Source organism: Pristis pectinata, chromosome 6 (assembly GCF_009764475.1).
Source record: "Pristis pectinata isolate sPriPec2 chromosome 6, sPriPec2.1.pri, whole genome shotgun sequence".
In the NCBI taxonomy this organism is placed as follows: Eukaryota; Metazoa; Chordata; class Chondrichthyes; order Rhinopristiformes; family Pristidae; genus Pristis; species Pristis pectinata.
Window position 1 is genome coordinate 4,040,770 of NC_067410.1, and position 63,730 is coordinate 4,104,499.

A 63,730-nucleotide genomic window follows, 5' to 3' on the forward strand; every position below is an offset into this window, starting at 1 on the left:
TTCACTGAATGATGAGTCACCCCAGGTGCCAGTGAAAATTCTTAGAGATACTGGGGCTAGTCAATCTCTCTTGCTGGACAGTGTTTTAAATTTTGGTGAAGAAAGTGACACTGGTGAAGTAAATCTAGTACGAGGCGTTACAGGTGAGACCATGTCTGTCCCTTTACACAGGGTGATTTTAAAGTCAAAGTTCGTAGAAGGACCAGTCGAGATAGGGATAAGACCTAGTTTGCCAGTGGAAGGAGTTTCTTTGTTATTGGGAAATGACCTTGCAGATGGAGAAATTGTTCCTGTGGTACGGTTAACAACCAAACCAAGGATTGATGAGTCTGAGAATGATCCAGATGTTTACCCATCATGTGCGGTGACTCGAGCTAGAGCTAAAGAATTAGCCAAGACAGACAGTCCGGTGCAGTCTGATGTGGTTCCTTGTGACAGTCCTAAACAGGAAGAAAATTATGATGCCTTATCTGAGACTTTTCTGTCTTCACTGGAGGATCAACATCCTTATAGTGAGCCTGCATTTAAAGATTTGTCTTTGTCGAGGAAGGATTTTATGGTGGAACAGACAAAGGACCCTGAGTTGACAGAATTGAAAGAAAAAGCACTCTCATGTGAGGAGATTGAGAAAGTGCCAATTGGATACTATGTCAAAAATGGAGTGTTAATGAGGAAATGGAGACCTCCTCATGTTCCTGTTACTGAGGAATGGGAAGTTATTCATCAGGTTGTTGTTCCAAAAGTTTATAGGGATGAGATTTTAAACCTGGCCCACAGTATGCCTTTGGGTGGTCATTTTGGTGTGAATAAAACTGTAGGGAAGATCTTGAAACAATTCTATTGGCCTGGTTTGAGAAAAGATGTGGTGATGTTTTGTCGAACCTGCCACACGTCAGATGGTAGGTAAACCAAATCAAAAACCCCCTGTGGCTCCTTTGAAAACAATTCCTGCTTTTGGGGAGCCCTTTTCGAAGGTGATTGTGGACTGTATTGGCCCCTTACCAAAGTCTAAGACTGGAAATCAGTATTTGTTAACCATCATGTGTGCCACTTCTAGATTTCCAGAGGCAATACCCCTTAGAAATATTAAGGCCAAGACGGTGTCAAATGCTCTTGTAAAATTTTTTACCTTGTTTGGTTTGCCAAAAGAAATCCAATCTGATCAAAGTAGTAATTTTATGTCAAAAATTTTTAAACAAATAGTCTATGAGCTGGGAGCAAAGCAGATTGTATCATCTGCATATCACCCAGAATCTCAAGGAGCTCTGGAGAGATTTCATTCTACTCTCAAAAATATGCTGAAGACTTATTGCTTTGAAAACACCAAGGATTGGGACGAAGGTATCCACTTACTTTTGTTTGCCGTAAGAGAATCAATCCAGGAGTCAATAGGATTTAGTCCGTTTGAGCTTGTGTTTGGACATAGGGTGAGAGGACCTTTGGAGTTGTTAAGAGAGCAATGGGTTAATGAGGAAGTTCACTTGAGTCTGTTGGACTATGTCCAAAAATTTAAAACTCGGTTGGAGAGAGTCTGCCAGCTAGCGAGAGAGAATTTGAAAACTAGCCAGATAAGAATGAAGACATATTTTGATAGACGTGCTCGGCCTAGGGCATTCGCAGTGGGGCAAAAGGTGTTGGTATTTTTCCCTAGCCAAAATAATCCCTTGCAATTTCGTTTTTCTGGCCCCTATGTTGTTGAATCTCGAGTGACTGATCTAACATATATAATCAAAACACCAGATAGACGCAAGAAAACACAACTCTGTCATGTAAACATGCTAAAACCTTATTATGAGAGGGATTCAGTGGTGGCCTTGGTGGATGATGTAAAGGTTGTTTCTAGAATGCCTGATGTTGATGTTGAGGAAGGCCAATTTAGACCAAATATTGTTCCATCGAAACTAAAAAACCAAAATATCCTGGAGAACCTTGAAACGAAGTTGGACCATTTACAAGTTTCACAAAAACAACAGATGAGAGAATTAATTTTAAAATTTAAAAATCTGTTCCCAGATGTTCCAAACAGAACATCGATAATTACCCATGATGTTGATGTTGGGGATGCAAAACCAATCAAACAACACCCATATCGAATGAATGTAGAAAAAAGTAAACTTGTTGATCAGGAAATAAAATACATGTTGGAAAATGATATTATTAGACATTCTACTTCAAATTGGAGTTCGCCCTGTGTTATTGTACCTAAACCTGATGGAACTGTTAGATTTTGCACAGATTACAGGAAAGTGAATGCTGTAACAAAGTCAGATGCTTACCCTATTCCTAGGGTGGATGATTGCATAGACAGAGTGGGAAAGGCAAAATTTCTTACAAAGATTGACCTATTAAAAGGGTACTGGTGTGTTCCATTAACAGATAGAGGAAGGGAAATTTCAGCCTTTGTAACCCCTTCTGGATTGTATGAATACAATGTTTTGCCATTTGGAATGAAAAATGCTCCGGCAACATTTCAAAGAATGATTAATTCAGTGATTCATAGGTTAAAACATACAGATGCCTACATTGACGACTTAGTGACTGGGAATGATACTTGGGAAGATCACATCTCTGCGTTAGAAAGGTTGTTTGAAAGACTTTCCAAGGCTAACCTTACAGTTAACTTGGCTAAAAGTGAATTTGGCCATGCCACTGTGACGTATCTTGGTTATGTTGTAGGTCAAGGCAAGCAAGCTCCTGTTCAGGCAAAAGTTCAAGCAATATCTGAGTTCCCTATTCCCACAGGTACGAGGACTGTTAGAAGATTTTTGGGAATGGTTGGATATTATCGAAAATTTTGTAAAAATTTTGCTGATATTGCTCTTCCCCTAACTAATCTTCTGAAGAAGGGAGTAAAGTTTGTTTGGACAGATTCTTGTCAAGAAGCATTTGAGAAGCTGAAAGCCATTTTATGCTACCATCCTGTGCTCAAAACACCTGACTTTGAAAAGCCATTTTCATTAGCAGTAGATGCCAGTGATGAAGCTGCAGGAGCTGTGTTGTTGCAGAAGGGTGACCTTGATGATATTGACCATCCTGTAGCTTACTTTACAAAGAAATTTAATGAGCATCAAAAGAATTATTCCACCATAGAGAAAGAATTACTGTCACTTGTTTTAGCCTTGCAACATTTCAGTGTATATGTTTGCACCGCTCAGAAACCATTGACTGTATATACAGATCATAACCCATTGGTGTTTCTGAGCCGAGTCAAAAACAAGAACAGAAGGCTGTTAAACTGGAGTTTAATTTTGCAAGAGTTTGATCTCATGATAACTCACATTAAAGGCAAAGATAATGTGATTGCTGATTGTCTTTCCCGATGTTAAATGGGAAACATGTATCTGTACTAATCTGATAGTCTGTAGTTGTGTAGCATGATAATTATTAACATTACTAACTGTATGCGCGGTTAAAATTTTCTTGGGAAAATTTTTTTTTTAGGTGGGAGGTGTTACGGACTCAGTGAAAGTCCCTTTAAGATAGAGAGTGTGTGTGTATGTGTGTGTGGGGCGTGCTTACGTCAATAGAAGATAAAGGACGTAATGACGTTGTTGAAGAAGTAAGAAGAAGAAGAAGGAGAGAGAGAGAAGGGAGAGAGACACCAGCCTGCTTGTTTTCTCTATCGATGGATGAGAAACAATAACTGTGTTTGCCACTGAAATCCATGTATGGAAGTTGGAAGTAATCCGGTGGAGTTCACTTTGTTGCTGACCTGTAGAAGGAAACAGGTATTTGTGTGTGGACGACCACGGTTTGGATGCTTTTCGGGGTGAGGAAGTCACTACCGAGTAAACACTGAAGTGTCGTTTGGGTTCCATCGTGGAACATTTGGATTTCGTATGTACTCTCTCTATGTTTTTCTACATCTATGTCTTATCTTCAGACAACGGTGGTTGTTGAAGAAGCCCTTGCTCATGTTTCACCTTATGGCTTGCGGAACTGAACTTTAAGAACCATTCCGGAACTGGGAGTTTTGGACTTTGTCACACACACACACGAAGAGTTTAGTTTTGGGGTTAACGTTCGAGGTTTAACATTCTTGAATTCTAACATACTAACATTTTTTTTTAACTTTTATTTTACGTATTATCATAAGTAGTGATTAATAAAATAGTTTTTAACACTGAATCATGCTCAGTGTGTTTCTTTTGTTGCTGGTTTGTGACACTGTATTGCTCTATGATTCTATATCCCACTGAAAGACTGGCAGAGCTTGGGCCTATGTGAGTGCCCATGGTTAAACCTTGACTCTGGAGGAAGTACATGGAGTTGATGGAGAAGTTGTTCCATGTGAGAAAGTTTGGCCAGGTGAATGAGTGTGTTGGGGGCGGACAACTGGTTGGGACTCTGTGCCAGGAAGAAGTGGAGGGCCCTCACACCCTCCTGCTGTGAGATGGAGGATTAAAAGCAATTAAATACATTTAAATCAACTCAAGTAACTAAAATAAAATTTACTCTGTATACCCCATTCTCACTGGCAGCTGTTTCTTTGAATTGAACTCAATTGGTACAGTTTCAATGTAAGATTCTTCAGCCTACGTACTGTAAAGTCTGCAGACTGCAGATACTGGAATCAGGAGCAAAAACCAAACAGCTGGAGGAACTCAGCAGGTTTAGCAGCATCTGTCGGAGGGAAAGGATAGTCGACATTTTGGGTTGATACCCTGAGAGTGTGGAGGGGAGGTAGCCAGTAGAAAGAGGAGAGGAGGAGGACTGAGGCAAGAGCTGGCAGGCGATAGGTCAAACCAGGTGAGGAGGGAGATGATGGACAGATGGATCCAGGTGGGGGAGGAAGAGGGGTGGATTCAGGCGACAGTGGCTGCTGGGTGATGCATAGAGACGGATAATGAAAGAGAAAGTCTGTCAATATTTGTACTCCCCCGCTGGAGTGTGGTTGCCCAGGGGTTTGTGATTAGTTGAGCCAGACTTCAAGATTTGCACCTTCACTCAGGAGGCAGTAAATAAAAGCAGCTGCAATAAAGTCAAGTTTATTGTCATGTGCATAAGTACGGTGAGGTACGGGTACAGTGAAAAACTTGCTTGCAGCAGCATCACAGGCACGTAGGTACAGACAACACACAGAATATAAATTATAGATAAATTATACATAAAAGTGAAGAAGAAGGCTGCGCAAAAACAAGACTTTAGTGAAACAAACAAGACATAGTCAGAGAGAAGTCCCCGGTAGTGCAAGAGGATTAGTGTTCCGTTGTTGAGGGAGGGTTAGGGTTGTGCAGATCGATTTAAGAACCTGACGGTTGTAGGGAAGTAACTGTTCCTGAACCTGGTGGTGTGGGACTTCAGGCTTCTGTACCTCCTGCCTGACGGTAGCAGAGGGAAGAGGGCATGGCCCGGACGGTGGGGATCCTTGATGATACATGCCACCTTCTTGAGGCAGCACCTCCTGTAGATGCTGTCAGTGCTGGGGAGGGTTGTGCCCGTGATGGACTGGGCTGTGTCCACTGCTCTCTGCAGCCTCTTCCACTCCTGTGCATTGGAATTGCCGTACCAGGTCGTGATGCAACCAATCAGGTGGAACAGAGAAGAGCTGGACTATTATTCAGGAAGTTCCTGGACTAAAATGTTGTTTATGTGCAATATTTACAGAATTATGGAAAGCTTATCCATCCTTTTAGTCACTTATACAAAGTCTTCCTGACAGACAAATCCTGTTTATCTGACTGGGATCAAGGAAAAACCATCTCCAGCAAAATACAGCTGGATCTTCAATAAGATGTCCAAGTGACTCATGACTCGCTGGTTATGCATTAACTGATTACAGTCATTAAAACGCTTTGTACAGATGGCCTTGTCATAAGAATCAGGAGCAGGAGTTGGTTACTCAGTCCCTGTAACCTGCTCTGCCATTCAATAAGATCACAATATTATCTTGGCCTTAACTCCACTTTTCTGCTCTCTCCCTTGTCGCCTGTAGTTTAAATGTCTGTCATTCTTTGCCTTGAATATATTCAGTGACTCCCCCTCCACAGATCACTGTTGGAGATAATTCCAAAGATTCACAACCCTCTGACAGAAGATATTTCTCCTCGTCTCTCTCTGAAATAGGTGACACCTTGTTCTCAAAATATGCCTCCTGGTGCTGGATACACCCAACTGGGGAAAGACTGGCTCAGCATCCATGTTATCCATCCTCCTCTGAATTTTACTTGATTCAATACGGTCACCTCTCATTCCACTGCACTGCGATGAGTATGGGCTGAACCTGCTCAACTGTAAGTCAAACATTTCATCCCCGAATCAACTGAGCCAATCTTCTCAAGTTGTTGGTTGTTACTGGAGATGATCTCCTGGAGGATGAAGGACTACCCTCTTCCTGTGAATATTCTCTGCTTCTCTCTGCCTGACCTTTTGCCTCAACCTCTCCTTCTCTTTCCTGCTACCCCCCTTTTCTGTAACCACAACATCGTCTCCGAACTGCTGGTATCTGCCTTTACCTCTGATGTCACTCTTCCTGCTTCTATTATTGATCTCCTGGTCTTTTCTGTTGAAAGTGGAGCTCAAAGGAATTAACATTAGTAAGAAATAACATTGGACAAGTTTATGGGACTGAAAGATGATAAACCCCCAAGACCTGTATCCCAAGGTTTTTAATGATGTAATAATGGAGAAGGGGGTCACTGGTTCCCACAGTTCAGAAGGTAGCAAATGTAACCTAAATATTTAAGAAAGGAGAGAATGATAAAACCGGGAAATGTAAACCAGTTATTCTGATGTCGGAACAGCTGGAATCTTATTTAGGAAGTGGTTACAGGGCACTTAGGAAGTGATAATTGGAATTGGAATTGGTTTATTATTGTCACATGTACTGCAGGGCAGGCACGGTAATGTAGCGGTTAGTGAAACGCTTTACAGCGCCAGTGACCCAGGTTCAATTCCGGCCGCTGTCTGTGAGGAGTTTGTACGTCCTCCCCGTGTCTGCGTGGGTTTCCTCCGGGCGCTCCGGTTTCCTCCCACATTCCAAAGACGTATGGGTTAGGAAGTCGTGGGCATGCTATGCCGGTGCCAGAAGCGTGGCAACACTTGCGGGCTGCCCCTGGAACACTCTATGCAAAATGATGCATTTCACTGTGTGTTTCGATGTACATGTGACTAATAAAGAAATCTTATCTTACTGAGATACAGTGAAAAGCTTCTGTTTGCATGCCATCCAGACAGATCATTCCATACATAAGTACATCAAAGTAGTAAAAAGGAAAACAGAATGCAGAATATAGTGTTGTAGTTACAGAGAGTGTGTAGTGCAGGCAGACAGATAAAGTGCAAGGGTCACAACAAAGTAGATTGGGAGATCAAGAGTTCATCTTTTAGTGTATGAGAGGTCTGTTCAAGAGTCTGATAACAGTGGGATAGAAGCTGTCCTTGAGCCTGATGGTACGTGTTTTATATATTCTGCCTGATGGGACAGGGGATAAGAGAGAATGACCAGGGAGGGGCAGGGGAGTGGTGTTCTTGATAATGTTGGCTGCCTTCCTAAGGCAGCGGGAAGTGTAGACAGAGTCAGTGGAGGAGAGGCTGGTTTGCGTGATGGACCGGACTGCGTTCACAACTCTCCACAACGTCTTGCGGTCTTGGGCAGAGCAGTTATCACACCAAGCTGTGATGCATCCGGATAGGATGCTTTCTATGGTGCATCTGTAAAAATAATAAGAATAAGCAGAGTCAACACAGATCAATGAAGAGGAAATCATGTTTAATAAATCTGTTATGAGGTTGTAACTAGTTTAGTAGATAATATAAGACCAGTTGATGTGGTATACCTAGACTTCCAGCCCTTCAATAAGATTTATCAAAATATTACATTTCACAGTATTGGGGTAATATCCTAACAGGGATGAAGGATTAATTATCTGACAGAAAACAGCATAGGGGTGAGGAGGTTGTCACTGGTGGGGTGTAACAGGGCTGGATGTTGGGGCCGTGTCTGTTCACTATCTATGTTAGTGACTCAGAGGATGGGAATCAAATGTAATATATCCATGATGATACAAAGCTCGGTGGCGATAGATGTCAGGACGATGCAGAGGAGCCTCAGGGAAATATAAGTGTAAGGGAAAGGACATGACAGGTAGAATAAAGGTGAGAAATGCAGTGGTGTAAACAGGAATGGAGGTGTTTACGTGCCCTTTGTTTTGTGTTGATAGTGATGCTTCCTCTTCCATCAGTCAATTCCTCTCTCACTGCATTCTTCTAGGGCTCTGGTGATGATCATACATGGTGCAGGAGAACACAGTGGCCGTTACACGAATGTTGCCTCAATGCTCGTGAGGGAATCCTACATTGCATTTGCACATGATCACAGTGAGTACTGCCAGTCAGCTCTTAACTCTGGCACAACCAGCTGTCATGGAAGGGTCTATATTGGAACATCACCACAGATGCTGCATGACCTGCTGAGAATTTGTCTTTACGTCAACATTGCAATAGTTTTCACCCCATCTCCTCCTACAATCCAGGGTATTTTGAAACTTTATGGTTGCAGCTTTTTTTTTCCAAACATACAATACACTCACTGAGACACATTGTCCTTGATATCCATTTCACCTTCTCCCCATTGTCTAAGCTCACCTTTTGCCCATATCGATCTGTCATAAAATATTAGATGGATCCCCAACACATCAAGGATCACCACCATGCCCTCTTCTCGCTGCTTCCGTCGGGCAGAAGGTACAGAAGCCTGAAGTCCCACCCCACCAGGTTCAGGAACAGCTACTTTCCTACAACCATCAGGACCTTGAACCAACCTGCACAACCCTAACCCTACCTCAGCAATGGAACACTGCAGACCACATCTTGCACTGCCGTGGACTTGTCTCTGACTGTGGGGTTTTTTTGCATTAACGTCTTGACTTTTCTTTCTCTCTCTTCACTGCCTTGTATAATATATGTATAATTTATGTTCTGTGTGTTGTCTGTACCTACGTGCCTGTGATGCTGCTGCAAGCAAGTTTTCATTGGACCTGTATCTACTTGTACACATGACAATAAACTTGACTTATTCACAACCAAAGAGCCAGTTTCCATGGTGCCAATTACATGTGAACCCTTCACAAAACATTGAATGGGTGGTGCACAAAACACCAACGTTAATAGAAATGTGACAAAGATCACTCTCTGTAACATGGGGACCTGTGCCACCAGTAGTGGTATCCATGGTAACTTTGTCTAAATCGACTGCCTCCCCCCAACACCCCACATTGCTTATCAAATATTTACCTTCCACTTATAACACCTCAAAACACGTTTCCTTCTACAGCCCATGAGAAGATGAATAACTGATGTTAATCTGTATAAAATTTCCAGGATTATCTCAGGTTTTATTACTGAGAATTCCAAACCCAGGCCACAGTGCATTGGGACTTCAGTAAGGACTCAAGGACCAGTTATGGAAAAAATACAACCACTGTAAGTTCAGGTTCAAGTTTATTGTCACGGGCATACATTCCCAGGGTATAACTGCCAAGAAAATTAGCTTCATGGCCTCATTACTTTCATTTGTTTCGAAAGTACCCTGAATTTTACAAGGGGGAATGTGGGTGACAACTAGGACAGTTTTGATGTAAAAGCAGAAAATTCTTCAAATTCTCAAAAGGTCAGACAGCATCTGTGGAGACAGAAGTATGTTTCAGGACGATGGCCATTCAATATGTGAACTATGATTCTCCTGCCACAGATTTACAAGAATGTTGCCAGGACTCGAGGGCCTGAGTTATAGGGAGAGGTCGGGCAGGCTAGGACTTTATTCCTTGGAGCATCAGAGACTGAGGGGTGACTTGAAAGAGGTGTATAAAACCACAAGGGGCATAGATCGAGTGAAAGCACACAGTCCTTTTCCCAGAGAAAGAATCAATAACTCAGCGGCATAGGATTAAGGTGAGAGGGGAAAGATTTAAAGGGGACCTGAGGGGCAACTTCTTCACGCAGAAGGTTGTGGGTATATGGAACGAGCTGCCAGGGGAAGTGGTAGAGCTGGGTAAAATTACAATGTTTAAAAGTCACTTGGACAGGTACATGGATAGGAAAGGTTTAGGGGGATATGGGCAAACGTGGGCCAACGAGACTAGCTTAGATGGGCATCATGGTCAGCATGGATGAATTGGGCTGAAGGGCCTGTTTCCATGCTGTATAACTCTCTGAATCTATGACTCTCTGAAATGCTGCCTATCTTGCTAAGTATCACAGTGAGTATTGTTGAGAGTCAGGGTGCTATTGGGTGGGGATGAGTTGGTCTAGAGGAGGGAGAGCAAGGCTTTAATTTGAATCCAGAAAAGACAAAGGAAAAAAGTTAAAAATAAAAGAAAGCAAATTACATCTTTATGATACTTCAAAGGAGACCACCTCCAACTGTTAATTTGATTTTCATCACTAGGTAAATATAGCGTCCAATTAACAGACATCATTATCGGACCAAAACAGAATGACTGTATCATGGCAATGCTCTTGTCTCCATCTCTAATGCATAATCCAGGCTGACACTCAGCAGCCTTGCACTGTTATCATTCCAAAGAGACATTACAGTGAGCAGCACAGTGGCACAGCGAGTAGAGTCGCCGCCTCACAGCGCCAGAGACCTGGGTTCAATCCTGACCTTGGGTGGTGTTTGTGTGGTGATGACACATTCTTCCTGAGACCATGTGGGTTCCCTACGGGTGCTCTGGTTTCATCCCAAAGACATGCCAGGTTGGGAGGTTAATGTTACTGGAACTGGAATTGGTTTATTATTGTCACATGCACTGAGGTACAGTGAAGATGCATACCGTTCGTACAGATCAATTCATTACACAGTGCATTGAGGTAGTACAGGGTAAAAACAATTACAAAATGCAGAATAAGGTGTCGGAGTTACAGAGAAAGTGCAGTGCAGGCAGACAATAACGTCCATGGCCATAACAAGGTAGATTGTGAGGTCAGAAGTCCATCTTATTGTACTAGGGAACCATTCAAAATTCTTACAACAGCGGGATAGAAGCTGTCCTTGAGTCTGGTGGTACGTGCTTTCAGGCTTTTGTATCTTCTGCCTGATGGGAGTGGGGGAGAAGAGAGAACGTCCGGGGTGGGTGGGGTCTTTGACTATGCTGGCTGCTTTACCGAGGCAGCGAGAAGTGTAGACAGAGTCCATGGAGGGGAGGCTGGTTTCCGTGATGCACTGCACTGTGGAATGGTTCCAGGGGTGAGAGATTTCAGCTCCAGTTCTAGGCAGGAGAGGCTGGGGCTGTTCTTCTCGGAGCAGACAAGTTTGAGAGATTCAGCAGTGTTGTACAAGCTGAGAACAACTTGGAGAGGGGAAGTTGAGGGGAGAGGTGCCCCTTAGCAGGTTGTTCGAGAACCACAGGGCACAGGTTTAAAATCTTGGACAAAAATTACAAAGGGGATGTGTGGGAAAGTTTATTTCCTCATTGACTGATGATGATAGAACCACAGAGCAGCAGGATAGGGGACCAGGTTCTTTGGCTCATTGGGTTCTGCTCTTGTGAAAGTCGACCCGCGCTGTAATAAAGCAAGCACAAACAGAACCAAAAGGCGTACAAGAAGTTCTTTATTGTTTCACGCTAGCGGGAGTAGGGGGTACATGGAGGAGCAAACAGTCAGTGCTGCTCTTCCCTGCACGTGGCCCGACTCAAGGCATACAGGGTGCTAACAAACTTAAATACATTGTTCTCCAGTGGGTGTCCACCTACTGCACAGGCATACCCATATTTGGGTACGCTTGACCAGCTCACGCTACCATTGGTCAAGCCGAGGCCGCTGTGTGCAGCCTTACATCTTCACACGAGCCTTACCCTGTTTCCTTGTGCCCTTGAAATTTCAAAGCTCAGTAACTCCTTATCCCACCAAGCAGAGACTACATGAGCAGGTGGCTCAAGCTGTTTACCAGTAGAACACTTTGATGCTTAATTCAATTCGACGTTGATTTATGGGAGAGGAACGTCCTCTGGTCAATCAGTCGGTCTCCATTGAGACTGACGTTAGTTATACTGTATGAGCAAGCAGGTCAATGTGACAAGCGTAGATGGACATCTTGCTCAGCATGGCCTGTTTCTGTGCTGTATTAGTCTGTGACTCTCTGCTTTTAGGCAATTCTCATGTCCTTTCCCGCTTTAAAGCTGCTACATCAAGGCAGGGTGGCGCTGAGGCCAAACAGCCTGCAATTTAACGTACAACTGTGTGGAGAAACTCGATGGTCATAGCAGCTATTTTAACCAGTAACATCAGACCAAGGTGATCCAATATCAAGTCCGCCGCGTAACTCAGAGACAGCAAGATCTGTCATTTTGTTGACCACAACCTGATTGGTTGCAGTTAGCCTCAGTATTATAGCTGAGATAAAATGCCTGGGTTCCCACAACTGGCACAAGGGGAGGGCAGATTTCAGCTGGTTTGTGGATTTGTTCACAGTTGATTAGGTTACAAGGTAGGGGGGATCCTACTGCACAGACATAAACAATTGATGCATCTGTGTAAACATTGACCAAGGTCAGTAATGTATGATGCTCACAGCAAACGCACTGAATATGTCTTGAATCCATTTAAAGAGGGAATACATCTGAATTAATTGGTCCTGATCCCTGAGAGGAAGAAGCTCTATATTTCTAGGTGAAAGATTCACGGTGCACAATGTAATTCCCATATTTCCTTATGCCTTAGAAGGAGACAAGTTTGTCCCATTGAGTCCATGCTGGCAATCCCATTCTCCCACTTATTTTCCTGGTAACATAATCTCTCAGAGGGACTTAGGAGTACAAGTGTATAGCTTGTTGAAGGTGGCGTCACAGGTAAACAGGGTGGTAAAAAAGGTGCTTAGCACACTGGCCTTCATCAGTCAGGGCACTGAGTACAGGAGTTGGGACATTATATTGCAGTTGTATAAGTCGTTGGTGAGGCTGCACTTGGAGTACTGTGGACAGTTTTGGTCACACTGTGATAAGAAAGATGTGGTTAAACTGGAAAGAGCACAGAGGAGATTTACGAGGATGTTGCCAGGACTCGAGGGCCTGAGTTATAGGGAAAGGTTGGCCAGGCTAGGTCTGTATTCCTTGGAACGTAGGAGAATGAGGGGCGACCTTATAGAAGTGTATAAAATTATGAGAGGCATCGATAAAGTGGACGGTAACAGTCTTTTCCCCAGGGTAGGGGATCCAAAACTAGGGGGCATAGGTTTAGGGTGAGAGGGAAAAGATTTAAAAGCGTCCTGAGGGGCAACTTTTTCATGCAGAGGGTGGTGAGTATATGGAACGAGCTGCCAGAGGAAGTGGTTGAGACAGGTACAAAAGTATCACAAGAAGCACTTGGATAGGTACATGGAGGGCGGGGCTTAGAGGGATATGGGCCAAACACGGGAAATTGGGACTAGCTGGGTGGGCACCATGGTCGGCATGGACTGGTTGGGCCAAATGGCCTGTATTGGTGCTGTATTGCTCTATGACTCTATGACTCTCCACATTCCCATAAACTCCCCCCAGATTCTACCCCTCACCAATACACTAGGGGCAATTTACAGCAGCCGATTAACCTGCCAACCTGCAGGTCTTTGGGACGTGGGAGGAAACTGGAGCATCTGGGGGAAACCACACGGTCACAGGGAGGACATGCAAACTCCACACAGACAACGCACTGAGGTCAAGATTGAATCTGGGTCGCTGGAGCTGTGAAGCAGTGGCTCTACTAGATGCACCACCCTCAAGCAAGATTTACAGTTGTACAGCAAACAAATCAAGGAATGCTAACTAGGTGATGCCAGTCTGGTGGTATTGACAAGCACTAACAGGGGAAGAGACGACGGAGGTGGACAATCCCAGCAGTGTGAAGCTATCAGCTAGGACTTGTTAGGAGAGGCGTTGGTGATGAAGATAAAGGACAAAATTCAAGCAAAGAAGAAAAGCTTTCTCATGGGGAAGTAGTGACCTTAATAGAAACCAACCTTGTGGAAAGTGTGCACTAGAAAATTGGGAAATTTGTTGCCACTTTGGACTCTGTCTTTACCTCTCATTGTCTTGGCGAAGCTGCCAGCATAATCAAAGATCCCACCCACCCGGGTCATTCTCTCTTCTCTCCTCTTCCATCGGGTAGAAGATACAGGTGCCTGAGGGCACGTACCACCAGACTTCAGGACAGCTTCTACCCCACTGTGATAAGACTATTGAACGGTTCCCTTATACAATGAGATGGACTATGACCTCACAATCTACTTTGTTGTGACCTTGCACCTTATTGCGCTGCACTTTCTCTGTAGCTGTGACACTTTACTCTGTACTGTTATTGTTTTTACCTGTACTACATCAACGTACTCTGTACTCACCCAATATAACTGCACTGTGTAATGAATTGACCTGTACGATCGGTTTGTAAGACAAGTTTTTCCCTGTACCTCAGTACAAGTGACAATAATAAACCAATACCAATACCAATACCAGAAGCTTCTTCATGGGGAAGTAGTGAGCTTAATAGAAACCAACGTTGTGCACTAGAATTGGGAAATTTGTTGCCAATTGCAGGATGGCACTGATCATAGAGAGGCCAAGAGGCTGAGAAGCAGTGGGCTACAATTCTTACACACTCATGGATTCCTCGTTGCCCCAAAATATTTTATGTTTACACATTCAGCAAATTCCCATTTTACCTTTATATTTGGGTCTGCTACTCAGTCAGAACTTACGAGGACGTAAGCGGGACTGGAGGGTTTGAGTTACAAGGAGAGGATGGATAGGTTTGAGGCTTCCTTCCCCTGTAGCGTAGGAGGCTGAGAGGTGACCTTACAGAGGTTTATAATATCAGGAGGGGCATAGATAAGGTCAATAGCCATGGTCTTTTTCCCCAGAGTAGAGGAGCCCAAAACTGAGGGACATAGATCGAAAGCAAGTGGGGGTAAAGTTAAAGAAGACCTGAGGGGAAACATCTTCATACAGAGGGTGGTGGGTGTATGGAACAAATTGCCAGAGGAAGTGTTAGAGGCTGGTACAATTATGACATTTAAAAGACATTTAGACAGGTACACGGATAGGAAAGGTTTAGAGGGACGTGGGCCAAACACAGGCAAATGGGACCAACTCAATTAGTCATCTTGGTCAGCATGGACAAGTTGGGCTGAAGGGCCTGTTTCCATGCTGTGTAGCTCTATGACTTTATGACTCAGTCCTTCAAGCAGTGCAGATCGTTAGGATTTTCCGTATGTAAAAAGCATCCTCTTCTACCCCTGGTTCTTCTGTATTTCATTAAAATTCAAATCCCTTTGTTTATTTGAACGATCAAATTGAATGCTGGTCAACAAGGGTGTTATGCGATAAAAGAAATTTCGTTCTGAGTTTATTCTTTTCCTTGGCCACTTACTTCATGATAAATTTTCTTATTTGTTCCTTGTGTTCCTGCATTGGTAATTGGTATTGGTTTATCATTCTCACATGTACTGAGATACAATGAAAAACTTTTGATTGTGGTCCATGGAGAAAGATCATTCCATGCATAGGTAAATCGAGGGAATACAAAAGGAAACTAAAATGTAGAATATAGTGTTACATTTACAGAGAAAGTGCAGAAGAGGCAGACAAATAAAGTGCAAGGGCCATGACGAGGTAGATTGAGAGTTCATCTTTATCATGTAAGAGGTCTGTTCGAGAGTCTTCTAACAGCGGGATAGAAGCTGTCCTTGAGCCTGGTGGTACGTGCTTTCAAGCTTTTGTATCTTCTGCTCGATGGGAGGGGGGAGAAGAGAGAATGACCGGGGTGGGAGGGGGCCTTGATTATGTTGGGTGCTTTCCCGAGGCAGTGGAAAGCGAACATGGAGTCAGTGGAGGGGAGACAGGTTTGCGTGAAGGACTGGGCTGTGTTCACAACTCTCTTCAATTTCTTACAGTCTTGGGCAGAGCAGTTTCCATACCAAGCTGTGATACATCTGGATGGGATATACTTTCCTTTTCCATTTTTAATTTCCTCATTCCACTTGCAAACATGTCCGTAATTTCACAGGGAGGTGCAGTTTCAGGGCAACCATGTATCAGAGCATGGAGTCTAAAACAAATTGCAAGTAAAAATCCACTAATCCAGCGTGCTTGGCGGTGACAGTCTGGTAGACTTTCCAGACTATCGGATGTTATTCCTACTAACACAGCAATCCACTTTTAATTCACATTTTTTTAGATGTTACATGGTCGTATAATAGCTTTTCCAGTAAACTCAGTAAGTTTAAACAAATGGCTAGAAACAGGTTCCCAATCAATTCAAAGGATAAACAGGAAACAGGACCCTGGTGAGTTTAAAGGGAAACTTGTAGCGGCCTGGACCTGCAGGACTCGAACCGCCATCGGCGGCCGCGGGTGCATGCGCGGGAGCATGACGCAGACTAACCACAGAGCGGGCCTTCCAGCGGGGATCGCACGCCACGTCCGCCGGAGAGGCTCTTGGTTACTTTAGCGAGCACGCGCGTTTTGTATGATTCAGTAAAGAGTGCTCCAGTCCAGCCTCTGTGTTTCTGCATTTTCTTTCCTGCCACGCGCCGCGTACGGCAACATTTGGTGACCCCGACGCTCCCAGACGGCATCTGGAACCCACGACATGAATCCCAATGACTCGCACAACGCAGTCTCGCTCAAGCTCCCGACTTTCTGGGCCGCTCAGCCCCATGTTTGGTTCGAGCAGGCTGAGGCCCAGTTCAGCATCAGAGGCATTACAGCCAACGCCACGCGGTATTACTACGTGGTCAGCGCGCTCGACCAGGACATGGCAGCGCGGATTATTGACTTCCTGCACCATCTAACTACGGAGGACAGGTACATTAAAATCAAGGCACTCCTCCACCACACTTTCGGACTCTCCCGCTATGAATGAGCCGCGCGACTCCTGCACATGGACGGCCTGGGCGACTGCAAGCCATCCGAGCTGATGGACGACATGCTGGCGCTCATGGATAGCCATAAACCCTGCCTCCTTTTCGAGCAGCTGTTCCTTGAGCAACTGCCAGATGACATTCGCCTCCTCCTCGCGGGTGAAGATCTCAGTGACCCGCGCAGCCTCGCAGCCAGGGCGGACATTTTGTGGCAGAGTAAGCAGCGGGGAGTGGCTTCCATCTACCTAACCACGACCGCGCAGACCTAAGGCCAAGACCCCACAACCGAAACCATCGAGACGCATGGGGGACAAAGATGAGGGTTCGGACCAGTGGTGCTTTTACCATCAGAAGTGGGGGTCAAACATGCGCCGCTGCCGTCCACCGTGTGCCTTCCTGGGAAACGTTGGGGCCGGCCGTCGCTAGTGGCTTCAACGGCTGGCCATCGCGACAGCCTCCTGTTCTTCTGGGACCGACACTCCAGGCGACGTTTCCTGGTGGACACCGGGGCCGAGATCAGCGTCCTTCCCCCCTCAAACATGGACACCCGTACCGAAGCCCCAGGCCCCGACCTCACCACCGCGAACAGCACCACCATCCGGACGTATGGCTCGCGTACCATCCCGCTGCGTTTCAGCCCCAGCTGTTTTACCTGGACCCTCGCGGCCATTACTAGGGGCGGATTCCTATGGGCCAACCGCCAAACGGCGTTTGGTCCACGCCGAGACTTTCCAAACCTTCCAGCTCAGGGAAGCCCAGTTCCCGGCCCTTCACCTGGACTTCGTCACGCTCTCGGGTGATGAGTTCGCCAGGGTGCTGGCGGATTTCCCCTCCATCATCACCCCACAGATCTCCACCACCGACCCCAAGCACGGCGTACAGCACCACATTCCCACACAAGGACTAACGCTGCACGCCCGGGCCCGTAGGCTGCCACCCGACAAGCTTCGTCTTGCCAAGAAGGAGTTCCAGAAAATGGAGGAGATGGGGATCATCCGCCGCTCAGACAGTCCTTGGGCATCGCCGCTGCACATGGTGCCCAAGTCCGCAGGAGGTTTCAGGCCCTGCAGGGACTACAGGAGACTTAACGACGCCACAACCGCCAACAGATATCCGGTGCCCCACATCCAGGACTTCACAGCCAACCTCCACAGGGTGACCATCTTTTCAAAAATCGACCTGGTCCGAGGTTATCATCAGATCCCCGTGCACCCCGACGATGTGCCCAAGACAGCCCTCATCACCCCTTTTGGGCTGTTTGAATTCCTAAGGATGCCCTTCGGCCTCAAGAACGCCGCTCAGACTTTCCAGAGTCTAATGGACTCGGTTGGGCGAGGCCTGGATTTCGTCTTCATCTACCTAGATGACATCCTGGTGGCCAGCAAGTCACGCAAGGAGCACGTGGCACATTTGCGCCAGCTCTGCCAGCGCCTGAGCGACCACGGACTGGCAATCAACCCGGCAAAGTGCCAGTTCGGGCTGCCGGAGCTCGACTTCTTGGGCCACAGGGTCAACCAGCATGGAGCTGGCCCTCTGCCGGACAAGGTTCAGGCCATCCGCCAGTTTCCCAAACTGAGCATGGTCAAGGGCCTGCAAGAGTTCGTGGGGATGGTGAATTTCTACCACCGGTTCGTGCCAGCTGTTCGGTCTGATGGCCAGCAAGGCCAAGGAGGTGGAATGGGATGCAAGAGTCCACAGAAGCCTTCGAGCGGACCACAGAGGTGTTGGCGAAGGCGGCTCTCTTAGTACACCCGAGAGTCGATGCACCCACGGCGCTTCTGACACGGTGGTCGGTGGAGTCCTGGAGCAGCTCGTCGAGGGCCAGTGGCGACCGCTCACCTTTTTCAGCCAACACCTGCGACCGCCGGAGGTGAAGTACAGCTCTTTCGACAGGGAGTTGCTAGCGGTCTACCTAGCCATCCGGCACTTCCGGTATCTCCTCGAAGGAAGGGATTTCACCGCGTATACGGACCACAAGCCCCTTACCTTCACCCTCGCAAAGGTATTGGACCCATGGTCGGCTCGGCAGCAGAGGCACCTCTCCTTTATCTCGGAGTTTACCACCAACATCTGCCACATCGTGCGGAAGAACAACGTGGTCGCCGACACGCTGTCTCGTCCCCACATCCACTCAGTGACCACCTCAGCCCCAGGGGTCGACTACACGGCGCCGGCGCAGGCACAACAAGCTGGCAGCGAGATCCCGGCCTATAGCACTGCCGTTTTGGGACTCCGGCTGGAGGACGTCCCCGTCGGCCCTACAGCGGTTCGGCTCCTGTGCAACACGTCGACTGGCAGACCTCGGCCTGTGGTGCCACCAGCATGGAGGCGGCGGGTTTTCAACACGCTACACGGCCTGGCCCACCCATCCATCCGGGCATCCATCAGATTGGTCTCAGACAAATTCATCTGGCACGGCCTGCGCAAGCAGGTTGGACACTGGGCCAGGACCTGTGTACACTGCCAGACCGCCAAAGTCTAGCGGCATGTGAAGGCTCCCCTCCAACAGTTCCAACCGAAGCTCGGCAGGTTTCAGCACATCAACGTGGACATCGTCGGCCCCCTGCCCGTCTCCCGGGGCACCAGGTATACCTTCACCATGGTCGACAGGTTCACCAGATGGCCGGAGGCTGTGCCGCTAGCAGACACATCCACGGAGTCCTGCACCGGGACGCTCATCGCAAACTGGATCGCCAGGTTCGGACTTCCTGCGGACGTCACCTCCAACAGAGGGGCACAGTTCACATCAGGGTTGTGGACAGCACTGGCACAGCTCCTGGGCACCCGTTTACACCACACCACAGCGTACCACCCACAGGCCAATGATTTGGTTGACCGTTTCCACAGGCACCTTGTCAGCCCTGATGACGCGCCTCAGAGGGCCCAACTGGGCAGGTGAATTTCCCTGGGTTCTACTGGGCATCCGCACGGCCCCCAAGGAGGACCTGGGCACCTCCTCAGTGGAGTTGGTTTACGGCACCCCCCTGACAGTCCCGGGCGAGTTCGTGCCAGAGGCCCAAGGTCCAGCAGGGACGCCGGCGGAAGTGCTGACGAAGCTGCGGGACAAGGTGGGGTGCCTGGCACTGGTTCCAACCTCCAGACGTGACACTACACCGACTTTTGTTCCTAGTGATCTCCGGGACTGTGAGTACGTTTTCATTCGCAGGGGCACGCACAAGTCCCCTCTGCAGAGGCCGTACGAAGGACCATTCAAGGTGATCCGGCACAACGGATCTATGTGTGTCGTGGAAGTGGGGGGGCCGCAAAGAGACCTTCACAGTGGACTGCCTCAAACTGGCGCATTTGGACATCGGACGACCCGTGAAGGTGCCCTCGCCGCACTGGCGGGGCAGGCCACCCAAGGTGGACACACAGACTGGGGATCCCACGCCCCCGATGGGCGATTCTGAGGGGGGTGGTGTAGCGGCCTGGACCCGCAGGACTCAAACCGCCATCAGCGGCCGCGGGCACATGCGCGGGAGTGCGACGCGGACTAACCGCGGGTCGGGCCTTCCGGCGGGGACCGCACGCCACATCCGCCGGAGAGGGTCTCGTTTACTTTAGCGAGCGCGCACGTTTTGTGTGATTCAGTAAAGAGTGCTCCAGTCCAGCCTCCGTGTTTCTGCGTTCTCTTTCCTGCCACTTGCCTTAATCAATTGGGGAGTTGAGTGTAAAACTTGGGAAGTTATGTTGCAGCTGTATAAAACTTTGGTTAGGCCACATTTGGAGTATTGTGTGCAGTTCTGGTCACTGCATCACAGGAAGGAATTGGAGGCTTTGGAGAGAGTGCAGAAGAAGTTCACCAGGATGTTGCCTGGATTAGAGAGTAAGGAGAGGTTGGTCACACTTGGGTTGTTTTCTCCGGAGCGTCGGAAGCTGACGGGCGACCTGATAGATGTTCATCAAATTATGAGAAGCAGAGTAGGGTAGACGGTCAGGGTCTTTATCCCAGGGTGGAAATGTCAAATACTGGAGGGCATAGGTTTAAGGTGAGAGGGGGAAAGTTTAAAGGAGGTGTGTGAGGCAAGTTTTATACATACAGAGTGGTGGGTGCCTGGAACGGGCTGCCAGGGGTGGTGGTGAAAGCATATACGATAGCAACGTTTACGAGGCATTTAGACAGACAAATGAACGTGCAGGGAATGAGGGATACCGACCATGTGGAGGCAGATGTGCAGTTTAAATTGGCATCATGGTCAGCACAGACAATGTGGGCCAAAGGGCCTGTTGCTGTGCTGTACTGTTCTATGTTCTATAATCCAGTAAACCAGATGTTAAACCTTTGGAAATTCTGAATAATTGAATAGTGGATTATCAGTTTTACTGCCATCCCTTTCTACAAGGGTGTCTGAAGAGCATCATAGAATCATACAGTGTAACATTTGGTCTGTTATTTCTGTGCTGGTTTTAAGGAGATCCATCCACTTCACATTGGTATAAGGGAAGGATGGTTCCCAGCTGGGATGTGTAATTTTTCCTGGAGTATCAGGTTACAAAATAGAAGAACTGCCTCTACTTTAACTGCATAAGTAATTGATGCAGCTACAGAAACACTGGAAAGGTCCATGCTGTTTCACTCTCACAGAGTAGACATAGAGTACAACAAAAAATTTGTGGGGAGGAACTCAGTGGGTTAAGCAGCGTCTGTGGAAAGAAAAGAATCAGCTACATCACAGTTTGGTAAGACAACTGCTCTGCCACAAGAAACTGCAGAGAGTTGTGAACACAGCTCAGCAGATCATGGAAACCAACCTCCCCTCCATGCTCTGTCTACCCTTCTCGCTGCCTCAGTAAAGCAGCCAACATAATCAAAGACCCCACCCGCCCCAGACAGTCTCTCTTCTCTCCCCTTCCATCGGGCAGAAGATACAAAAGCCTGAAAGCACGGACCACCAGGCTCAAGGACAGCTTCTATCCCGCTGTGATAAGAATCAGGTTTATTATCACTGACATATGTCGTGAAAATTGTTGTTTTGACATAAAAATTACTACAGACATAAACATTACTATAGACTACAGACATGAAAATTACTCTTAAGTTACAAAAAATTTTGTGGCTGCAGATTTCAGCTGCAGTAGTTTTAGACGGGAGTATTTGATAATTCCCTGGGGAGCTGCACACAAAAGTTGCCCCTCACTGGCATCATTATTTTTGTTCTAACAGACCTTGTATCCAATGAAGATGAACTCTTGTCGTCACAATCTACCCCATCTTGGCTCTTGCACCTTATTGTCTGCCTGCACTGCACTTTCTCTGTAACTGTAACACTTTATTCTGCATTCTGTTATTGTTTTCCCTTGTACTGCCTCGATGCACTGATGTGATGAAATGATCTGTATGAATGACATACAAAACAAAGTTAAGATAAGATATCTTTATTAGTCACATGTACATTGAAACACACAGTAAAATGCATCTTTTGTGTAGAGTGTTCTGGGGGGCAGCCCGCAAGAGTCGTCACGCTTCCGGCGCCAACATAGCATGCCCACAACTTCCTAACCCGTACGTCTTTGGAATGTGGGAGGAAACCAGAGCACCCGGAGGAAACCCACGCAGACACGGGGAGAACGTACAAACTCCTTACAGACAGTGGCTGCATTTGAACCGGGGTCGCTGGCGTTGTAAAGCGTTACACTAACCGCTACACCACAGTTTTCAGTGTACCTCAGCACATGTGACAATAATAATATGTTTCTGGTTGAAGCCCTGTATCAGGACAGGATCATCAAGATGTTGGGTGCATGTTTCCTCGTAGCTTGTGTTGGTACCTAGAAATGCAATCTCATGAGTCCTATTTCCCTTGTAGACCTGCCAGTTATTTTATTTCAAGTGTGTATCCAATTCCTTTTGGAAGGCACTGACTGACTCTCTCCACCACCCTCATCAGCAGTGAGTTCCAGATCACTGCCATTACCTGAGGAAAATAAATTTTCCTCTCATGCCCAAAACTTTAAACCTTAAACCAGCCACTAATAGGAAGACATTTCCTCAGTCTACTTTGCCTGATCCCAACGTCCACCTTTATCAAATCTTCTCCCGACCATCTCTCCTCCACCTCCTTCACAGTGCCAGTGACCCTGGTTCGTTCCCGAACACGGGTGATGTCTGTGTGGAGTTTGCACACTGACCGTGTGTGTGTCCCCCGGGTGCTCTGGTTCCTTCCCACATCCCAAAGACGTGCAGGTTGGTGGGTTAATTGGCTGCTGTAAATTGTTCCTAATGTGGAGGATAGTGGTAGAATTGAGGGGACTTGATGAGAAGGTATGGAGAATAAAATGGGATTAATTAAACCTCTTCACGCAGAGGATGAATGCACACAGTCTTTTTTCCCAGAGACAGGGAATCAAAAACTAGAGGGCATGGGTTTAAAGTGAGAGGTGAAAGATTTAAAAGGGACCTAAGGGGGAATTTCTTCACACAGAGGTGGTGGATAAATGGAATGAGCTGCCAGAGGAAGTGAGAGAGGTAGATACAACAACAATGGTCTAGGCTGGTCTCAGATTCCATTGCCTGAGGCCTAGACACTGCTCATGGACTGTGCTGCCTCACAGGACAACCACTGCTGAGGGCCTCAAGGACATTGGGATCTACACGGCCTCAGAAGGTAACCGTGACCATATACAGGAGACATACTTGGGTATGGACACCTTGAGTATGACACATGCCAATGTATCAAAAGAGTTGTCACTGGAGGGTTTTGGGCTGTGTAGGTGGGAAGGGTTAGATTGATCATAGAGTAGATTTATACAGTATAGGTCGGCACAACATCGTGGGCCGAAGGGCCCGTACTGTGCGGTACTGTTCTATGTTCTATGTTCACAGCACTGACTTCTGGGGAACACCAGTGTATACCATTCTCCGATCTGAACCACAACTGTTTGCCTCTATTCTGTGCTTTTTGCCCAGAAGCCATGTTCATTTCCAAGCCACCACTGATTCCCCGGGGCTCAATTTTACTACCCAGCCTTTTGTGTGGGGCTCCACCCCATAGTGTAATTTGGAGTTATATGTTTAACTCTTTGGGCCCTGACCCCTGGAATTCCTTCCCTAAACCACTCCTCAGTTCTCCTTCAAGATGCTTCGTAAAACCTGCCATTTTGACCTGGAGTTTGCTCAGTTTGGCAATGCCGCTGGGGAGCACCTCTTCAAGGTGTTCATTCCTGTTGTTAAAGAGCCACCATAATGTATTGAGCTAGGCTGACAATGAAGGTTCCTGAGATGAAACCTTGAGGAGCATGCCCACCTACAGTCTACCCTCTCAGCTAGGTGGATCTGGCACAGTTCAAAGAGCAAAGTATGACAATCATAGAGTAATACAGCACGGAAACAGGCCCTTCGGCCCAACTTGTCCATGCTAACCGTGGTGCCCACCAAGCTGGTCCCATTTGCCTGTGTTTCTCCATATCTCTCTAAACCCCTCCTATCCATGTACTTATCCAAATGTCTTTTAAATGCTGTTAATGTACCCGCCTCACCCAGTTCCTCTGGCAGCTCGTTCCATATACGCACCACCCTCTGTGTGAAGAAGTTGCCCCTCAGGTCCCTTTTAAATCTTTCCCCTCTGATCTTAAACCTATGCCCTCTAGTTTCTAGTTCCCTATTCCTGGGAAAAAGACTGTGTGCATTCACCCTATCTATGCCTCTCATGATTTTATACACCTTTATCAGGTCACCCCTCAAGGTCCAAAGGGCCTGTTCTGTGCTGTACTGTTCTATATTCTCAATGTTCAATCTCCTACATTCCAAAGAATAAAGTCCTAACCTGCTCAACCTCTCTCCATAACTCGGTCCCTCAAGTCCTATCAGTTTCCTCGTCAATTTCCTCCGCACCCTTTCCAGTTTAATAATGTCTTTCCCATAACAGGCAGCACACAATAAAGCTGCGCACAATACTCCAAGTGCGGTCTCACCAACGCCTTGTACAATTGCAACATAATGTCCCAACTCCTATACTCAATGCCCTGAAGGCCAGCGTGCCAAACACCTCCTTCATCACCCTGTCCACATGTGACGTCATTTTCAGTGAGCTATGTGCTTGCACTCCTAGGTCCCCTCTGTTCTACAACACACACAAAATGCTGGAGGAACTCCAGGTCAGGCAGCATCTATGGAGAGAAATAAACAGTCGAAGTTTCAGGTCGAGACTCTTCATCAGGACTGGAAAGGAAGAGCGCAGAAGCCAGAATAAGAAGGTCAGGGAAGGGGTAAGAGTACATGCAGGCAGGGGATAGGTGAGTCCAGGTGAGGAGGGACGGTTGGGGTTGGGAGGGGAGTGATGTAAGCAGCTGAGAGGTGATAGGTAGAAGAGGCAAAAGGCTGAAGAAGAAGGAACCCAGTAGGAGAGGGCAGTGGGCCATGGAATAAAGGGAAGGAGGTGAGGAATAGATGGGCAGGTCAAGGAGAAAGAGAAGGGGTGAGGGGACCCCAGGAACGAGGGAAGACAAAGGAGGGGGAAGAGGGGAGGGGTACCGGAAGTTGGAGAAATCCATGTTGAGGCCGTCAGGTTGGAGACTCCCAAGGCCAAATATGAGGTGTTGTTCTTCCAACCTATGTCTAGCCTCAGTGCGGCAGCTCAAGAGGCCGTGGATGGACATGTCAGTGTGGGAGTAGGATGTGGAATTGAAGTGACTGGCCACCAGGTGATCATTGCTTTTGTGGCGGATAGAGCGGAAGTGCTCGACGAAGCGGTCACCCAATCTGCGTCGGGTCACACCGATGTTCAGGAGGCCACACTGGGAGCACCGGATGCAATAGATGACACCATCGGATTCACAGGTGAAGCACTGCCTCACCTGGAAGGAATGTCTAGGGCCTTGAATGGTGGTGAGGGAGGAGGTGTAGCACTTTGTATGGTCACAGGGATAAGTGCCGGGAGGGTCATCAGTGGGGAGGGACGAGTGGACAAGGGAGTCGCGGAGTTTACACCTGCATCTGCATCTGATTTGAGAATCTCTTGTACCTCTGGTCCACAACACTCCCCAGGGCCCGACCATTCACTGTATAAGTCCTACCCTGCTTTGACTTCCCAAATGCAACACTTCACCCTTATCTGAGTTGAAAGCCACTTGCCAATCTTCAGGCCACTTACCCAGCTGATCAACACACCCCTGTAATGTTCCTCCTTCATATAATGGTCATGTGCTCACTAAGACGATAACATCACAATTACAAAACTCTCTGTGGGAGCTGGCTATGAACTAATTATCTGCCATGTTTTACTAAAATATACCAGTACCTTCACTTAAAGGGCCTTGGAATGTCTTCAGACTGTTAAGTAGATACCAAAAATAAGTGCATGCTGGCGTAAGTTATTTTTTCTTAAATTACTGGAGTGAGACTTGAACCCATGATCTCCAGATCTATACAGAGAAGGCATGGACCTGTTGGGCTGTGAGGCCAATTTTGATTCTGCAAGCATTTTCTTACACTTTGTAGGTCAGATGAAATGATATTGCTGGGGGGATTTTATAGTACTTTTTATTTATGGTACTTTCGGTATTAGTAACTCCCTAATAGTCATGTCGTGGCTATCCCTCAAGGTCGAGGACGATGGTCTTCATTCCGTTGATTTATTTATGGGCTCTCAAGTGGCTTATGAGTCCAATCTTGGCTCTGAAAGTTCTTCCGCATTCAGGACAGGTGGTTCCAGATGGCAGATCGGGCTTTGGTTCTTGCTGCCTCTCTTTCCATTTTCTTCACTTTTCCTCTAATTCTGCACTCCCTAATAACTCCCTAATAAGCAACTCCATTGAAGGTAAAATGACTCCAGGATCTACAAACCTCCCTGATGTATTACATTTGGAATGATCTGTCTGGATGGCACGCAAAGTTTTTCTCTGTATCTCAATACATGTGACAATAACAAACCAATTACCAGTTATTATAGTAGTTTCCAGTGCTAAATTGTGCATGAATCCCATCGAGATATTTCTCAGAGGTATAATGAGGCACAGTATGGTTGCTGTGGTCTCCCTTATGGTCTCAATCTTTCTGCTCTTTTAACCAAGGCTTCAACACAGCTTCTACCCCATTGTTATAAAACTATTGAATGATCCCTTAGTACGATAAAATGGACTGTTGACCTCACAATCTACCTCGTTATGGCCTTGCATCTTATAGTCTGCCTGCACTGCACTTTCTCTGTAACTGTAACACTGTATTCTGCATTCCGTTATTGTTTTCCCTTGTACTACCTCAATGTACTGATGTGATGAAATGATCTGTATGAACAACATGCAAAACAAAGCTTCTCACTGTACGTCGGTGCATGTGACAACAATAAACCAATTTACCATGGTGGTTGGGAGTCGGGGGTGAGCATTGGTAGTAGGGGGGTCGTTAATTAGTGATCAGTAGAAACAAATCCAGCTTCACTCGGCTTGTGTTCAAACCTACCCAGCTGAGGAGGAAGCTGAGCACTCTCCTGGTCTGTGAGCCTTCAAGGGAACTCTCCTCCCACTTCTTTCTTGCCTCTAAGCCACTTCTTTTCATCCTTGCACAGTTGGCCACGGGCAAAGTGAAGGCAAACGACTAAGTGTGCCTAACTTCAGAACATATGTCCGTGACTGCCTGCAACACATCGACATGGTCAAGCAACGCTACCCAAGGCTGCCTCTATTTCTGTTGGCTCAAGGCCTTGTAAGTGACCCACCAGAACAAAACATGAAAGAATTTGCTGTTTAGAATTGCTCATATACTGTAAAAACTGGTGTATAAGTTTACCTCCTGAGTATCTTCACATGGGCTATACAGAGGCAGATGACTTGTAAATGGGTGAGCCTTCTACACCCATGTATTTAATCTAATTAGGCTTGGTTATTTTCAAGCCACCACTTCATGTTTGTTCTTATCTTACTAAACAATGAAATTATGTGTCACAATGCAGAAATGCTTCAAGATTTGAACTGATTTCTTTTTTTCATTATTACCTCATGCTTGTACAAGAAAAGTTACATATATGTTAAACCAAGAAAGGTGATTTCCTAAAATTGAAGTCCTCAAAGGGTGTGGTGGGGGAGGGAGAGAGTGACTTATACACCAGTGCAGCTCATACATAGGACCTTATGGTAATTTCAGATTCTTTATCCCCCCCCCCCCCCCCACCTCTGCCACCACCCCCCCCAACCCTGTACAGTTTACTCTAAGTTGATTTTATTTATTCATTTTTAGGATCTGGTAAGGCAGCCAATCCCTAATTGCCCATGAGAGGGGTGGTGGTGGTGAGCTGCCTTCTTGATCCTTCCCAGTCCCTACGGTGAAGGTGCACAGGTTTAAGATGAGAGGGGAAAGATTGAAAAGCAACTTGAGGGGCAACTTTGTCACAGAGAGGGCGGTGGGTATGTGGGACGAGCTGCTAGATGAAGTGGCAGAGGCGGGTACAATTACGACATTTACAGGACATTTGGACAGGTACATTGATAAGAAAGGCATAAAGGGGTATGGATCAAATGTAGGCAAATGGCACTAGCTCAGGGAGGCACGTTGGTTGGCATGGACGAGCTGGGCTTGTATTCCATGCTGTATGGTTGTACAATGCTGAAAGACAGCTCTTAGTCAAATCGTCAAGTTTATTGTCATGCGCACAAGTACGGTGAGGTACAGGTACAATGAAAAACTTGCTTGCAGCAGCATTACAGGCACATAGGTACAGACAACACACAGAATTATACATAAATGTACAAGAAATGAAGAGAGAGAGAGAAAAAAGACTGTGCAAAAACAAGACCTTAGTGCAAAAAAAGATAACTATCAGAGACAAGTCCGTGGCAGTGCCAGAGGCGGTCCGTAGTGTTCTGTTGCTGAGGGAGGGTTAGGGTTGTGCAGGTCGGTTCAAGAACCTGATGGTTGTAGGAAAGTAACTGTTCCTGAACCTGGTGGTGTGGGACCTGTCAGGCTTCTGTACCTCCTGCCTGACGGCAGCAGCGGGAAGAGGGCATGACCCGGATGGTGGGGACCCTTGACGATAGATGCCATCTTCTTGAGGCAGCACCTCCTGCAGATGCTGTCAGTGGTGGGGAGGGCTGTGTCCACTACCCTCTGCAGCGTCTTGCATTCCTGTGCGTTGGAATTGCCATACCAACCCAATCCAATCCCTCTTCTTGTGACTGGGTGGCAAATCTGGTCTGATTATTATTTAGTTGTTCATTAGGAGGATGTGAATATGTGGATGTATTGCTGGTCCTAATTGACCCTGAAGTAGGAGGCTGCCAAGAGTTAATTATATCTGTGAATTAGGGATCTCATGAGTAAGGACAGCAGGGTTCCTCTGCCCCAGGGCATTCGTGAACCAGGTGGGTTTTCCAAGCCCAGCAGTTTCATGGTTACAGTGATTCCAGCATCTGCAGTCTCTTGCATGTCCCACATTTATTGGGTTTAGCAACTCATTCCAGATTTACTAAATCACTTGGCTTTAAATTCCCCAGCTGCCATTTTGGGATTCAACCAGGCAAAAACTCAACCACATTCTCACACTGGCCTTCACCTGAATTGCTATGTGGTGTGTTAAAGGCATTAAGGAGGGAGGATAATTGGATGAGTTTTGAACTAGGTGGCAAGCTTCCTACACTCCCGCTAACAGGATCTTTACCTGGCAATGAGCCAATTTTTTTCCAAGGCTGTACAGAGCAGGAATCAAGGCTGGACCTTCCAGATATGTGCCCTCTGAGCTCTAGTATGACAGGCTCTATCTCATTAATAAACATCACTAATAGCCTGTCCTGGTCCAACCACGTAGACACCACAGCCAAGAAAGCTCACCAGTGTCTCTACTTCCTCAGGAGGCTAAAGAAATTTGGCATGTCCCCTTTGACCCTCACCAATTTTTATTGATGCACCATAGAAAGCATCCTATCCGGATGCATCACGGCTTGGTACAGCAACTGCTCTGCCTGTGACCGCAAGAAACTGCAGAGAGTTGTGGACACAGCTCAGCACATCATGGAAACCAGCCTCCCCTCCATGGACTCTGTCTACACTTCTCGCTGCCTCGGTAAAGCAGCCAACATAATCAAAGACCCCACCCACCCCCAGACATTGTCTCTTCTCCCTTCTCCCATTGGGCATAAGATACAAAAGCCTGAAAGCACGTACCACCAGCCTCTATCCCGCTGCTATACGACTATTGAACGGTTCCCTAGTACAATAAGATGGACTCTTGACCTCAAAATCTACCTCGTTATGGCCTTTGCACCTTATTGTCTACCTGCACTGCACTTTCTCTGTAACTGTCACACTTTATTCTGCATTCTGTTATTGTTTTCCTCTGTACTACCTCAATGCACTGATGTACTGAAATGATCTGTATGGATGGCATGCAAAACAAAGTTTTTCACTGTTCCTCAGTATATATGACAATAATAAACCAATTTACCAATTTAACTTTGTTAATATAGTTCTGTCTCATTTCAGGGAGGATTGGTTGCAACATACGTGGGGAAAGAACGACAACATGAGATTGCTGGGGTGATCTTTATGGCACCTTTGGTATTAGTAAATCCCGAATCAGCAACCCCATTGAAGGTAAAATGCCTCCCAACTCTACAACCTACCCAGGCACCTGGTTAAAAGCATTCACTCCCACCTCAAGGTTTTCACCAGCTGCTCCTCAAGGATGTGTTATCGGCACGATGATAATGACTGGTTCAGTAAGGATAGGCAAGGGCGACTGTTCTCATTACTGGTGGTTCAAAGACCAGGGCACAAGGATCTAAAGTTTTGGGCAGAAGCAACATAAGGGGTGAGGGGAAAATCCCCACAATCAGAGAGCAGTGATGATCTGGAAACATCACCATGGAAACAGTCAATCCAGAATCCTGTAAGAGAACCAGGAAGACGACTGAGGGAAAATTATTTGGGTTGTTGAGGAAGAGAGAGGGAATGAGACCAAAATGATTACTCTGTGAGAAACCATCAGGAACTTGAGGGGTCAAATGGCCTCTTTGTGGGCCTTAACAATTCTATGATTTGATTTATCAGTGCGATTGAATTCCATCAATATGATGTAGCAGCACAGGGGTCAACACAATGTAGGAGCCGATAGATGGGGGATGTTTCCTTTTTGTGTCATCACAAGATCCTCGAAGAAAGTTTGATGGATCCTAGGGCAGTGACCATGGAGCAGTGGTGGTCTCTGAACGGGACGGGGAACCGTTGTGAAGGATCTGACTAAGAATTAAAAGAGGCTTTATGATGGCAGCGACGTCCCACTTAATGACCACTGTAGCAGTGGGCCTTGACCTCAGGAATCGATCAATGATTGGAAACAGGATGGGAGGGCATCAGAGAAATCTGCCGGGGTCGCAGGGCTGCTGCTGGAGGTGAGTGTTCCGGGAAGGGGAAAAGGCAGTCTGTGTTTGTCCTTGTCGCCTTGCTCTGATCCACTAGTGAGCCGCCAGGTCTGGGGAACTTCTACTCATATGCTGCTGATACCCGAACTGCAAGATGAGATAAAAACAGTAGCTGGAGTTGGCAGTTTGCATTGTGTAGCATGTGTTTTACTAAATGTTCAATTCCTTGATAATATTGGGCTGAAGTTACAAGGATCCGTGCTTTTCTGATAGATTTGGGTCAGGAAATTCATTCATTACTATGTGAGGTATCAGTGGCTATTTTAGTTATGAGTCCTTCCATGAAAGGTTTCAGTAGTGTCCAGGGCCAAAGTGTGGGGATCCAGTGAATGAGTCTTACACACTCAGTGAGTAAGAATCACTTTTTTGAGGACGTGACAAAGATGATTGATGAGGGTAGGGCAGTGAATGTTGTCTACATGGACTTTAGTAAAGCATTTGACAAGGTCCCTCATACTGGGCTGATCCAAAAGATTAACTCACATGGGATCTATGGTGCGTTGATAAGTTGGATACACCATTGGCTTGGCCATAGTGGTGCAAGGTAGTGATGGAGAGGCACTTCTCTGACTGGAGGTCTGTGACCAGTGGTGTTCTGCAAGGATCACACACACACACACATATATATATAACATATGAGGCGGCATGGTAGTGCAGTGGTTAACGTAACGCTATTACAGCGCCAGTGACTCGGGTTCAATTCTGGCCGCTGTCTGTAAGGAGTTTGTACGTTCTCCCCGTGTCTGCATGGGTTTCCTCCAGGTGCTCCGGTTTCCTCCCACATTCCAAAGACGTACGGGTTAGGAAGTTGTGGGCATGCTATGTTGGTGCCGGAAGCGTGGCGACACTTACGGGCTGCCCCCAGAACATTCTCAGTAACGCAAAAAGACGCATTTCACTATGTGTTTCAATGTACATGTGACTGATAAATCTTATCTTATCTTATCTTATAAACAATGGAGATAAAAATGTAGGTGGCTTGATTAGTAACAAAGATTGGCAGGGCTGTGGATAGTGAAGAAGGTTGTCAAAGGGTACAGCAGAATATTGAGCAGTTGGAGGTTTGGGCAGATAAAGTTTAATACAGACAAGTATGAGGTGTTGGATTTCGAGAGCTCAAATGCAAGAGGAAAGTACACAGTAAATGGCAGGACCCTTAGGAGCATTGATGTGCAGAGGGATGTTGGGCTGCAAGTCCATAGCTCCCTGAAAGTGGCAACACAAGTGGAATAGGTGGTAAAGAAGGCATATGGCATGTTTGCCTTCATTTGTTGGGACATTGAGTATAAAAGTCGGGAAGTCATGTTGCAGCTGTATAAAACTTTGGTTAGCCACTTTGGAGTACTGTGTGCAGTTCTGGTTGCCAGATTACAGGAAGGATGTGGAGGCTCTGGAGAGAGTGCAGAAGAGGTTCACCAGAACATTGCCTGAATTACAGTATATTAGTTACAAGGAGAGGTTGGACAAACTTGGGTTGTTTTCTCTGGAGCGTTGGAGGCTGAGGGGAGACCTGATAGAAGTTTATATGATTATGAGAGACACAGATAGAGTAGACAGCTGATATCTTTCTCCCAGGATCGAAAATGTCTGATAGTAGAGAGCATGCATTTAAGTTAAGTGGGGGAAAGTTCAAAGGAGATGTACAGGGAAAGGTTTTTACACAGAGAGTGCTGTGTGCCTGGAATGTGCTGCCAGGGGTGGTGGTGGAGGCAGATACGACAGAGGCGTTTAAGAGGCTCTTAGGTAGGTACAGAGTGTGCAGAGAATGGAAACGGACATCCTGTGGGCAGAAAGGATCAGTTTAGTTAGGCATTTAATGACTAGTTTAATTAGCTTAGCACAACATTGTGGGCCAAAGGGCCTGTTCCTGTGCTGTACTGTTCTATGTTTAACACCAGGAATGCATCAAGTTTTTTCTTGAACCCAATTTCACAGTTTCAAAAACAAAAAGGAAAACATATACTTACACAGAGCACTGTTTCTCACAAAAGCACTGGTAAGCTCTTCTCGTACTGTGGTGAATATCATGAGTTGATGTAAATTAAAAAATATATTGTGACTTCCCTTATTCCTGTGGCTCCCTTCCCCCGCCTTGATGACCTGCCCATCTCCCCTCCTCCCCTCCCCCATCCTTTATTCCACGGTCCACTGCCCTCTCCTACCGGACTCCTCCTTCTTCGGCCCTTGGCCTCTTCTACCCATCACCTCTCAGCTTATTACATCTTCCCCCCCACCCCCACCCCCTGCCTTCCCCCTATCACCTGAACTCACCAGTCACCTGCCAGCCTGTGCTCCTCCCCCTCCCCCCACCTTCTTATTCTGGTTTCCAGTCCTGATGAAGGGTCTCGGCCCGAAACATCGACTGTTTATTTCCCTCCATGGATGCTGCCTGACCTGCTGGGTTCCTCCAGCACTTTTTGTGTTTTGCTCCAGTTTCTGCAGAATCTCTTGTGTCTCTATATTGTGACTTTTGCTGGCAGGGATGGGGTTTACCATCCCAGCTGCAAAGAAGGTGAAATGCGTGGTCCCCTGAGCCTTCTCCACCCTTCAGTAAGGTCACAGCTGTTGCTTGTGTCTTGGTTCCACTCTCGCAACCATTTCCCTCTGACCGCCTTCATGAACAAAATCTATCCACCACTGCCATGAATATACTCAGTGACTGAGCCTTCACTGGCCTCTGAGGTAGAGGTTTCCAAAGATATGCAAACCCTCTGCAGTAAGAAATCTGTCCTCCGATCAGTCCTGTTAGAGAATGCCCCCCCAGAGGGACCTTGGAGTACCAGTGCATGCTCAACTGAAAGTGGAGTCACAGGTGAAGAAGGCTTCTGGCACGCTGGCCTCCATCAGTCAGGGCGTTGAGTATAAAAGTTGGGTGGTCATGGTGCCATTGTACAGGATGCTGGTGAGGCTGCACTTGGAGTATTGTGTTCAGTTTTGGTCGCCCTGCTGCAGGAAAGATGTTATTAAACTGGAAGGACTCTATTACCTCAGAGGCCAGTGAAGGCTCAGTCACCAAGTATATTCATGGCAGTGATGGATAGATTTTGTTCATGAAGGTAGTCAGAGGGAAATGGTTAAGAGAGTGCAGAAAAGATTTACAAGGCTGTTGCCAAGACTTTGAGGGACTGTTATAGGGAGAGGTTTCCTCTTTTCTTTTTTCTCTGGAGCGGTGGAGGCTGAGGGGTGATCTGTTGGAAGTGTATAAAATGATGAGGAGCATAGATAGGGTGGACAAGCAATATCTTTTTTCCCATTATTGAGCGATCCAATACCAGAGGGCATGCATTTAAGCTGAGAGGGGGTAGGTTCAGAAGAGATGTGAGGGGTAAGTTTTTTTACTGAGAGAGTGGTGAATGCCTGGAATGCATTGCCTGATAGGGTGGTGGAGGCAAACTCACTGGAGGCTTTTAAGAGGGGCTTGGATGGGCACATGAATGAGAGGAAAATGGAAGGATCTGGGCATTCTGTAGGTAGGAGGGAATAGCTATGTCAGCACAACATTGTGGGCCGAAGGGCCTGTTCTGTGCTGTATTGTTCTATGCTCTATGTTTAAGGTTGGGCAGACTAGGACTTTAATTTCTTGGAGCTCAGGAGGCTGAGAGGTGATGTTACAGAGGTGTATAAAATCATGAGGGGTATAGATAGGGTGAATGCACTGTCTTTTTCCTGGTTGGGGAATTGAGACGAGAGGGCATAGGATTAAGGTGAGAGGGGAGAGATTAGATAGGAACTTGAGGGGCAATTTTTTTTACACAGCGGGTGGTATCTTGGTGGAATGGGCTGCCAGAGGAAGTGGTTGAGGCAGGTACAATAACAACTTTTAAAAGACAGTTGGACAGGGACATGGATTGGAAAGGTTTAGAAGGTTATGGGCCAAATGCTGGCAAATGGGACTCACTTGGATGGGGCATCTTGGTCGGCATGGACCAGTTGGGCCTAAGGGCCTGCTCTGTGCCGTACAACTCTATAACTATGATCATTAGGAATCCTGGGCTGCGGGTTATCAGGTCCAGGCAATTTTTTGTCTTTGATTTCTCCCATAATTTCTCTTTAGTGATATTAATTATTTTAAACTTGTCACAGCCATTAGAATATTTTTTCACATTTTTGTGCCCTCTACACTGAAGTCAGATGCAAAATATTTGTTTATTGCACCAGATATTTTAATATTCATCATAATAATTTCTCCTGCTGTTTTCTCTACATTAATTTATTTTCTTTCTTCCCTTTTGCCTCGTTATAAGACTCCTACAATCTTTCATTTGGATGGCAGCATTGCAGTCAAGTTACTGATTAACATCTAGAAACTCGAACCATTAACCCAGTGGTGTAAGCTTAAAGCGTCCAGGGTTTTTTTTGAACTTTGAGTAATTAAATAACCTTAGGATTTAAAGATGGTATCAGCAACAGTAACTATGAAACCACTGGATTGTTGTAAAAGTCCAATTAGCTCCCATTTCCTTCAGGGAATGAAATCTGTCATCTAGGTGACTCCAGACTCTTATTCTGGTTGTCTCTTGACTGATGCAGTTTGGGGTAAATAAGAATGCTAACAATATTCCAAATGCCGTCAGCCCAATGCCTTATAAAGCCTCAGCAGTACATCCTTGCTTTTATGTTCTAGTCCTCTTGAAATGAAGGCTTGGAGGGCAACTTCCAGGTGGCAGTGCTTGCTGCCCTTGTCCTGCTAGCTGGTAGAGCTGGTGGGTTTGGAAGGTGCTGCAGAAGGTGTCTTGGTGAGTTGCTGCAGTGCCTACTGTAGATTGTACACACTGCTGCTACTGTGTGTCAGTGGTGGAGTGAATGGTTGTCAAGTCATGTTGAGTTTATTGTCATGTGCACAAGTACGGTGAGGTACAGGTACAATGAAAAACTTGCAGCAGCAGCATGACAGGCACGTAGGTACAGAGTTTACTCAGAAATTACACAAGGCAGTGAAGAGAGAGAGAGTAAAAGAGTGCGCAAAAACAAGACTTTAGTGCAAAAAAGACATAATCAGAGACAAGTCCCCCATAGTGCAAGAGGAGGTCCATAGGTTTCCGTTGCTGAGGTGGGGTTCGGGTTGTGCAGGTCGGATCAAGAACCTGATGGTTGTAGGAAAGTAGCTGTTCCTGAACCTGGTGGTGAGGGACTTCAGGCTTCTGTACCTCCTGCCCGATGGTAGCAGCGAGAAGATGGCATGGCCCGGATGGTGGGGGTCCTTGATGATAGATGCCGCCTTCTTGTGGCAGCGTATCCCGTAGATGTTTTCAGTGGTGGGGATGGGCTGCTTATCAAGCAGGCCGTTATGTTCTCCATGGTGTCGAGCTTCTTGAGTGTTGTTGAAGCTGCACTCTCCCAGGCCAGTGTCCCATCCCACTCCTGACTTGAGCCTTGTAGATGTTGGACAGGCTTTTGGGGAGTTAGGAGGTGAATTACTTGCTGCAGGATTCCTAGCCTCTGACCTGCTCTAGTAGCCACATTGTGTATATGGCTACTCCAGGTTAGTTTCTGGTCAGTGGTAACCCCCCAGGATATTGATAGTGGGGGATTCAGTGATGGAAACGCCATTGAATGTCAGGAGGTGGTAGCTGGATTTTCTCTTGGATATCATCATTGCCTGGCACTTGTGTGGCCAAATGTTACTGGCCACCTATCAGCTAAGGCCTGGATATTGTCCTCGTCTTGCCGCATTTGGTCGTGGACTGATTCATTATCTGAGGAGTTGCAAATGGTTCTGAACACTGTGCAATCATCAGCGAACGTCCCTACTTCTGACCTCACGACTGAAGGAAGGTCATTGATGATTGGCCCACAGTAGAATGCACGTCAGCTGAGAACTTTGAAATATTTCTTTAAATGTTTGCCATTGTTTACCTGCTGACCCAATTATATTAATCTAATTTCCCAATCTACTCCAACTGAGCACATCACAAACTTATGTAATCGGCTTTTATTTTTGTTCAAGCCATTTCTGAATGTACTGCATCTATTTCGACATGCAAAACAAATGTTATCTTTTGGTTGTTTTTCCCTTGAGGATCCTTGCCGTCAGATTCCTAATCAACCTTATCTGATTCCATCAACTTATCCCTAGAATGACCCGTCCCTCAATGGTGCCGTGCTGAGGTGCCGTGAGGAGCCATCCTGAATGCATCCTATGAAGTGATCCTCTGACGACTTCTGCCGACTTGACTTACTCTGTCGAAATGAAGATTAACGTGCCCTGGGTTTATTAGTTTGTGTTTGCTACAAGCTTTTCTTGATTAATCCATTTGCCAATTGTGCTGTTGGAACTCCTGTGAGCCTCCCCAACTAGTCAGTGTCCCTTGATATCTCTTATCTCTACCTGTACTGATTTTTACAGATGTTTATATTTTCTAATGACAGCGAAGAAGGCCATTCGGCCCATCGAATCCATGCCAGCTCTCCGAGCAATTCCATCAGTCCCATTGCTCCACAAGTTTCCCAGTAACCCATTCTCTTTCACATTCCCATCATTTCCTACCAATTCTGTACCACCCTCCAGCAGGCATTGTCATATAGCATAGAAACAGACCCTTCGGCCCAACACGTCTGTGCCGACCATAATGCCAAATTAAACTAATCCCATCTGCCCACCCATGGTCCATATCCCTCCATTCCCTGTCTGTTCACTCGCCTGTCTAAATTCCTCTTAAACACAACTCTCGTATTTGCTTCCACCACCCCTGGCAGCCTGTTCCAGGCACCCACCACCCTCTGCGTAAAAAAAACTTGTCTTGCAGATCTCCTTTAAACTTTCCCCCTCTCACCTTCAACCTATGCCCTCTAATATTTGACAATTCTACCCTGGGAAAAAGATTCTGACTGTCTACCCTATGACTATGCCCCTCATCGTTTTATAAATTTCTATCAGGTCTCCCCTCAGCCTCCGATGCTCCAGAGAAAACAATCTTTTAAATCCAAGTCAAAACAATCTAATCCAATTCCTACCAATTATCATAACACCCACCTTCAGATGTAGTCATACAACATAAAAACTTCAACTCTCTGTCTACATTTTCCACCAAACACCCATTTACATTAATCCTACTTAAATCTCCCTACATTTCCTTTAACTCCCCCTAGAATGTACCACCCTCCTACACACTCATGGCATCTTACAGCAGACAATTAACCTACAAACCTGCGCATCTTTGGGATGTGGGAGGAAACTGGAGACCCAGAGGAAACCGGTCACAGAGAGAGTGCGCAAACTCATAGAACATAGAACTTGGTTAATGGCAGGACTCTTCACAGTGTGGAGGAACAGAGGGATCTTGGGGTCCAGGTCCAGAGATCCCTCAAGGTTGCCGCGTAGGTCGATAAAGTTGTTCAGAAGGCGTATGGTGTATCTGCCTTCATTAATCGGGGTATTGAGTTCAAGAGCCGCGAGGTGGTGTTGCAGCTCTGTAGAACTCTGTTTAGACCACACTTGGAGTATTGTGTTCAGTTCTGTTCGCCTCATTATAGGAAGGATGCAGAAGCTTTAGAGAGGGTGCAGAGGAGATTTACGAGGATGCTGCCTGGATTGGAGAGCATGTCTTATGAGGATAGGTTGAGTGAGCTTGGGCTTTTCTCTTTGGAGAGAAGGAGGATGAGAGGTGACTTGATAGAGGTGTACAAGATGATAAGAGGCATAGATCGAGTGGACAGCCAGAGACTTTTTCCCAGGGTGACAATGGCTAACATGAGGGGACATCATTTTAAGGTGATTGGAGGAAGGTTTAAGGGCGATGTCAGGGGTAAGTTTTTTACACAGAGAGTGGTGGGTGCGTGGAACGCACTGCCGGCAGAGGTTGTGGGGGCAGATACATTAGGGACATTTAAGAGACTCTTAGATAGACACATGAATGATAGAAAAATAGGGGACTACGTAGGAGGGAAGGGTTAGATAGATCTTAGAGCAGGATAAAATGTCGGCACAACATTATGGGCTGAAGGGCCTGTACTGTGCTATAGTGTTCTATGTTCTATGTTCTAACAGTACAGCACAGGAACAGGCCCTTCAGCCCACAATGTTGTGTCAATCCAAATTTTTTAAGACTATTGAACAGTTCCCTTATACAATGAGATGAACTCCTGACCTCACAATCTGCCTTGTTTGACCTTGCACCTTATTGTCTACCTGCACTGCACTTCCCTGTAGCTGTGACACTTTGTATTCTGTTATTGTTTTTACCCTGTGCTACTTCAATTCACTTTGTAATGAATTGATCTGTACAAACTATGCAAGTTTTTCACTGTACCTCGGTACAGTTGACAATAGTAGACCAATACCAATATATTAGTAATAAAATGCCCAACTAAACTAATCCCTTCTGCCTAAACAATGTCCATATCCTACCATTTCCCTCACATTCATGTGCCTATCCAAGAGCTTCTTGAATGCCCCTATCGTATCTGCCTCTACCATCACCACAGGCAGCATGTTCCAGGCACCCACCGCTCTCTGTGTAAAAAACTTGCCCCACACATCTCCTTTGAACTTACCCCATCACCTTAAGTGGATGCCCTCTGGTATTAGACATTTCAACCCTGGGGAAAAGATACTGGCTATCTACTCTATCAAAGCCTCTCATAATCTTATAAACCTCTATCAGATCTCCCCTCAGACTCTGCCGCTCCAGATAAAACAACCCGAGTTTGTCAACTTATCCGCATAGTACATGCCCTCTAATCCTGGCAGTATTTTGGTAAACCTCTTCTGCACCCTCTCCAAAGCCTCGACATTCTTCCTGTAATGGGGCGACCAGAACTGAATGCAATACTCCAGATGCGGCCTAACTAAAGTTCTACAAAGCTGCAGCATTATTTCCTGACTCTTGAACTCAGTGCCTCGACTAATGAAGGCAAGCATGTCATACGCCTTCTTCACCACCCTATCAACCTGTGCAGCCACTTTCAAGGAGCTATGGACTTGGACCCCAAGATCCCTCTGCTCATCAACACTGTTAAGGGTCCTGCCACTAACTGTGTTCTGTCCCTTTACATTTGATCTCCAAGGTGCAACACTTCACATTTGGCCGGGTTGAACTCCATCTGCCATTTCTCCGCCCGTATCTGCAACAGATCTATATCGCGCTGTATCCTTTGCCTGTCTTCTACACTATCCACAACACCAGCAATCTTCATGCTATCTGCAAACTGACTAACCCACCCGTGTACATTTTCATCCAGGTCATTTACATACATCACAAACAGCAGAGGTCCCAGTACAGATCCCTGAGGAAAGCCACTAGTCACAGACCTCCAGCTAGAATAAGTCCCATCGAGCATTACCCTCTGTCTCCACACAGACCGTCCGAAAGTCAGGAAGCAGGTCACTGGAGCTGAGAGGTGGTAGCACCACCTTTGATAAGGACCCACATGGAATGCTTGTCCATAAGGTTAAGGCACAGGGAATCCAAGGTGAGCTGCTTATTGGATCCAAAGTTGGCTTGGTGATAGGAGGCAGAGGGTAGTGGTGTATGGATGTTTCTTTGATTGGAAGTCTGTGACCAGTGGTGTACCATAGAGGTCGTTGCTGGGACCTTTGCTGTTTGTTATATATATTAACGACTTGGATATGAATGTAGGAGGAGTGATTAGTAAGTCTGCCGATGGCACAAACGTTAATGGTGTTGTGGATAATGAGGAAGGTTGTCGAAGGCTATCGCAGGATATAAAATAAGATAAGGTAAGATATCTTTATTAGTCACGTGTACATCGAAACACACAGTGAAATGCATCTTTTGCGTAGAGTGTTCTGGAGGCAGCCCGCAGGTATCGCCACGCTTCCGGCGCCAACATAGCATGCCCACAACTTCCTAACCCGTACGTTTTTGGAATGTGGGAGGAAAGCAGAGCACCCGGAAGAAACCCACGCAGACACAGGAAGAACGTACAAACTCCTTACAGGCAGCGGCGGGAATCGAACCCGGGTCGCTGGCGCTGTAATAGCATCACGCTAACCACTACACTAACGTGCCTGCCCACTACTGTAATGTACAGATCAGATGGGAAGTTTGGCAGATGGAATTTCATCCTGACAAGTGATGCATTTTGGAAAGTCAAACAGGGGTTGGGCATATGCAGTAAATGTTAGGTCAGTAAGGAAAGTTGATGAACAGAGGGACCTTGAGGTTTAAGTCTATAGTTCCCTGCAAGTGGCAACATAGGTGGATAGGGTGGTGAAGAAGGCGTACAGCGTGCTTGCCTGCAGAGATCAGGGCATAGAATATAAGAGTTGGGATGTTATGTTGCAACTTTACAAAACACTGGCTTGGTACTGTGTGCAGTTCTGGTCACCACACTACAGGAAGGACGTGATTGCACTGGAGAGAGTGCAGAGGAGATTCACCAGGACGTTGCCTGGACTGGAGGTCTTTAGTTATGGGGAGAGATTGGACAGGCTGGGCTTGTTTTTCCTGGAGCGAAGGAAACTGAGAGGTGACAAGTTAGAACTGTATAGGATTATGAGAGGCATAGATAGGGTAGGTGTCAAAATCTTTTTCCCACAGTAGTTGGGAAAGTTGAGAGGAAGGAACTTGGTTTAAGTTGAGAGGAAGGAACTTTAAAGGGGATCTAAGTTTTTTACGCCAAGAGTGGTTGATATCTGGAACGCGCTGCCACAGGAGGCGGGGGAATCAGGTACAATCACTACATTTGAGGCATTCAGACAGACACTTAAATAGGCAAGGCATAGAAGGATACAGTCCTAATGCAGTCAATTGGGATTAGAGTAGATGGCAAAAAGGTCAGCATAGACATGGTGGGCCAAAGGGCCTGTTTCTGTGCTGTACAACTCTATGACTCTACCTGCCGCCATACTGTGACCCCAACCTCCTCACCACACACTATCCTTGCCTGTTTCTTGGGCCAATATCATTCCTCATACCTGCCCTGACATCACCTTATATTACCAGGGCTATTCCCTCTCCTTTCCCACCTTATCCTCATCAAACACCAGGCATCCTCGAAGATTTAATTCCCAGCCTTCCCCATCATGTAATCCTGGTTCTGACAGCCATTACATCAAAGCCATTTGTTCTGTTATAAATACATGGTTCATCTTTTGATTTTAGTTTTTCCCTTAAATTGACTTTGTTTTTTGATACATCATCACCCTTAAACTTCTGATCTTTTCTATTAATCTGTTTATCATTCCCTTCAATTCTATAACCTTTCCTACAATTGTATTAGTTTTCAACCATAGTTATGTAGTTTCCTAGTCCCTAGTGCAATTTACCTGCAGCCTGACCCAATGGAATCTTCTCCCTTCCTTCCAGTGGCGCATGTATGAAAGCCCCTTTCTCAGACCCCACAAAAGATTTTTCTCTCTGATCTCTTCAAATCTATGTGCCTTTGTGCATCTTTACAGGAAGGATTTGGAGACTTTGGAGAAGGTGCAGAAGAGATTTACCACAATGCTGTCCGGTTTAGAGGGCATGAGCTAAAAGCAGAGGTTGGACAAACTTGGGTTGTTTTCTCTGGAGCGTCGGAGGCTGAGGGGAGACCTGATGGAAGTTCATAAAATTACAAGAGACATAGACAGAGTAAACAGTCAGAATCTTTTTTCCCAGGGTTGAAACGTCAAGTACTAGAGGATATGTATTTAAGCTAGAGGGGGAAAGGTAAAGCAGATCTGCAGGACAAGTTTCTTTACACAGAGGGTGGTGGGTGCCTGGAACGGGCTGCCAGGGGTGGTGGTGGAGGCAGATACAATAGTGGTGTTTAAGAGGCTGTTAGATAGACACATGAATATTGGTATTGGTATTGGTATTGGTTTATTATTGTCACTTGTACTGAGGTACAGTGAAAAATTTGTCTTGCATACCGATCATACAGGTCAATTCATTACACAGTGCAGTTACATTGAGTTAGTACGGAGTGCATTGAGGTAGTACAGGTAAAAACAATAACAGTACAGAGCAAAATGTCACAGCTACAGGGAAAGTGCAGTGCAGGTGGACAATAAGGTGCAAGGTCACAACAAGGTAGATTGTGAGGTCAGAGTCCATCTCATCGTATAAGGGAACCGTTGAATAGTCATCACAGTGGGATAGAAGCTGTCCTTGAGCCTGGCGGTACGTGCCCTCAGGCTCCTGTATCTTCTGCCTGATGGGAGAGGAGAGAAGAGAGAATGACCCGGGTGGGTGGGGTCTTTGATTATGCTGGCTGCTTCACCAGGGCAGCGAGAGGTATAGACAGAGTCCATGGAGGGGAGGCTTGTGTCCATGACGCGCTGGGCTGTGTCCACAACTCTCTGCAGTTTCTTGCAGTCCTGGGGCAGATCAGTTGCCGTACCAAGCCGTGATACATCCAGATAAGATGCTTCCTATGGTGCATCGATAAAAGTTGGTGAGTGTCAAAGGGGACATACCGAATTTCTTTAGCCTCCTGCAGAGAATGGAAAGATATGGATCATGTGCAGGCAGAAGAGGTTTTGTTTAATTCAACATCATGTTTGTCACAGACATTGTGGGTGGAAGGACCTGTTCCTGTGCCGTGCTGTTCCATGTTCTCCATATTATCACAGTTCAGGTTGAGTGGTGGTTTAATATGGTGGAGTGGTTTAGGATTTTGGGATCTCCTGGCAGGATTTTCTTCCTCATGGAAATATCAGCAAGCCATTTGGGATTTTATGAAATCCAGCAGCTTCACAACATGTTACTGAGACTAGATTTATTAAAATCAAATTCAGATTTTCACATATAGGCTTCTGTTCTCCGGACTACTGGACCAGTCATTCCAACAAGTTCTCACCTACAATGAAATGAATGGATGACTATAGTATTTATGTGTCTATGGGTGGCAGTAGTTGAGGGAGGAATGTTGCACAAGGCACTAGCAAAATTGCCCAGCTCCTCTCTTAATAGGATCTGCAGAGTTTAACCAGCCAGGCTGATGGGATTTTAGTTCCCTGGAGCTTTCACTGACTCCGTCCTGCAGGGAGAGTGTCACCCAAATTGGTTGACCCTCTGAAGAAGAGGCCTGTGAGAGTTTGTGACCACATCTAAGCTCTCTGAACTGGCGCCTACATGCTCCGAGAGGTATGCTTTAACTCCTAACACCTTAATGACAATCCTTAGGTGAAATGTGGATCCAAACAAGGTCTTGGACTTACCTGGACTTGTTCTGCTTTCTCCACTCTAGTTGTGCTGTGCCAGAATGATGTATCATCTGATGCCAAATTTCTCCCTGGGATACATGGACCCACGGTGGTTGTCCAGATCACAACGAGAGGTGTGTTCTCCTATTTGGATAAAATAGATTCTAAATGAAGTTGATAAATCCTCCAGCAGTGCAACGTGATTCAAATTTCGATCGCTGAACCTACTGCATTAATTCTATTAAAGTCCACTGACTGACACCCCAGACAAATTAGTAATCAGCTATTCCCACATTGAGCCTACAACAACGGGGAACAACAGACCACAAGGTTTTTAATTGGCCTCTCCTCACCTACTAAGAGACACACACACTCACACACACACACACACACACACACACACACACACACACACAGATACTCTCTCTCTCACACACACACAGACACAGACACACACAGACATTCTCTCTCTCACACACACACACACACACACACACAGATACTCTCTCTCTCACACACACACAGACACAGACACACACAGACATTCTCTCTCTCACACACACACACACACAGATACTCTCTCTCTCTCTCTCACACACACACACACAGATTCTCTCTCTCTCACACACACACACACACACACACACACACACACACACACACACACACACACCCTGCTACAATATAGAACATAGAACATAACAACACAGTACAGGCCCTTCAGCCCACAATGCTGTGCCGACATTTTATCCAGCTCTAAGATCTATCTAACCCTTCCCTCCCACATAGCCCTCCATTCCTCTATCATTCGTCTATCTAAGAGTCTCTTAAATGTCCCTAATGTATCTGCCCCACAAGCTCTGCCGGCAGTGCGTTCCACGCACCCACCACTCTCTGTGTAAAAAACTTACCCCTGACATCCCCCTTAAACCTACCTCCAATCACCTTAAAATTATGCCCCCTCATGTTAGCCATTGTCGCCCTGGGAAAAAGTCTCTGACTGTTCACTCGACCTATGCCTCTTATCATCTTGTACACCTCTATCAAGTCACCTCTCATCCTCCTTCTCTCCAAAGAGAAAAGCCCCAGCTCACTCAATGTATCCTCATGAGATCTGCTCTCCAATCCAGGCAGCATCCTGGTAAATCTCCTCTGCACCCTCTCTAAAGCTTCCACATCCTTCGTAAAATGAGGCGACCAGAACTGAACACAAACCTCCAAGTGTGGTCTAACCAGAGTTCTATAGAGCTGTAACATTACCTCTTGAACTCAATACCCTGACTAACACACCATACGCCTTCTTAATAACCCTATCGACCAGTGTGGCAAACTTGAGGGATCTATGGACGTGGACCCCAAGATCCTCTGTTCCTCCACTGCTAAGAGTCCTGCTATTAACCTTGTATTCTGCCTATGAATTCCATCTCCCGAAGTGAATCACTTCACACTTTTCCGGGTTGAACTCCATCTGCCACTTCTCAGCCCAGGGTTCTCCTTTCAACCATTTGGTCATATATCATCGCATTTTGTGAAGGTTATTTTGTATTTAGTTTTGGTCCATCCACTTAAAAAGTAAACCCTAAATTTGTGGGAATTTCTCTGGATTGTCCTTCAATGAATCGTCATTAGTTAACCTGTCAAATCACTACATTATTTTGAACATCTCAAGTCACAAAGAAAATTGAGGCCAATTTTATCCAGCATATGTTGTTGTTTGTTAGAAGCTTCAGAGGACTTGGGGGTCCTCGTGCAGGATACCCTAAAGGTTAACCACCAGGTTGGATCGGCAGTAAGGAAAGCGAATGCTATGTTGGCATTCATTTCGAGAGGAATAGTGTATAAAAGTAAGGATGTATTGATGAGGCTCTATGCGGCACTGGTGAGGCCTCATCTGGAATACTGTGTGCAGTTTTGGGCCCCTTATCTTAAGAAGGATGTACTGATGTTGGAGAGGGTTCAGAGGAGATTTACGAGGATGATTCCCGGAATGAAAGGGCTTACATATGATTAACGTTTGTCAGCTCTTCGACTGTATTCATTGGAGTACAGAAGAATGAGAGGGGACCTCATAGAATGTTGAAAGGACTGGACAGAATAGATGTGGCGAAGTTGTTTGCCTTGGTAGGTGAGTCCAGAACAAGAGGGCACAGTCTTAGCATTAGAGGGTACCCATTTAGAACAGAGATGAGGAGAAATTTCTTTAGCCAGAGGGTCGTGGATTTATGGAATTTGTTGCCACGTACAGCTGAGGAGGCCCGATCATTGAGGGGGTTTAAGGAGGATATTGATAGGTATCTGATTAGTCAGGGTATCAAGGGATATGAGGAAAAGGCCGGGAATTGGGGCTAGATGGGAGAATAGTTTAGCTCATGGTGAAGTGACGGAGCAGACCTGATGGGCCGAATGGCCTACTTCTGCTCCTCTGTCTTGTGATCTGTGACTTTCTTGTACCCCTGAACAACAGACAGTGTAGACTGTGAAGATGATGCCCTTCACTCTTCTCACCTCCTGGCTGGCTGTCAAGTGCTAAATTGTACAAATTGTCATGATATTCACACTTATCATAGTTCTGTAGAAATATTGTCATATTGCCTGTCACATTTGTGAAACCCAGAACCCCAGGAGCACCTTTTGATTACTATTTGCACATAGTAATTGCACATAGTTTTTAATCACATGGGCTCCCAAGATCTACCAAGGATGACTCTGTTACCCCAACTTTCTACCCTCAGCCTCTAGAACATACTAATTCTTTCTGACAACGCAGAAACAGGCCATTTGGCCCATCAGGTCCATGCTACCCTACCCTTCATCCTATTCACCCTCTCCTTATTTCTCTGTACCCTATCATTCTTTTCTCTCACCTGCCCTCCAACTCTTGTTCTCATTATGCTGAGGGGGTAATTTGCATTTCATAGAGGCCAATTAACCTATGAACACGTCTTTGGGACGTGGGAGAAAACCAGAGCACCCGAGGGAAACCCACAGGGTCACAGGGAGAACATGCAAACTCCACACAGACAGCGCCCGAGGTCAGGATCGAACCCGGGTCTCTGGAGCTGTGAGGCAGCAGCACTAACTGGTCTGCCATTGTGCTATCCTATGGGCTGTCTAATACATCCGTACTTACAAAAAGTTACATACAATTGCAATAGAATTACAATATATAGCACATTTATATGCCCTCGATCCTCTGACAAGAGTTTCAGGGTAACAATAACGCTAACAATCTCTAGCCCGGTTTACTTTCAAATGATTCACATGGTTGCTGAGATCTGTTGTCCTCTGGTGAAGCCCCATTACGATATAATGTGTTTATGTTCTTGCAGGTAATAAACTACATGAATGACCCTCTCAACTACCTTGGACCTTTTAGGATGAGGTTTATTGTTCAGGTGTTGCACGCAGTGACCAAGCTTGACAAGATTTTCCCCGAGATCACCTGGCCAGTGCTCATCCTACACGGAGACTCGGATAAACTCTGTGACATCAAGGGTTCCTTCCTCATGTACGAGAAGTTGGGCAGCTCAGACAAGACATTCAAGGTGATTCATTTTTCCCAAAACAGGCATCTCTAGGTCTCCCCACCAGGAGCATAACTAACCCTTTGTACATTATGGCTACAGTGCTGTTAACTCCATCAATGATTGACATCAGTGACCCAGTGCTTTGTTGCCAATAGCAGCAACAGAGCCAATCAGCTTGACCCCTTCAGTGTCCCCACCAGCACTGGTCACGTATTCTTCCCCCCCCCCCCCCCCCACCCATCCTGCTCCCACCCTGGGAACTTTCCACTGCCCCCGCCATAGGTGCAACACATGCCCCTACACCACCTCCATCACCTCCATCCAGGGACCCAAACAGTCCTTTCAGGTGAGACAGAGATTCACCTGCACCTCCCTTAATATCACCTACTGCATTCGGTGCTCCAGGAGTGGCCTCCTCTACATCGGTGAGACCAAACGCAGACTAGGTGACCGTTTTGCAGAACGCCTGCGCTCTGTCCGTAACCGCGATCTGCATCTCCCCGTTGCCAGTCACTTCAACTCCCCCTCCCACACTATCACTGATACGTCAGTCCTCGGCCTCCTCCACTGCCAGGAGAATTCCAAGCGCAAACTGAAGGAACAGCACCTCATTTTCTGTCTCAGAACCTTGCAGCCTAACGGCATGAACATTGAATTCTCCCACTTTTAGGTAATCCCCACCCCCCTTCCCCACAAACTCACCCCCACCTTCCTCTCCTCTTCCCTTTCCTAACCCTTTTTTCCCCTCTCTCCTTCTCTTTGACCCATCTCCCGGTGGATCTGCTCTCCCCTCCTCCCCCACACCTGCCTATCACTATCTCTTACCTGCATCTACCTATCACCACCCTGTGCCCACCCCGCCTCCCCTCTTTTGTCCACCTATCACTGCTCTGCTTTTCCCTCCTATCTATCGGGCTTCCCCCTTTTCCTATCTTCAGTCCTGAAGAAGGGTCCTGACCCGAAACGTTGACCGCCTGCTTTTCTCCGCGGACGCTGCCTGACCTGCTGAGTTCCTCCAGCGTCATTGTGTTTTTCATCCAGATTCCAACATCTGCAGTCCTTTGTTCCTCTGGTCATGTATCCTTTGTGTGTAGAGTCCATTCCATCTTTTCCCCTTCACTTTGTGCCTCATTCAAGTTTCACCGCAAAAGCAGCTTAGAAGAGAGCAAGAATAATTTCTCCCCATGTGCACCTGATTTATAGAACGTAGAACAGTACAGTACAGCACAGGCCCTTCAGCCCACGATGTCTGGGCCAATGGAAGCTAATCCAATCTTCCTGCACATGGTCCATATTACTCTGTTCCCTGCCTGTTCATGTGTCTGTCTAAATGCCTTTGAAATCTTGCTATCATATCTGCCTCCACCACTACTCATGGCAGCATGTTCCAGGCACCCACCACTCTCTGTGTGAAAAAAAAACCTTGCAAATCTCATTTAAACTTTTCCCCCTCTCACCTTAAAGCTATGCCCTCTGATATTTGATACCCTGGGGAAATAGACTCTGAGTATCTACCCTATGTATGCCTCTCATCATTTTATAACCTTCTGTGAGGTTGCCCCTCAGCTTCCGACACTGCGGAGAAAACAATCCAAGTCTGTCCAGCCTCTTCTTGTAGCTAATACTCTAATTCAGGCAACATCCCGGTGAACCTCTTCTGCACCCTCTCCAAAGCTTCCATGTCCTTCCTGTAATGGGGTGACCAGAACTGCACACAGTCCTCCAAATGTGGCCAAACCAAAGTTTTATACAACCACAACATGACTCAATGCCAACCATAAAGGCATGCATGCCATACACTTTCTTTATCACCCTATCCACTTATGTTGTATATCGAGACAGTAAGTCTTCTGGCTCAAGGACATTTCACCAGTGACTCCACTTCAAAAAGTATTACGCCAGTTATAGCATTTCTTTGGGATGTGGAAATGACTAGAGAAATGCAAGACTTTGTCAGCCTGAGAGATAAAAACACTAGCCACCAGCAACTGCTGATGAATTATTGAACGAATTTGCCCACCAGAGCCAAATTCTTCTCCCAAACCAGCATCAACATTTCAGATGCTGTTGTGAGAAACCAGAATAAAAGCACACAGTGTCTTTGACAATCTCAGGATATCCTAAAGGTGCTTGACAGGCAAGGAAAAATTGTTTGAAGGGTAATCACTGTCGTCATTGAAGCAATGCAGGGTGTAGGGACCCACCAAGTTCCCAGATACATAAAAGCAGGACTGATCTCATAGTCTGTTTTCTCATTTGAGATGATGAGTTCTATTAATATATTAAAATTTCCTACAGCATTCCTAATGCATGAACCATTTCCTTCATCATCTTGTTGATGTTTAAGAAAAGAGCTCACATAGGGTTGGATGTAGAGAAGTTTATTGCAAATATCCAAAGATCAGCACTGTAGAACCAAGACTGTGGGCAGAGGTAAACTGGGGAAGGTGAAGGAAGAACAGGAAGGAAACGTTTAGGAAAACCCCAAGATGTTTTATAAATACGTAAAAGGGAAGAGTATTAGAAAGGAAAGGGTGGGTGCATGTTCGGAGATTAAAAATGCATCTGTAATTGTAAACAAATACATTGCATCTGTCATCATGGAAGAGGGAAATACTGCTGACATTAGCAACAAGGAACAAGAATGTGTAGTACTGGAAATAATAAGCATAGAGAGGGCAGCAGTACATTGGAGTCACAGAGTCATACAGCATGGAAACAGGCCTTTTGGCCCAACTCGTCCATGCCGACTATGTTGCCCACTGAGCTAGTCCCATCTGCCCGTGTTTGGCCCATAGCCCTCTAAACCTCTCCTATCCATGTACTTATCTCGATGGCTTTTAAACATTGCTAATAGCCTCAACCACTACTTCTGGCAGCTCGTTCCAAATACGCACCACCCTTTGCGAGAAGAAGCTGCCCCTGACGTCCCTTGTAAATCTCTCGCCTCTGATCTTAAACCTATGCCCTCTTGTTTTTAAGCACCCCCATCCCTGGGAAAAAGACAATGTCTATGCCCCTCATGATCTTATATGCCTCCATCAGGTCTATATTGAAGGGTCCAGTAGCGTTAAAAAAAGATAAAATACCAGATCCTGATAAAATGCACCTGAGACACTTACAGGAAGCAAAGGAGGAAATAATGCAAGTCTGACTGTCACTTGTCAATCAGTTTTGGCTGCAGGAGTACCGCTGGGAAATGCTGACGTGTTACCGTATTTAAATAGGAACAGTGACGATCTGCAAACCAGTCAGTCTGATGTCAGTAGTGGGCAAATAATTGGAACAGCATCAAAGGGAAGGCATAGGTCGGCACTTACAGATACATGGGTTAACTAAGAACAAAATACAAACTGCTGGAGGAACTCAGCGGGTCGAGCATCTTCTGTGCGGCGGAAGGAATTGTCAACGTTTCGGGTTGAAACCCTATATCCTGATGCAGGCTCTCAACCCAAAATGTCCACCGTCCATAAGACATGAGAGCAGAATTCAGCCCATCGAGTCTGCTCCGCCATTCAACCTTGGCTGATTTTTCAACTCCATTCTCTGGTCTTCTCCCCATAACCCTTAACCCCCTTACCAATCAAGAACCTATCAAGCTCTGCAACCTCTGCCTTAAATGTGGGCAGAGAAATGGCAGATAGAGTTTAACCTGGATAAATGTAGGTGCTGCACCTTGGTGGGACTAATGTCAAGAGGCAGTACACTCTTAAAGGCAAGACCTTAGCAGTGTTGAAGAGCAGAGAGACCTTGGGGTGCAGTCCATGGCTCATTGAAAGTGGCTACACAGGTAGACAGGATGGTTAAGAAGGCTTATTGGATGCTTGCTTTCATTAATCGAGGAACTGAGTATGGGAGTCAAGAAGTTATGATGCATCTCTATAGAACTCTGGTTAGGCCGCATCTAGAGTATTGCGTGCAATTCTGGTCAGCTCACTATAGGAAAGATGTCGAGGCTTTAGAGAGGATGCAGAGGAGGTTTACCAGGATGCTGCCTGGATTAGAGGGCATGTGCTATCAGGAGAGGGTGGACAAACTTGGGCTTTTTTCTCTGGAGCGGTGGAGGCTGAGGGGTGATCTGTTGTAAGTGTATAAAATTATGAGGGGCATAGATAGGGTGGACAAGCAATATCTTTTTCCCATTATTGAATGATCCAATACCAGAGGGCATGAATTTAAGGTGAGACGGGATAGTTCAGAACAGACGTGAAGGGTAAGTTTTTTACTGAGAGAGTGGTGGATGCCTGGAATGCGTTGCCTGATAGGGTGGTGGAGGCAAATTCATTGGGGGCTTTTAAGAGGGGCTTGGATGGGCACATGAATGAGAGGAAAATGGAGGGATATGGGCAATCTGTAGGTAGGAGGGAATAGCTACATCGGCACAACATTGTGGGCCGAAGGGCCTGTTCTGTGCTGCAGTGTTCTATGTTCTTAAATACACCCAGTGACTTGGCCTCCACAGCCCTCTGTGGCAATGAATTCTACAGATTCACCACCCTCTGGCTGAAGAAATTCCTCCTCATCTCAGTTTTAAAGGGACATCCCTGTATTCTGAGGCTGTGCCCTTGGATCCTGGACTCTCCTACTGATGGAGACGTCCTCTCCACGTCCACTCTATCCTGGCCTTTCATCCCCTTGACCCCATCCCCTCCCCCTCCCCCCACAGATGCTGCTCGACCCGCTGAGTTCCTCCAGCAGATTGCTTGTTGCTCCAGATTCCGGCATCTGCAGTCCCTTGTGACTCCCTCTTAATTAAGAACAGGAATTATTAAGGGAAGCTGGTGCCTGAATAACTGCATAACCAGGAGCTGGGAAGTGGGAATCTCCGACCCAGCTCCAGGTTTGGGCAGCATGTCTATAGGGGACCGAATGGTCACTCTCTGCGCTGTAAATGATTCAATCTACCTAAGTGGCAGTCCAGAGACTAAAGCACATCAGCTAACACCGCTGAAGGAGTGCACTGTACAGCAGAGAAAAAAGACCAGTGCTCTCAATAAAAGATCCCACGGCACCACTTCAAAGAACAAAGGAGTTCTCCCCAGTGTCCTGTGCCCAGTATTTAACCCTCAGCCAACCCCTAAATCGCTGTTTATTTGGTTAGAGTTATACAGAACTACACAGTTCCCAGGTGTGATCTTACCAAAACCCTATAGAGTTACAGCAAACTTCCTTCCCTTTGTAATCCAGCCCCCCTTAGAGTCATAGACTTATACAGCATGGAAACAGGCCCTCCGGCCCAACTCATCCATGCCGACCAAGTTGCCTACCTGAGCTAGTCCCATTTGCCTGCGTTTGGCCTATCCCTCTAAATCTCTTTTATGAATTTTACCCATCTAACTGTCTTTTAAATGTTGAGATTGTACCCGCCTCTACCACTTCCTCTGGCAGCTCGTTCCACAAACCCACCACCCTCTGTGTGAAGAACTTGCCCCTTAGGTCCCCTTTAAATCTTTCCCCTCTCACCTTAAACCTGTGCCCTCTAGTTTTAGACTCCCCTACCCTGACAAAAAGACTGTGACCTTTCACCTTATCTATGCCCCTCATGGTTTTATGTATCTCTATAAGTTCAACCCCTCAGCTTCCTGTGCTCCAAGCCTACCCAAGCCTACCCAGCATCTCCTCATAACTCAAGCCCTCCAATCCTGGAACATCCTTGTGAATATTTTCTGCATCCTTTTCAGCTTAATCACATCCTTCCTCTAGCATCGCAGCCAGAACTACACACAATACTCCAAGTGTTAAGCTTTTGAAAGTATTATGTTGGGGGAGGGCAAATTACAAGAGTATTAGGCAGCAGCCAGGGAGAGTTAGTTGGGAACAGCTGTTTTTGTGCAACTCCACATCTGGCATGTGGAGATTTTTAAAGACCAACTGCACAGAGTACAGGACCAGTATGTTCCAGGGAGAAGGAAGGATGAGGATGGGAAGGGAAGAGAACCTTGGATGAGGAGAGAGGTGGTGAATTTAGTCAAGAAGAACAAGGAAGATTATGTAAGGTTTAGGAAGCTAAAATCAAACAGGGCCCTTGTGGATTATAAAGAAGGCATAAAAGAGCACAAGAAGGGAACTAGAAGAGCCAGGAGGGACCATGAAATGCCCTTGGCAAGTAGGATTAAAGAGAATCCCAAGGCATTCTGTCCATACATCAAGAGCAAAAGGATAACTAGGGAGAGGCTAGGACCACTCAAGAATAAAGGAAGGAAAATGTTTGGAGACAGAGGATGTGGACAAGGTCCTAAATGAGTACTTTTGTGTCAGTATTCATCAGGGAGAAGGATGTGGAGGATAGTAATGTGATAGTGATATTTCATTTTGAAATAAAGAAAGAGGTAGTGTTGGGTCTCTTGAAGAATGTTCGGGTGGATAAATCCCAGGGCCCGATTGGATATACCCCAGGTTATTGAGAGAGGAAAGAGACGAGATTGCTGGGGCCTTGACCACGATCTTTGTGTCCTCTCTAGCCACAGGTGAGGTCCCAGAGGACAGACGGATAGCTAATGTTGTTCCATTATTCAAGAAGGGAAACAGGGATAACCCTGGAAATTATAGACTGATGAGTCTCATGGTAGGGAAACTATTGGAGAGGATTCTTAGGGATAGAATTTATGAGCATTTGAAAAAGCATGGCCTAATTAGGAACAGTCAGCGTGGCTTTGCATGGGGCAGGTCATGTTTTACTAACTTGATTGAGTTTTCAAGGCTGTGATTAAGGTGATTGGGGAATGTAGGGCAGTGGATGCTGTTTGTGTGGATCTTAGTAAGGCATTCAACAAGCTCCATCATGGGAGGCTCATCCAGAAGATTAAGATGCACAGGATCCACAGTGACTCGGCCAATTGGATTCAAAATTGGCTTGCCCATAGAAGATACCATCTCAGTGATCGATGGGTCTAATTATGGCTGGAGGTCCGTGACTAGTGGTGTTCCACAGGGGTCCATTCTGGGACCTCTGCTGTTTGTGATATAGATAAATGACTTGGATGAAAGCATGGACAGGTGGGTTAGTAAGTTGGCAGGTGACACAAAGATTGGTGCTTTTGTAGATAATGTAGAAGATTGCCAAAGGGTCCAGTGGGATATCGATCAGTTGCAGATATGGGCAGAAAATTGGCAAATGGAGTTTAATCCGGTCAAGTGTGGGAGATCAAATGTACACTACGGGAGATCAAACATAAAGGGAAAGTACACAGTTAATGGCAGGATCCTAACAGCATTAATATATTAAAGGATATTGGGAGTTCAAGTCCGCAGTTCCCTGAAAGTGACCGCACAGGCTATAGGGTGCTTCCTTTATTAGTCGAGGCACTGAGCTCAAGAGTTGGGAAGTTATGTTTCAGCTTTATAAAACTCTGGTTAGGCCACATCTTGAGTATTGCGTTCATTTCTGGTCACCCTATTACAGGAAGGATGTGGAGGCTTTGGAGAGGGTGCAGAAGAGGTTTACCAGGATGCTGCCTGGAGTAGAGGGCATGTGCTATAAAGAGAGGTTGGCCAAACTTGGGTTGTCTTCTCTGGAGCGGTGAAGACTGAGGGGAGACCTGATAGAAGTTTATAAAATGATGCGAGGCATAGACAGAATAGACAGCCGGGATCTTTTTCCCAGGGTTGAAATGTCAAAGACTGGAGCACATGCATTTAAGGGTGAGAGGGTAAAAATTCAAAAGAGATGTGTGGGGCAAGTTTTTTACACAGAAAGTGGTGGGTGCCTGGAATGTGCTGCCAGGGGTGGTGGTGGAGGCAGATACAATAGAGGTACATGAGGGTCTTAGATAGGCACATGAATATGCAGAGAATGGAGGGATATAGACTATGTGCAGGCAGAAGTGATTAGTGTAACTAGATATCATTAACTTAATTAGTTCGGCATAACATCATGGGCCAAAGGGCCTGTTCCTGTGCTATACTGTTCTATGTTCTATGTGGTCTCACCAACAACTTGTGCCGTTGTAACATGACGTCCCATCTCCTATTCTCAATGTCCCAACCAATGAAGGCAAGCGTACCAAACGCTTTCTTCATTGTCCTGTCTACCTGTGTCATTATCACCTCACTGTCTGTGGGAGCTAGGTACATACATTGACAGCTGCAATTCCTACCGCACATTTGTGACTGCATTTCTAAAGTACCCCTCTATCTGTCTGTGCTTTGGGAGGTGAAGCATTAAAGCTCCTTCTTTTTCTCTGGCAAGAAACATGAAGAAAGATAATGCAACATATCAGCACTGGTCTTTTCACTAGAGAAACAAAGGACTGCAGATGCTGGAATCTAGATGAGAAACACGATGATGCTGGAGGAACTTAGCAGGCCAGGCAGCATCCGTGGAGAAAAGCAGGTGGTCAACATTTCGGGTCAGGACCCTTCTTCAGGACTGAAGATAGGAAAAGGGAAAGCCCAATGTATAGGAGGGAAAAGCAGAGCAGTGATAGGTGGACAAAGGAGGGGAGGTGGGGTGGGCACAGGGTGGTGATAGGTGGATGCAGGTGAGAGATAGTGATAGGCAGATAGACAGACCTCCCTGCACCTGCTTTTTTCTCCACGGATGCTGCTGAGTTCCTTCAGCATCATCGTGTTTTTCATCTGGTCTTTTCACTGCCTGTTCACCTTCTGAATTTCTTCCAGGTCTTCCCGCATGCGTTTCATCACTTACACAAGGAGACCCCAAGAGTGGTTGGTGAAGTCACCATGCTGATTAGGAAGTGGCTCAAGGAGAGGATTCCCAAACAACAAACAGTCTAATTTGAAAACAGGCATTTTATGAAGAAATCAAATCTATTTTGTTGAATATATTTATGGGGGAGATTGGGGGGAGGAAGATACAAATAATTTAAAACCTGTTAATAGTATCAAAAACTTTTATTGAGAACAATACATTTAAGCAATTATCCTATCAGCCACAAATTTAGCTCAAATTAAACTCTACAGCAGAGCATTGGAAGCAACATACTTTCTTCCTTGTCTGTCCATCGGTGCTGTGAATGGGGAAACACTTCTCCCTATCTCCATTGACCTTTCTATTGGTTGTCAATTCTCAGTTAGTTGCCTGGTACCCAGGATCATCTCATTTGCCCCAATCTAAGGGGCAAGACCACTGCCTTAGGGCCCCTCTGGATTACGATTGTGCATTACAATGAGACGTGGACAAGAGCAAGAGTGGATCAAAATCCAAGGAATGGCACCTCTGGACCTCACTATCCACATAACCGTGCCACTGGGCAGCCACATTGCTCGCATTGCCATGTGAAATACTCTCTCATACTCTGAACAGTGTAGACAAGGCCAGGATAATAACACCTCCACAGAATCATGGAAGATACCTACCAAATTATTTAGTTCAACTTGTTCCTAAAGAAAAAAAAAAGATCTGGCTTTATTTGTGCCATTGCACAGTTATAATCCATAATAAATCTGTCCATCACTGATGCAAAAGAATGGGTCTAATTCCTAACCAGTTCTCTGGTTACTGACCTGCTGGTAAGAGGAACCCATCATAATATTGAGCACTCTGTTTAATCTTCCCTTGCCTTCTGTGCTTCAGGAAAATCAATCCAAGTCTTTGTAGTTCCTTGTGAGACTGTGTCACATCACCCATTATTTTGCCGAAAAGGAGGGGTTGGGTGACTGGTGACCAACAATTCAGACATAATGAGAATTGGTGCTATCATGAGATGACAGGCAGTTTATCAGAATACTGTCCCAAAGCCGTGCAGTTCCATCTCAAGGGAACTCAGTCACTGTGAGATGTGGCTCTAACCTTGTACACCTGACATTCCAGAACATAAGTCAGATTGGAAGGCAAGGAAAATGGGGAAGAAAGGCAAAATGATAAAAAATACGGAGGAATTACTTTATAAAAGTAATATTGTAATAGTAATTATTAATGATTAAATAAGAAGTATATTCTAATCAACAGTTGAAACTATTGTGCAGAATGACATTCTAGGTATTGCAAAGTCATCTACTGTGCTATGGGATGGACAGCCATTATATAATACAAATGGACAAATAAATCTCATTTGAATTCAAATCTACATTGAATACAATTGTATGTTCATATTTTATTGTAGCTTCCCTCAAATGATTAGCCCAATAGCTGTGGGCTTGTGTCACAATTCAAAAATAAGTCCACCATCCAGAATGAAATTGATAAATTGGTTTATTATTGTCACATGTGCTGAGGTGCAGTGAAAAACTTTGTCTTGCATGCCATCCATACAGATCATTTCATCACATCAGTACATTGAGGTAGTACAAGGGAAAACAATAACAGAATGCAGAATATAATGTTACAGTTACAGAGAAAGTGCAGTGCAGGCAGACAATAAGGTGCAAGGGCATAATGAGGTAGATTGGGAGGTCAAGAGTCCATCTTATCATACTAGGGGACCAGTCAAGAGTCTTATAACAGCGGGATAGAAGGTGTCCTTGAGCCTGGTGGTACGTGCTTTTGGGCTTTTGCATCTTCTGCCTGCTGGGAGGAGGGAGAAGAGAGAATGTCCATGGTGGGTGGGGTCTTTGACTATGTTGTCTTATATTGAATAAACATTACATAATACTTTGATTCCGAGAGAATAGATTGTGCTAATATTGAACACACATACAAGCAGTCCCCAGGTTACGACAGGGATCCATTCCTGAAAACTGTTCATAACACAAATTCTTTGTAAATCAGAAATGATCAGAAACAGTGTGTGGGAGCGGGTCACAGGGACAGCGGTGACAGGGGAGCGAGCCGGCGCGGGGGGAGCGGCCACCAGCCGCCGTCACTGATCAGTGAGTGAGCGAGTGAGCCTGCCCAGTTCTCCCGGCTCTGCTCGGCTCCACCCAGCCCGATTATTGTGACTCGAGGGAGAAGGAGTAGGGGGAGAAGGCACACGGAATTGCTCCATTCCCACCCCACAGACGATGACTGGAGCTGGCAAATCCATCCCCATCCATCCCACCGGTCTCCCAAATGCTTGATTGTACGTAGGGGGTGTCCATAAGTTGAAAGCTCATAACCTGGGGAAGAACTTTTCACATGTTAAAGGTGATTTGGGATTGTGGTAGGAATGATTGTTTACACTGAGGTTTGGACTATAGGTGATGTTACTCCCCTATAAGAAGAGACAAAGTAAACAGATAGGAAATCTGTGAGGAGTGATCTGATGTGAATCGGGTTTGGGTTAAGAAAATACTGAGAAGATATATCTGACTTGAGCTTTCTGGAGATCTAATAGGTATCCACATGCAGACTGGAGCAGGAGTTGGTCACTCAGCACCTCCTGCCTGGTCCAATGTTCAATAACATCACACCTGATCTTACCTTGACCCCCAACTCCATTCTCCAGATTCAGATGAGTTTATTGTCACACCCACCAAGGTGCAATGAAATTCCTTGCTGGTGCAAAGCTCACAGAGTAAACAGTGAAATACAACAAGAAGCACAAAACAGCAGAATGGTACAAAGATTGTGGTGCGAACTGAATTCAAATGTGCAGGAACGTAAGAAGCTGCAGAGAGTAGTGGACTCTGCCCAATACATCACGGGCACGTCCCTCTCCACCATTGGGAGTATCTACAGGAGACGCTTCCTCAAGAAGGCGACATCCATCATCAAAGATTCCCCACCATCCGGGCCATGCCACCTTCTTGCAGCTCCCATCGGGCAGGAGGTACAGAAGCCTGAAGTCCCACACCACCAGGTTCAGGAACAGTTACTTCCCTTCAACCATTCGGTTCTTGAACCAACCGGCACACCCCTAATCACTACAGCTTAGCAACACTATGACCACTAATCACTTTGCACTAAAATGGACTTTGTTTTTTGTTCTAATTGTGATCTTTCTTGTGAAAATTGTGTATAATTTATGTTTATGTTTTTCTTGTGACTGCTGCTTATCTGATGCTATGTGCCTGTGATGCTGCTGCAAGTAAGTTTTTCATTGCACCTGTGCACAAATGGACGTGCATCTGACAATAAACTCGACTTGACTTGACTTGAAGTAGTGTAAAAAGAAATGCTAAAGTGACAATAACAGAAGAGGCAGAATTAAGAGTCAGAGATCGCGGCAGCACCACCGGGAAGGGGGTGTGAGAGAGGGGACTGGTTCAGGAGTCTGACAGCAGTGGGGAAGAAGCTGTTCTTGCGTCTGGATGTCTGGGCTTTCCAGCTCCTGTATCTTCTCCCAGAAGATAGGAGAGAGAAAAGGGAATGGCCAGGGTGGCAGGCATCCCTGACGATACTGTCAGTCTTCCTGAAGCAACGCACGGTGAAGATGGACTGGATGGAAGGAAGTGACGAGCCTGTGATTCTTGACTATTTCCCGTAGCTCACAATTCCTCAGTAGTCCCAAAGTATAACAGATGACCTTTGGCCATAGTACGTAAATAAATGAGTCTGTACTAGAAACTGGAGCAATAGCATATGAAGGGAGCTGGTCAGATGCCGACATTTGACTCACAAAATGAAACCAATAAGACATAAGAAACCGAAGCGGGAGTTGGCCTTGTTCAGTCATATCATGGCCGATCTTTTACCTTAGCACCCCTTGCTTCTGCACTAATCCCATATTTGTTTTTATTTATTATCAGGAATCTGGGCACTGCAAAACACGCCAGCTTTTATTAGTTAGTACCAAATGCCCTTGAGAAGACAGCAGTGAGCAGTCTATGTGAACTGCTGTGGTCCTCATGGTGAAGGTGCTCCCTCAGTGCTGTTGAAGAGAGTTCCAGGATTAAGTGTCAGTGATGATGAAGGAACTGCAATATAGTTCCAAGTCGGGATGGCGTGTTACCTGGAGAGAAATCTGTGGAGGATTGTTGAAGATTGCAGAGGGACATTGATGGGATGCAGAGCTGGGCTGAGAAGTGGCAGATGGAGTTCAATCCGGAGAAGTGTGAGGTGGTACACTTTGGAAGGACAAACTCCAAGGCAGAGTACAAAGTTAAGGGCAGGATTCTGGGTAGTGTGGAGGAGTGTGGAGGGATCTGGGGGTTCATATCCACAGGTCCCTGAAAGTTGCCTCACAGGTGGATAGGGTTCAGAAAGCTTATGGGATGTTAGCTCTCATAAGTCGTGGGATCGAGTTTAAGAGCCGCGAGGTAATGATGCAGCTCTACAAAACTCTGGTTAGACCACACTTAGAGTACTGTGTCCAGTTCTGGTCGCCTCATTATAGGAAGGATGTGGAAGCGTTGGAAAGGGTGCAGAGGAGATTTACCAGGATGCTACCTGGTTTAGAAAGTATGCATCATGAGGAGAGACTAAGGGAGCTAGGGCTTTACTCTTTGGAGAGAAGGAGGATGAGAGGAGACATGATAGAGGTGTACAAAATATTAAGAGGAATAGATAGAGTAGACAGCCAGCGCCCCTTTCCCAGGGCACCAATGCTCAATACAAGAGGACATGGCTTTAAAGTAATGGGTGGGAAGTTCAAGGGAGATATCAGAGGAAGGTTTTTTACCCAGAGAGTTGGTGGGGCATGGAATGCGCTGCCTGGGGTGGTGGTGGAGGCAGGTACATTGGTCAAATTCAAGAGATTGCTAGATAAGCATATGGAGGAATTTAAAATAGAGGGATATGTGGGAGGAAGGGGTTAGATAGTCTTAGGCGAAGTTTAAAGGCCGGCACAACATTGTGGGCCGAAGGGCCTGTATTGTGCTGTACTGTTCTATGATTCTATGAAACCTACAGTTGGTGGTGCTCCTGTGGTGCCCGTTGCCATTGCTCTTTCGGTTGTAAAGGTTGTGGGGTTAGGAGGTGCTATCAGAGCAGCCTCGGTGAGTAACTGCAGTGCATTTGTTGATGGCACATGCTGCAGCCACGGAGCACTGGTGGCAGAGGGGATAAATATTTAAGGTAGTGAATGGGATCCCAGTGCAGCTGGCTGCTTTGTCTTGGATAGTGCTGAGCTTCTTGAGACCTATTGGAGGTACACTCATGCAGGGCAGGTGGAGAATGTTCCATCTGACTTTCCATTCCGCCAGACTTTGTTCCCTAGGCACGGTGGAAAGGCTTTGGGGTGTCAGGAGGTGAATCACTCACCACAGGATCCCAGCCTCTGCTGTTATAGCCACAGCATTTGTGTGGCAGTTGTAGGTGGCCCCCAGCACGTTGATGGTGGGGAAATCAGTGATGGTAATGCCGTTGGATGTCAAGGGCGGATGGTTAAACCCTCTCTTGCTAAAGATAAGTATTACCTAGCACTTTTGTGGCACAAATATTACATGCCATCCAGCAAGGAGATGTGCGGGGCAAGTTTTTTTACACAGAGAGTGGTGGGTGCCTGGAACAGGCCTCCAGCAGTGGTAGTGGAAACAGATACCATAATGGAGTTTAAGAGGTTTTTAGAAAGGCACATAAATAGGCAGGGATTGGAGGGATGTGGATCATGTGCAGGCAGAAGAGATTTAGTTTAATTTGGCATCATGTACAGCACAGACATGGTGGGCCGAAGGGCCTGTTCCTGTGCTGAAAAACACGATGATGCTGGAAGAACTCAGCAGGCCAGGCAGCATCCGTGGAGAAAAGCAGGCGGTCAACGTTTCGGGTCAGGACCGTTCTTCAGGACTGAAGATAGGACAAGGGGAAGCCCAATATATAGGAGGGAAAAGCAGAGCAGTGATAGGTGGACAAAAGAGGGGAGGTGGGGTGGGCACAGAGAGGTGATAGGTAGATGCAGGTAAGAGATGGTGATGGGCAGGTGTGGGGGAGGAGGGGAGAGCAGATCCACCGGGGGATGGGGTAAAGGTACGGAGAGAGAGGGGGAAAAGGCAGGAAAAAAGAGGCTCGGAAAGGGAAGAAGAGAAGGAGCATGGTGGGGGGGTTTGTGGGCAAGGGGGGTGGGGATGACCTGAAGTGGGAGGATTCAATGTTCATGCCGTTAGGCTGCAATGTTCCAAGATGGAAAATGAGGTGCTGTTCCTCCAGTTTGCGCTTGGAATTCTCCCGGCAGTGGAGGAGGCCGAAGACTGACATACCAGTGATAGTGTGGGAGGGGGAGTTGAAGTGACCAGCAACAGGGAGATGCAGATCGCGGTTGCAGACGGAGCGCAGGCGTTCTGTGAAACGGTCACCTAGTCTGCGTTTGGTCTCACCAATGTAGAGGAGGCCAAACTTGGAGCACTGAATGCAGTAGATGATAGGTGACCATTTCGCAGAACACCTGCGCTCTGTCTGTAACTGTGATCTGCATCTCCCCGTTGCTAATTGGTTCTGTGACTTTATAATTCTTGATGGGTTTCAAACTCATATCTCTGATCAAAACTCCAGGATTCTGAATATTAAAGTCTTATGTTACTGTAGCCCTGACTTGCTGATATGTTATGGTTGCAATGACTATTGTAATCAGCCACTGGGATCTTCCACACACTCAGTGTAACCTGAGTCCCCAGAGATGTTGATAGTGGTTCAACCCTTCTCCACATCAGAAGCTTTCTCTACAGCAATGAAGAGAAATGGGAGAACAGAAATATTTATAAACTCGGCTTGCTTTAGAACGTCCTGAAAAACAATGTGCTTTGTTGCATGAGATTTAATGATGTACTAAGCCATAATTACCCTTCACCCAGCTCTCTGGCCTAAGTATTAATTTTATGTATGTGGATTGTATTTGCCCAAGATAAATATTTCAAAATATAACTAAATACATTTTAAGTTTATGTCAAGTATTTATCTTGCTGCCCCCAGAACATTCTACGCAAAGATGCATTTCACTGTGTGTTTTGATGTACGTGTGACTAATAAAGATATATTATCTTAATTTCACATGTTTTATCTTAATCAAATGTATACGTGGTAGTCTTTATTTGGCATATTAGGTTACGTATGATTTATGTAAAGTACATATTTTATGTAGAATTTATAATTTATGTTAATTTAAGTTTATGTTAACTTATGTTTGTCATGTACTGTGCTGCTGCTGCAAAAGGCTAATTTTCATGGCATTTATA

General features: G+C 46.2%; 1 protein-coding gene across 1 annotated transcript; it reads left to right on the forward strand.

Moving 5' to 3' along the window:
• The first annotated feature begins 27,419 nt into the window (after positions 1–27,419).
• On the forward strand, positions 27,420–47,851 carry LOC127571294 (monoglyceride lipase-like). Its single transcript, XM_052017563.1, has 4 exons — positions 27,420–27,473; positions 30,243–30,353; positions 44,318–44,407; positions 47,603–47,851. Exons 1-4 carry the CDS (start codon positions 27,420–27,422, stop codon positions 47,849–47,851), a joined length of 504 nt encoding a protein of 167 aa, XP_051873523.1.
• Positions 47,852–63,730: the final 15,879 nt, after the last annotated feature.

Coding starts and splice junctions, on each gene's coding strand:
- LOC127571294 (XM_052017563.1), top strand. CDS start 27,420: ATGGTCAAGCAACGCTACCCAAGGCTGCCTCTATTTCTGTTGGCTCAA. Junction 27,474..30,242: donor TTCTGTTGGCTCAAGGCCTT/GTAAGTGACCCA, acceptor GTCTCATTTCAG/GGAGGATTGGTTGCAACATA. Junction 30,354..44,317: donor AATCAGCAACCCCATTGAAG/GTAAAATGCCTC, acceptor TCTCCACTCTAG/TTGTGCTGTGCCAGAATGAT.